Below are 72,089 nucleotides of genomic sequence, written 5' to 3'. Positions count from 1 at the left end.
ATATTGAAGGAGCAGTTACATAAAACTTAAAGCTCGAGATGTGGCCTTCACTCGATAGCTTGGTATGCATAAGTTTTTTTTAGCGAAGTATGGATTGCGTGCGTTACGTAGAAGCTATTTTATTTCGATGGCGAACAGCGTGCGCAGGCTCAACAGCGCGTTCAGCACCCTGCGACATCAGCAGTACTATTACGCGTTCACCGGGCCCCCAGGCGCTGAGTGACGATGCGCTGGTATCGATAACGTCAACGTATCAGTGTTGACATCGGGTGCCGACCGGCGGTGGCTGCACTTCGATTGTCTGTTGGTTGTATGAAGTCCTGCGTCTTCGCCATACCGCTTCGGATGATTTTCGGGTCCACTGGTCATGTGCGTCATCGTGTGTGATAATTGGGAGTGACGATCTCAACTGCGTTCGGTGTCAGCATGTCGTGAAACAGTTGTGCGCGATTTGCACACTGGCGTTTCAAGTACCGCAAGAAGGAATGTCTTTGCCGCGGGCAGCTCGTTTATATAATCTTCCGGTAGGACTGCGCGTGCACTTAGGTCTCTCCACGCGGCTCAGCGATGCAATGAACAATTGAACGTTGGCCTTACACATTCAGAGATGGTACTGTTATTTTGGAGTATGATGGTCACATGGGCGAGACGCGCCAGCTGGGACGCCTGGCTCGGGACGACACGCGCAGAGAGTCGACAGTGTGTGTGTGTGCGTGGGTGGGTGGTGAATGAAGGCGACCCTGCCGTAAGGAAAGAATAGGCAGAACAGAATGGAATCTGAGCAGTGGGGAAGTATTCATCTTTAATAAATCGTTCATAAATCGTTTGTTGTTGTTAGTCACCATCACGAACCAAGCGTGCGTCTAAAAGTGCCTCCTCATCGCTGCTCGTAGCGGCGTCGATTGCAGAACCGTGTATTTGCAGAAGATCGAAGCGAAATCTATTCGCGACGTCGAGAATCACAGTGATTCCCAATTTCTCTGTGTTTGCTTCACCACTTGTAGACACTGATGACGGCGGCGACGACTGTAATGGTGACGAAGATATAACTACACGTGCGCGCCTGCAGACGAGATGTCAGCTGAAACTCGCGTCACCGTTTTGTGCGGTCACGTGATCAGGTGTGGCCTTTTCTGGAGGTGACTGCGGGAGGCGACCACGCAGCCGCATTGCCGGCGTTGCAAAATGGCGGGCTTGGCCCCCGTTTTGATTCACCCATGGTAGGGCTCTTACTAATCCACGTTACAGATGTTTATTCGATCTCTCTTTGCATTATCAGTAGCGAATCGCTACTAGGGTTGTCGATAACTACACGTGAACGCTGAAAACGCGACATGCGTAAATTTGACGTCACTGCTTTCTTTAAATGCTTTGAAAAAGTTCCGCGCGATCAAGTGTTATCGACCTTCCAGGTTTTCTTAACATCAACAAATCCTCCCTACTTTCAGTAGCCTTCTGCGAAATTCCATCCTGATACATTGGGAATACACTGCAAAATGTCATTATCCCGATGACGCTTTTTGTGAAGAGGTCTTGACGTACAGCGAATGTGCGGGGCAGTTATGACGTGCGTCCTGACGTTCGTATCCCAAAAACAAACACTCAAAAGCCTACTGACGTTAAACATGCTCATAACCGTGTAACCTTCTAAAAAGCATACATTTTTAAGGCTGCTAAGCTTCGCATTAAAAGGTTATGTACCACATCTTGATATGGTAACCTCTACCATATAGGCCACTGTACTTTCATAGATCACAGAGGAAGCTTTAGTGCAAACGTTAACTTGCAGCCCCTAAACGTGTAACCTTTTTAAAAAGCGTGTTTGCCTTGTTAGAGACACCCGAAAATCTGATAAATTACCATTTCACGCTGTAAACATTCAAAGTCGTCCTTTATGAGAAATACAGGACGCCATAAATATCTGTGTGTGATTTAGACCCGCAACCTTCGCATGTCTCGTGCAAGCTCTCCCATGGGGCTGAGAACATCATATGGGACATGTAGAGATTCCTGGTTCACGTCCCATACATACGGCACACTACATTTCGCTTGCATTGCGCCGAATAAATAAACGTGCCTTGAAAGAAACACAGGTAGGTCAACCATGCTTCTTTGGCTCAGTGGTCCACCACCCTCCTAATCCACAAATATACAACGCACGCATTTGTTTGGTATAGTCTGTGGGAAACATGTAGAAGGAACTCGTTCGGCGTACGCAGAACGATGGCGCATGCAGGAACTTAGGATTTCAAACATTTGCGCGAATGCGAAACGAATCAGAGGAATAAAAAATTGCGAAAGAACATTACTTGAAATGCAAATATAGCTGCATTATGTGAACTCTGGGTAACCAAAATGTTTTTTTTTCTTTAGCGGAACAAAATTTATTAGGGAATTTCTCGGACTTTCGCCGAAAATATATTTGGTAATCGTAGAGAGAAAAAATATTTTACTTAGGGCGCTTTACTTAGCATTTCTTTCATTATGTGCTGGCAAAGCATAATTTTAAGCCTGCAGCATCTTACACCAATAACAAACTGTGAAAGGTTCACCACAATGCGTCGGGCAGCAGATTTAGAAAGTGAATTTTAGGAGGCACGCGACCCTTTCAATCTTGAACGTTGCGACGCTTAAAGTGCCCAAAGCCAATAACTGGAATATGACAAATAAAGATAATATGATGAAACAATAAAGGCCCCCCTCTAGCAATATGAAGAACAGCTCTGAAATTGTCACAGTTTAACTATTTTTCTCATATACATTCTACATTGATAGGAAGAACTCTCAGGCTCATTTCCACCATCTATGGTGTCTTTGGGACTGAGTTCACGAGCCCAGGGCATGTATTCTTCATGAAACGGAAATTTTGTCTTCCCAGTTGACAACATTACTATGATTACACTGAATGTGTTGAAGAGATCGTAGAAAAAGATTCTGCACGAATCCATGGGTCAGACAAGCTGAAGGAGAAAACGTTGGCGAGCTTGAACTGTATATAATGGGTAGTTAAAAGCTGTAGAACTAAATTGTCTAGGTACTGCATTTCCTTTCCCCTACAAGATTATGGATACAATGGCAGTGGCATAAATTTTATTTCACTGTTTTCTATTGTCCAGAAGGCAACCATATAAGGATACTAAGTGGCATGACCACTGCGCCATTTATATGGCAAATGTAGAGTCCCCCGAAAGGCCACTTCCCTTGACCATTCGTGATATTTCTTAGAAGGACAGAAGCCTTCAAGTAGGTCAATAACGACGCTAGCCTACTTTGGACCGCCATCAGAACCGGGCCCACTGTTCTGTCTTTAAGTACGTACCAGTTTAGGGACCCCGCTTGTCGTCCTTCCATAGATGCCACATGGGGTGATCACGTTTAAACTCAAGCGTTTCTTACAGGCCTAAAACAAGGCTAGCAATGCTCAAAACCGAGTTAAAATAAACGATTGATGTCAAAATGTTATATTTACCAGAAATAACAAAGAACTGACCACAATATCAACCTTAAAATCACTAAAAACTCTTTGAAAACATGCTCCTAACACCTGCACTGCCTAAGGGTACCACGGCCTCGCAAGCGCACAATTGCTCCTAAAGCGCAGCTAATAAAACGTAGCAAAAAGTAGTGCGCATATCGCACACCAACCTTGCGATTATTCCTAACGAGATTATTCTCGTGCCGGGAAAAATAACATGCTTACCTCAAACATTGACGTCATCGACGCTTTGGTAAACGGAGTAGTGGGAACTCTACGAACGTAAATCGCTGGGTGCCCGTGCTACGCTCTTTCTTAGGTTTCACGGTAACGGAGCTGCGTTTAGCGCAGGATTTAGAACTACACCAATCCCTACACAATAGCTTTTTTTTACTTCGCGTGGTAAACTTGGAGGCCACGCCAGTTGTTGCACGTTCGCTCCGGCGCGCGGCGCCGCTTTGGCAGCGTTTGGGCAAAGCAGGTACGGTCTCATGGCCCTAACCACAGACCCCAATGTCCCGCGAAGTTTTTCAGCGCGGAGATTGCGGAACGCATCTGGTGCCTTGTCGTACACAGGACAGACGAACCCGCCACCTCGCTGGTGACCACAGGAAGGGATGTAAATGCTCTCGTGCTGACCTACTGATTTCCGCCCGCTGCCCTCTGGCTGCGCATGAATGAGCCTCTTCCAGGCCACGGTGGATTGGGGGCGAGGATTCGGATTGGTTCGGTCCTCGTTTTCTCTTAACGTGCTTCGCAGTCACCACCCAGGGAGAAATAAAACAATGCGGCCGCTTTTTTATCCCGCGCGGCCAGTTGAGGCGTTCGTCACTACGTGACATCTATCTCTAGCTCTAGATGGGGGGGGGGGGGGGGGGGGCATAAGTGTGGCGATTGCTTCAGTGTGTAAACTTTCAAAACATGTTCTATTTGTGTCATGTGCATGCTCAGTGTGAAGCACGCATTCAATGCATATACAGTGCCATTAAAGAATATACAATCGTATATATACGCCACAATTACAAACGTCCTGCATGTCCTTGGACAACGAAAACTATACTGGAAACATGAAAACCGAAAGACTCTTTTCACCGTAAATAGAGATGCAACAAATCAAATTCATATTTTACGGAGAGCTTTAAAAAGTTTAGAAATAGCTGAGACAGTATGCCGACGTGCTACGTGCCCGGCCCATATCCATTTCTTCTTCTTGATTTCAACTATGATGTCATTAACCCCCGTTTGTTCCCTGACCCACTCTGCTCTCTTCCTGTCTCTTAAAGTTACACCTATCATTTTCCTTTCCATCGCTCGCTGCGTCGTCCTCAATTTAAGTTGAACCCTCTTTGTAAGTCTCCAGGTTTCTGCTCCGTAGGTAAGTACCGGTAAGATGCAGCTGTTATATACCTTCCTCTTGAGGGATAGTGGTAGATTACCATTCATGATTTGATAATGCTTGCCGAATGAGCCCCAACCCATCCTTATTCTTCTAGTTATTTCACTCTCATGGTTCGGCTCCGCGGTTACTACCTGTCCTAAGTAGACGTACTCCTTTACAACTTCCAGTGTCTCGCCACCTATCGCAAAGCGCTGTTCTCTACCAAGATTGTTCCACATTACTTTAGTTTATGCATATTAATTTTCAGACCTACTCTTCTACTTTCCGTATCCAGTTCAGTAATCATGAGCTGCAATTCGTCTCCCGCGTTACTTATCAATGCAATGTCATCAGCGAATCGTAGGTTACTGAGATACTCTCCATTAACTCTTATCCCTAGCTCTTCCCAATCTAGGGCCCTGAAAACCTCCTGTAAACACGCAGTGAATAACATTGGAGAGATCGTGTCTCCCTGCCGTACGCCCTTCTTTATTGGGATTCTGTCGCTTTCTTTATGGAGGACTATAGTGGCTGTGGATCCGCTGTAGATTTCAAAGATGGTTCAACTTGCAAAGATGGTTCAACTTAAATTGAGGGCGACGCATCGAGCGATGGAAAGGAGAATAATAGGTGTAACCTTAAGAGACAGGAACAGAGCAGAGTGGGTCAGGGAACAAACGAGGGTTAAGGATATCATATTTCAGATGAAGAAGAAGGAATGCATATGGGCCGGGCACGTAGCGCGTCGGCAGGATAACCGGTGGTCATTAAGGGTAACTGACTGGATTCCAAGAGATTGCAAACGCGTGATGGGGAGACAGAAACTTAGGTGGGTAGATGAGATTAAGAAGTTTGTAGGTATAACGTGGCAGAAGAAAGCACAGGACCGGGTTGATTGGCAGAACATGGGAGAGGCCTTTGCCCGGCAGTGGGCTTAGACAGGCTGATGATGATGACATTTAAGTATGTCATATATATATAACAGAGGCATGGCTAAACGGGGTGAAACACTCCAGCTATCGGGATACGTAATGCGACGCAACCTAGACCGGGGACAACTCGGGTTGGAGGAGTGGCACTATTTATTGAAAATGACATCACGTTACTTCGCCAAAAAGCTCTAATTGGGAATCACGTGCTGAAACTATCTTTGTTCAGTTAAAATTCCAGGGTAGGAATCTTGTGCCGTCCTCCTTCAAACGTGAATAATTTCATAGACGCATAGAACAAATAAATGCACCACTTGTTTCATCAGGTGATCCTATTGTTGTTTGCGGATATTTTAATAATGATCTTTTGAAGCAGAATTCGTATGACTACATATTCCTACTGAAATCATACAATCTAAACATGTTATGTCTTTATCGACACCTTTTACAAGCTACTGCGAATCTCTTATTGTAATTCTGAATTTAATGTATCAGCAGTTGTTCACGATGTTGCCATTGCAGATCACAACCCCCGATTCTTTTATTGCCTCTTAAATACCTGTCCTGTTCCTGGAACGCGCAGAATAGAAGACCAACTTGTATAAATTATGCATAAGTGTGGCGATTGCTTCAGTGTGTAAACTTTCAAAACATGTTCTATTTGTGTCATGTGCATGCTCAGTGTGAAGCACGCATTCAATGCATATACAGTGCCATTAAAGAATATACAATCGTATAATACGCCACAATTACAAACGTCCTGCATGTCCTTGGACAACGAAAACTATACTGGAAACATGAAAACCGAAAGACTCTTTCACCGTAAATAGAGATGCAACAAATCAATTCATATTTTACGGAGAGCTTTAAAAAGTTTAGAAATAGCTGAGACAGTATGCCGACGTGCTACGTGCCCGGCCCATATCCATTTCTTCTTCTTGATTTCAACTATGATGTCATTAACCCCCGTTTGTTCCCTGACCCACTCTGCTCTCTTCCTGTCTCTTAAAGTTACACCTATCATTTTCCTTTCCATCGCTCGCTGCGTCGTCCTCAATTTAAGTTGAACCCTCTTTGTAAGTCTCCAGGTTTCTGCTCCGTAGGTAAAGTACCGGTAAGATGCAGCTGTTATATACCTTCCTCTTGAGGGATAGTGGTAGATTACCATTCATGATTTGATAATGCTGCCGAATGAGCCCCAACCCATCCTTATTCTTCTAGTTATTTCACTCTCATGGTTCGGCTCCGCGGTTACTACCTGTCCTAAGTAGACGTACTCCTTTACAACTTCCAGTGTCTCGCACCTATCGCAAAGCGCTGTTCTCTACCAAGATTGTTCCACATTACTTTAGTTTTATGCATATTAATTTTCAGACCTACTCTTCTACTTTCCGTATCCAGTTCAGTAATCATGAGCTGCAATTCGTCTCCCGCGTTACTTATCAATGCAATGTCATCAGCGAATCGTAGGTTACTGAGATACTCTCCATTAACTCTTATCCCTAGCTCTTCCCAATCTAGGGCCCTGAAAACCTCCTGTAAACACGCAGTGAATAACATTGGAGAGATCGTGTCTCCCTGCCGTACGCCCTTCTTTATTGGGATTCTGTCGCTTTCTTTATGGAGGACTATAGTGGCTGTGGATCCGCTGTAGATTTCAAAGATGGTTCAACTTGCAAAGATGGTTCAACTTAAATTGAGGGCGACGCATCGAGCGATGGAAAGGAGAATAATAGGTGTAACCTTAAGAGGACAGGACAAGAGCAGAGTGGGTCAGGGAACAACGAGGGTTAAGGATATCATATTTCAGATGAAGAAGAAGGAATGCATATGGGCCGGGCACGTAGCGCGTCGGCAGGATAACCGGTGGTCATTAAGGGTAACTGACTGGATTCCAAGAGATTGCAAACGCGTGATGGGGAGACAGAAACTTAGGTGGGTAGATGAGATTAAGAAGTTTGTAGGTATAACGTGGCAGAAGAAAGCACAGGACCGGGTTGATTGGCAGAACATGGGAGAGGCCTTTGCCCGGCAGTGGGCTTAGACAGGCTGATGATGATGACATTTAAGTATGTCATTATATATATAACAGAGGCATGGCTAAAACGGGTGAAACACTCCAGCTATCGGGATACGTAATGCGACGCAACCTAGACCGGGGACAACTCGGGTTGGAGGAGTGGCACTATTTATTGAAAATGACATCACGTTACTTCGCCAAAAAGCTCTAATTGGGAATCACGTGCTGAAACTATCTTTGTTCAGTTAAAATTCCAGGGTAGGAATCTTGTGCCGTCCTCCTTCAAACGTGAATAATTTCATAGACGCATAGAACAAATAAATGCACCACTTGTTTCATCAGGTGATCCTATTGTTGTTTGCGGATATTTTAATAATGATCTTTTGAAGCAGAATTCGTATGACTACATATTCCTACTGAAATCATACAATCTAAACATGTTATGTCTTTATCGACACCTTTTACAAGCTACTGCGAATCTCTTATTGTAATTCTGAATTTAATGTATCAGCAGTTGTTCACGATGTTGCCATTGCAGATCACAACCCCCGATTCTTTTATTGCCTCTTAAATACCTGTCCTGTTCCTGGAACGCGCAGAATAGAAGACCAACTTGTATAAATTATGCATAAGTGTGGCGATTGCTTCAGTGTGTAAACTTTCAAAACATGTTCTATTTGTGTCATGTGCATGCTCAGTGTGAAGCACGCATTCAATGCATATACAGTGCCATTAAAGAATATACAATCGTATATATACGCCACAATTACAAACGTCCTGCATGTCCTTGGACAACGAAAACTATACTGGAAACATGAAAACCGAAAGACTCTTTTCACCGTAAATAGAGATGCAACAAATCAAATTCATATTTTACGGAGAGCTTTAAAAAGTTTAGAAATAGCTGAGACAGTATGCCGAGAAAATCCAAAAAGCAGTACTACACTAACTCTATTTACAACGAGAGTGGTAACACAAAAAAGATATGGGAAGTCAAAAAAGAGATCATAGGCAAATGCAAAATACAGAGTATTCAACCGGATAAACCGTCGAAACAACTAGCTAATAATATAAATTACTGTTTCACTAACATAGGAACTAATTTAGCTAATCAGTTTTTATCCGAAAAGCCGGTACCTGCCCTACCTTGGAAAGTAGACAACGACTCCTACCTAGAAGACATAGCCCATGACTAACTGAAATCAATGATAAATAGAATTCCTTTAAAAAGCCGCTGGTCATGATGATAGACCCACTAGAATTTTAAAAGAGAACATTGACATTTTCTGTAGCTTCTTGTGTCATGTATTCAATCTAGCGTTTGCTACCAGCTGATATCCGGATGTATTGGAAACAGCCACAGTCATTGCTGTGTACAAGTCAGGAGATTCGAATAAACCAGATAATTACAGGCCAGCTTCTGTTCTGAGAGTCATAAACACAGTTTTGAAATACTTATTTGCAGGAGATTGAAGTGATTTCTCAGCAAAAACAATGTAATCTGTTCTCAGCAGCCTGGCTTTGTACCACCTAGATCGATATATAGTGCAGTTTTATAGGCTGTCGCAATTATAAATTATTCAGTTCATCAAGATAAATTAGTTATATGGGAAGATTTTTGGATAATAAAAAATCGTTTTATACAGTCTCTCACTCTATACTATTGTAAAAAGTTACGGTATCACCACCATCTCCCACGAATTCTATTCCAGCTATTTATTTCACGGAAACAAATTGTAGTAATGGGCGATTATTACTCAACATGCAGCACAGTCACTAGTGGAGTCCCACAAGGAGCCGTGCTCGGCCCATTGTTATTCTCGTTGTACATTAACGACCTCCCTGGTGTTCGTCATAGTTCAAACACTCTAATGTGTGCAGAAGACACAGCTGTATTATTTACAGGAGACACTATCAGCACTGCCAATAGACATGATCTCTGAGTCAGCATAAATTTACTTGTGGTTTCTAGAAAACAAATGAACTTTTAATAGCAATAAAACAGAATATGAAGTCTTTCGATCGAGGAGAAATAACATTGACACGAGTAAAATAAATATTACCTTAAATAATAGCTATATCCAAGAGGGTGTCTCGTTTAATATCTCGGCATCATATTTGACCAACATATACATTGGGAAGCGCATATTAAGAACGTGTGCGAGATGGTCTTATGCGGTTGTTGCGACCTCACTAAAGCAAGGCAATATTTCCGTCGAGAAATACTCCAATGCCTTTGCTCTGCCTTTTGCCATAGCCATATTAGCCATTGTTTAGAATCATGGGGCGTGACTTAAAAGTCATACTTGCAACCTTTACAAATATTAAAGAAAAGGGCACTGGAAACCATCATAATCCAAATAACAGCAGTGATACATACCATGACATTTTTAAAACACAGCATGCATCATCAGTTAAGGCACTATGTATTCATAAGATATCAGTTTCAGTTAATAACTGTATGTGCACTAGCTTTTCTATTCTTCGTAATGTCTTTTCTTTTCCAACACGCAGTACTAGACATGCTATAAAACACAACCTGTACTTATCAAAATGTTATCATTTTCACGGTAAAAGAGTGATCGAATTTAGTGGTACAAAAATCTGAAATATTCTACCCCCAGAGGTTAACACCGCACGTAACTTCAAGCAATGTAGTAAATATTTTTTTCTTGAGAAGCAGGACCTCCAATGTACCAACATTGAATAATTAAGTGTATTTTATGAAAACATTGTTTACTAAAAATTATGGCATGTAATTAAACGCCGCGCTGTTTAATTGTGCACCTAACATGTCTGTCATAATATTAACACTAGACCGGATACTTGGCTTCCTTGGCCATCTGTCCAGATATCGTCATATGTCAGACTGTGAAGAAAAAGAAAGCACTTCAGCAACAACAACAAATCGAAGAACTCGCTACAACGGCAGCACATTCTTACACTTATGTGGGCTTATGTCGTCGCCCAAACGACAGACCAACCAGACAGAAATGAAAACAAAGCCATCCAAGATTGTAGGGGCAAGGGCAGGCTCAGCTGCCACAAGTATCGACTGCTAACTGTACAGCCGCCCTAATCTTTAACTAGCGCGTGCGAGCAACGTCATTTCTGTGCGTCAGCCTGATACAACGGAGCCGGCTTGCGAAGAGAACGATAGTATGCGCATGCTCACAATGCTCGCTCAGCTCGGCTATTCTTTCTTAAGGACGTAACCCCATGTGAGCGGATTTCAGACATACCACGTTCTTCTGCTCATCTTATGAGCGGGGGCGCGTCGTGTATCTTTACCTCTTATTTCCTCGATTTCTTGCGGCGCCGTTTATCTTCGAGAATAAAATACTAGTAAAACTATTCCCCTTCTCACGTTGCCTATTTGTCTGAAGTGCGCCAATGGGGGGTGACGCACTTAAAATGAAAGAGCCTAGAAGACGAAGGGATCAGGTGAGCGCGCTTGGTGGGCATGCCCATACCCTCGCCCTGTTTGCAAGTCATCTCCTTCGTACGGCGCTGACGCCCAGAAAAGTCGCCGCTCGCGCGCGCTGTAGTTGAAGGTTCGGGTGGCTGTACGCGTGCTGTGGCATAATGCCATGAGAAAAATGTACCTGACAAGTGAAACCGATCGCTGAAGTGAAAGCATACCGCCTGTCTTATGGGTGGTCTCAACCTTCGGGCCACACCGCGACTCCCCCAACACGCAAAACATTACACAAGGCGGGGCATACACACTCGTCAAACGAACTTCTACTGCAGGGATTCCGTTCAACCAGACTGGAATGAATAGCGTGGCAATAGTTCCCATTATGAAAGAAAGCTGGCGCAAAAGCAGTCATAAAGGGCGCCGCCTCGGCACCCGCAGCCCCACGACGTGGGCCCACTTCTTGTTGTCCACACATTCGGGTGTCGTGGGCCCGCCCCCCATCTAGAGCTAGAGATAGATGTCACGTAGTGACGAACGCCTCAACTGACCGCGCGGGAGAAAAAAGCGGCCGCTTTGTTTTATTTCTCCCTGGGTGGTGACTGCGAAGCACGTTAAGAGAAAACGAGGACCGAACCAATCCGAATCCTCGCCCCCAATCCACCGTGGCCTGGAAGAGGCTCATTCATGCGCAGCCAGAGGGCAGCGGGCGGAAATCAGTAGGTCAGCACGAGAGCATTTACATCCCTTCCTGTGGTCACCAGCGAGGTGGCGGGTTCGTCTGTCCTGTGTACGACAAGGCACCAGATGCGTTCCGCAATCTCCGGCGCTGAAAGACTTCGCGGGACCTTGGGGTCTGTGGTTAGGGCCATGAGACCGTACCTGCTTTGCCCAAACGCTGCCAAAGCGGCGCCGCGCGCCGGAGCGAACGTGCAACAACTGGCGTGGCCTCCAAGTTTACCACGCGAAGTAAAAAAAAGCTATTGTGTAGGGATTGGTGTAGTTCTAAATCCTGCGCTAAACGCAGCTCCGTTACCGTGAAACCTAAGAAAGAGCGTAGCACGGGCACCCAGCGATTTACGTTCGTAGAGTTCCCACTACTCCGTTTACCAAAGCGTCGATGACGTCAATGTTTGAGGTAAGCATGTTATTTTTCCCGGCACGAGAATAATCTCGTTAGGAATAATCGCAAGGTTGGTGTGCGATATGCGCACTACTTTTTGCTACGTTTTATTAGCTGCGCTTTAGGAGCAATTGTGCGCTTGCGAGGCCGTGGTACCCTTAGGCAGTGCAGGTGTTAGGAGCATGTTTTCAAAGAGTTTTTAGTGATTTTAAGGTTGATATTGTGGTCAGTTCTTTGTTATTTCTGGTAAATATAACATTTTGACATCAATCGTTTATTTTAACTCGGTTTTGAGCATTGCTAGCCTTGTTTTAGGCCTGTAAGAAACGCTTGAGTTTAAACGTGATCACCCCATGTGGCATCTATGGAAGGACGACAAGCGGGGTCCCTAAACTGGTACGTACTTAAAGACAGAACAGTGGGCCCGGTTCTGATGGCGGTCCAAAGTAGGCTAGCGTCGTTATTGACCTACTTGAAGGCTTCTGTCCTTCTAAGAAATATCACGAATGGTCAAGGGAAGTGGCCTTTCGGGGGACTCTACATTTGCCATATAAATGGCGCAGTGGTCATGCCACTTAGTATCCTTATATGGTTGCCTTCTGGACAATAGAAAACAGTGAAATAAAATTTATGCCACTGCCATTGTATCCATAATCTTGTAGGGGAAAGGAAATGCAGTACCTAGACAATTTAGTTCTACAGCTTTTAACTACCCATCATATACAGTTCAAGTTCGCCAACGTTTTCTCCTTCAGCTTGTCTGACCCATGGATTCGTGCAGAATCTTTTTTCTACGATCTCTTCAACACATTCAGTGTAATCATAGTAATGTTGTCAACTGGGAAGACAAAATTTCCGTTTCATGAAGAATACATGCCCTGGGCTCGTGAACTCAGTCCCAAAGACACCATAGATGGTGGAAATGAGCCTGAGAGTTCTTCCTATCAATGTAGAATGTATATGAGAAAAATAGTTAAACTGTGACAATTTCAGAGCTGTTCTTCATATTGCTAGAGGGGGCCTTTATTGTTTCATCATATTATCTTTATTTGTCATATTCCAGTTATTGGCTTTGGGCACTTTAAGCGTCGCAACGTTCAAGATTGAAAGGGTCGCGTGCCTCCTAAAATTCACTTTCTAAATCTGCTGCCCGACGCATTGTGGTGAACCTTTCACAGTTTGTTATTGGTGTAAGATGCTGCAGGCTTAAAATTATGCTTTGCCAGCACATAATGAAAGAAATGCTAAGTAAAGCGCCCTAAGTAAAATATTTTTTCTCTCTACGATTACCAAATATATTTTCGGCGAAAGTCCGAGAAATTCCCTAATAAATTTTGTTCCGCTAAAGAAAAAAAAACATTTTGGTTACCCAGAGTTCACATAATGCAGCTATATTTGCATTTCAAGTAATGTTCTTTCGCAATTTTTTATTCCTCTGATTCGTTTCGCATTCGCGCAAATGTTTGAAATCCTAAGTTCCTGCATGCGCCATCGTTCTGCGTACGCCGAACGAGTTCCTTCTACATGTTTCCCACAGACTATACCAAACAAATGCGTGCGTTGTATATTTGTGGATTAGGAGGGTGGTGGACCACTGAGCCAAAGAAGCATGGTTGACCTACCTGTGTTTCTTTCAAGGCACGTTTATTTATTCGGCGCAATGCAAGCGAAATGTAGTGTGCCGTATGTATGGGACGTGAACCAGGAATCTCTACATGTCCCATATGATGTTCTCAGCCCCATGGGAGAGCTTGCACGAGACATGCGAAGGTTGCGGGTCTAAATCACACACAGATATTTATGGCGTCCTGTATTTCTCATAAAGGACGACTTTGAATGTTTACAGCGTGAAATGGTAATTTATCAGATTTTCGGGTGTCTCTAACAAGGCAAACACGCTTTTTAAAAAGGTTACACGTTTAGGGGCTGCAAGTTAACGTTTGCACTAAAGCTTCCTCTGTGATCTATGAAAGTACAGTGGCCTATATGGTAGAGGTTACCATATCAAGATGTGGTACATAACCTTTTAATGCGAAGCTTAGCAGCCTTAAAAATGTATGCTTTTTTAGAAGGTTACACGGTTATGAGCATGTTTAACGTCAGTAGGCTTTTGAGTGTTTGTTTTTGGGATACGAACGTCAGGACGCACGTCATAACTGCCCCGCACATTCGCTGTACGTCAAGACCTCTTCACAAAAAGCGTCATCGGGATAATGACATTTTGCAGTGTATTCCCAATGTATCAGGATGGAATTTCGCAGAAGGCTACTGAAAGTAGGGAGGATTTGTTGATGTTAAGAAAACCTGGAAGGTCGATAACACTTGATCGCGCGGAACTTTTTCAAAGCATTTAAAGAAGCAGTGACGTCAAATTTACGCATGTCGCGTTTTCAGCGTTCACGTGTAGTTATCGACACCCTAGTAGCGATTCGCTACTGATAATGCAAAGAGAGATCGAATAAACATCTGTAACGTGGATTAGTAAGAGCCCTACCATGGGTGAATCAAAACGGGGGCCAAGCCCGCCATTTTGCAACGCCGGCAATGCGGCTGCGTGGTCGCCTCCCGCAGTCACCTCCAGAAAAGGCCACACCTGATCACGTGACCGCACAAAACGGTGACGCGAGTTTCAGCTGACATCTCGTCTGCAGGCGCGCACGTGTAGTTATATCTTCGTCACCATTACAGTCGTCGCCGCCGTCATCAGTGTCTACAAGTGGTGAAGCAAACACAGAGAAATTGGGAATCACTGTGATTCTCGACGTCGCGAATAGATTTCGCTTCGATCTTCTGCAAATACACGGTTCTGCAATCGACGCCGCTACGAGCAGCGATGAGGAGGCACTTTTAGACGCACGCTTGGTTCGTGATGGTGACTAACAACAACAAACGATTTATGAACGATTTATTAAAGATGAAATACTTCCCCACTGCTCAGAATTCCATTCTGTTCTGCCTATTCTTTCCTTACGGCAGGGTCGCCTTCATTCACCACCCACCCACGCACACACACACACTGTCGACTCTCTGCGCGTGTCGTCCCGAGCCAGGCGTCCCAGCTGGCGCGTCTCGCCCATGTGACCATCATACTCCAAATAACAGTACAATCTCTGAATGTGTAAGGCCAACGTTCAATTGTTCATTGCATCGCTGAGCCGCGTGGAGAGACCTAAAGTGCACGCGCAGTCCTACCTGGAAGATTATATAAACGAGCTGCCCGCGGCAAAGACATTCCTTCTTGCGGTACTTGAAACGCCAGTGGTGCAAATCGCGCACAACTGTTTCACGACATGCTGACACGTAACGCAGTTGAGATCGTCACTCCCAATTATCACACGCTGACGAGCACATGACCAGTGACCCGAAAAATCATCCGAAGCGGTATGGCGAAGACGCAGGACTTCATACAACCAACCCAGACAATCGAAGTGCAGCCACCGCCGGTCGGCACCACGATGTCAACACTGATATCGTTGACGTTATCGATACCAGCGCATCGTCACTCAGCGCCTGGGGGCCCGGTGAACGCGTAATAGTACTGCTGATGTCGCAGGGTGCTGAACGCGCTGTTGAGCCTGCGCACGCTGTTCGCCATCGAAATAAAATAGCTTCTACGTAACGCACGCAATCCATACTTCGCTAAAAAAAAAAAAACTTATGCATACCAAGCTATCGAGTGAAGGCCACATCTCGAGCTTTAAGTTTTATGTAACTGCTCCTTCAATATCAATTGCACGTTTCTTGGAATCCGAGCAGGGAGCATTTGTTTTCGGATGATTCAGATAAACACAACTCGAATGTGTAAATGACTCAACTTCCCAAGTAACTTTTGTAATTGACCCAACTTGCCCAACAAGCCCCCCTAATGAAGAACCCTAATGAATTCGCAAAGCGTTGCAGCATCTGTAGTATTTGCGTTTCGAAAGCATCACTCACTTCGTGAATCATAATTTCAAGAAGTCACAGTTGACGAGAAGATGTAGAGATATCACTGATAAAACTATCGACCAATTTCTAATATAGCCAATAGAAGTACTACAAGGCTGTACCATATCGATTCGTCTTAAATGCCGACCTCTGAATGTATAGTCACGAAAATGCGACGGTTTTCATTTTGAGCGATGTGAATGTAAGCTTAAGACATTCAAAATATGTGGAAAACTGTTATTAGCATATAAGGAGTAGCAATTTATTAACGCATAATACTCAAGAAGTCCTTCACCTGTCGAGAAAATGGGGAAAGCGAAACGCGGCGTGTGTGGGCATGACCTACTATTTTTCTTCCTTTCTTTCCTTTCATTGCGCTGCGCAATGCTCCGTCCTAGCTCTCTTTGCCGATATGTCAAAGAAAATTTTGCCGATATGTCAAGATTTTTTTCAATTCCTGATTTATAAAGGCGATAGTCTCATTTCACAAACAGACGGAGGGACACTTTTTCGTTGATTAGCATGGAAATGCTTAGGCGTCGAAAATATGTGCTTGATTGTTGGAGCTTATTTGTGTTACATCAGTGCAGCAAGGCTTTCGCTTTCTTGCAATACAGCAGTGGAACGCCTGCCGGAACTTTCAGGCTATCACAAGTAGATCATGTTCGTCACACGCTTATGACCTCCTTTGCCGATTGTGGTATATGCGGCGTTAAACAGACGACCACGAGAGCGCCTAGACGTACATAGATAGATAGATCGATAGATAGATAGTCAAAGTGTTTTTCATTCGATAAGAAAGGCTTCGAATTAAAGAAAATTAGGGCACCTACGCACTATTGGTGCGATGGTTGTTGAAACAGCAGAGCTGGTGGCCTTCCCCTTCTCCTCAACATCACTTCCCTTTCCCACCCCCTTGTTATGGTGTAACATATATAAGAGGATGTTGAGGTTAGCGCGTTGGTAAGGGTCCATTACAACACCAAGTGCTCAATGAAACACGTATACATAGGGCAAGAACAAGGATGGGCGCTGTCCTTCAGTGCCCAGTCCTTCTTCTTACCCTATGTGTATGTGTTTCATTAAGCGCTGTATATTCTAATGAAACTGTAGCATACCTCACTGCGCTATGCTTTACCCTTTCCCCTCCTACTTTCTCTCATCCTAAATATCCATTCTATTTCCAAACCGTTGGCTCTTTATACTATACATGCATATGCTATGCTTTCTATAGCTCTTTTTTTCTGTCTTTCTATCTGTTTCTTTCGCCACTTACTGAAACGCCCGTTGTCATTTCAATAATTTCATATGTTTCCGTGAGATTCTTAAGAAAGTATACGGAAATTATGAATTAGCAAATACAATACATATGTTAAGGAAATATGCAAAACGTGGAATATGTGTATCCACTAAATGGATTCGATATGGAAACATATGGAATTATTGGAATAGCATAGGGAACGATTCAGTAAGGCTCTCTGTTTTCCTCTTTTTCTTCCTCTTCCTTTCTCTCTGCGTTTCTCTTTTTGTGTGTATTTCTTTCTCTTTCTCTTTAGCTTCTTGTCCTTTACTTTCCATAGCAACGCAATCATATGGTTCCCGTAAATGCTTGCTCTGCTAGCGTGCCTGGATAGCCGAGTTTAGTAGGAAAGCTAGAAAGCCTGGACAGCCGAGTGGTTACGACGCTCGTCTTTCGTCCTTGGCACCTGGGTTCGAATCGCGCTTTGCCAACAATTTTTTTCTTATTCTCGTCCTCCTCTTCACTTCTTTTTTCCGCTTTTCGTCCTTTTTTGTACCAACGCGTTACTGGGCGGCGCACTCGTCGAAGCCAGGCACAGCTGTGCCGAGTGGTTGCTAGGCAACGCGAGTTTCTGCGAACGCGAAAGCGCGGAGCCTTGAGATTAAACAGCTCTGTTGTATAAAGAAACACTCCATAGGTAGGACCAAAATACACGCATTAGGAGGTAAGTAGGGCAGTGTTAACAATAATGTCGATGCCACAGTAAAGGCACCAAAGTCGTCTATTCACGACAGATGCCTTGAGACAGCACGCGAGGGTTTATTGTTCAGGTGCTTCCTCATACAAGGATTATGTGCTAGGGGACGCTATATGGCCCAAAGAGTGTTCCACACTCGCCTCCTGGCAATGAGTGGTGCTGGCTAGTACTCGCAGGAATCCCACGCACACAAATACCCAACGAAGTGGACGAGGAAGCACCTTCCCTTGTCATTGCAGACCAACGACAGAAAGGGTGACTTTTGACCCGCATTCATTAATTTTCGTTTGCGTGACCATTACTACACTACCGAAAATGACTAAAATATTCGTCCCTATGCTTGCCCTGGATTAATTATCTGTTGTTTTCATTTGGTTGTGTCTAAAAAAAGCGAGCCCTTCAAAAACGTTCCCTACACTGTTCAGCTCTGGGATAAATCATCAATAATTAAATAATACCAGTCGAACAGGACACGGAAGTTTCACATTCGACAACTGATAAGGTCATGAATGCCTCAGGAGACCTTTTCTGCGGCAAAGCGGCTGCAGAAGACGACAAAAGAGCAGAGTGGAAAATAATGAGGAGATTTTCTTAATATGCAAGCCACACTCAACACCGAATATTTTATTACTTCAAGCTTACTGAGCTTCAAAACCGCCAATGTATAATACTCAAGAAAACAGACGTAAAAGACGAGAATATTTCGGAGTCATAAACTTACTTTAACAATCACCAAAAATGCTTAGGAAGTTAATTTAAAGTAAAATAGAAACACTTCAGTATATCTAATCCAAAAAGCAAGCTGGTTTTCGGAAAGAATCATCTAGAAATGACTGCAGGCATGAGCTGAATCACTAAACAGAAATCTTCTGACTGCAACAAACGCCTCTGTATGGCTTTATTACTAATAATTGTTGGCGTTGTGCGCACCAAAACCAAGACATGATAAAGAGGGACGCCGTAGTGTAGGGCTCCGAAAATTTAGACCACCTGGTATTCCCTAACGTGCACCTAAATCTAAGAACACGAGCCCCGAGCACGTTCGCCTCCACCGAAAAAGCGGCCGCCGCAGCCGGGATTCGATCCCGCGACCTTCGGGTCTGCACTGGAACACCACAACAACCACTGGGCCACCGCAGAGCGTCTTTCTATGGCTTTCATATACCGCGCAAAGGCAGTCTAATCAGTGGAGACATAGGTAGTTTTATGGGAAACGCGCTGCCAGAAAGCACTTGCGATTGAGACATATGTAAATACCACAGCCACCATTTACAAAATTTCACAGCTGTGCTCGTTGTACGCAAATTCAAAAAAAGTTCGATTAAGAGCAAATGCCAGCTAGAAAATGCCACTTCTCCGGCGTACTTTGCAGCTTGCTTAGAAGCATTTAAATGTCTAGATTGGGAAGAAATCGAAATAGAGAATAACTGAGAACAACCAGCAACACACACCCTGCGGATGACAACGTGCTTTCGAGTAATGATGGTGACTAACTCCTAAATAAACACAAATATGTGAACAAGGAAAGCGGTTAAAGCAGGGTTAAGGACAAATATTCTGAAGACAAAAGTAATGTAATGGGCATTTCTACTGGAGCTATTATTTCAACTTGACTCCGTCAGGATAACAACTGTCCTGTCCAGAAGAAGCCTACTTAGCGAAACGTTGGCTCGAGCGACATAGCCTGTTCAACGAAAAGGCACTCTATCCCTGCAAGAGAGCGCCACATTTGTACTCAAAACAAACGAAGAGTCCAGTGCTCGTTATGAGATATTACAAAATATTTAGAATAAAATCTACCCCAACTTAATATGAAATGAAGATCACATAGCTTTGTACATTAACAGAAGACCACGTCCAGTGTCCAACGACCCCCGCAACAACGAATTTCAGAGGACGAGGTTGTTGCGTCGTGCTTTTTCATATATTACGAGGAATGTAAAACGTGATGTTTCGCGACTAATTAACACTACACATCACCATTTATTTGGAAATTAGCGCTCGTTTGATTCACGAAACGCACACTGCTTTCATACAAGGACTTCCTTGCACTAACGCACTGAGCAGCTGTCTGGAGGAAAGGAGATGGCTCTTAAGGGCTCGTTTTTCTTTGTTAGACACAATATTATACAGAACTAACAGACAACTTGTCTGTTAGCTCTCATTAATATTGAGCAGCTGTCTGTCCTTTAATTATTTGGCGAAGAATCGGTAATTCATATTTAAACTATTTTATCACTGCAGCAAATCTTTAAATTCACGGATTGTAGCCGGTGGTATCGAAACTCGTATCTACTGGAAATTAATTATGGTAATGAAAACAGTTTAGGAGTAAGCGTTTGCAAAATGTTCCCTAAAACGCATTGGTGTTCCAATAACTGTCATGTTTGAAGGCATTGACGTATGCTCTTTGACTTCTATGTGTTCTTGCCTCTGCTCTGTAAAGCTTTGGAGCAAGTAAAGAAGCTAAAATAAATGCATAATTTGCCCTTTCTTATAATGAAAGTTTTGTTAGACGAAATATTCACACTTTAACCACTAAAAGTACATAACTGTTATCACACAAACAAAAGGTTTGGGCAACAATGTGTTGAATTAGGAACCCGAAACCGAACTAAAAGCAACACTATTTTAATATTGTGTTTTATCAAGTTTCAACAACTACGGACTTCTTGTGTGCTTGACGACCCAGAAACAAGCCCACCTTCTCGCTATTAAGATCGTTCATTCTTTTTCTTTCAAGGCCTATATCATTTGCTCGGTAAATACCATGAGGACAGGCATTTAGACAGAACATATTTATTATTTTTTCAAAGCAACATTCCCTTTTAGGTGCTTATGACGTCTGCAAAAATGAATCATTAAAGGTCGGACAGCAATATATAGGACCGCCGCTTCCCTGAACCCAACTACTGCAAAAATAAGATATATATATAGGACTCGTTAAAGCGAACTTCAAAGCAGGACTTCTGTTGTCGAATACAAAGTGACCGCTGGTATGCTCAAAATTAGTGTGCTTGCGCTGGTCCTTACTACCGCTGGAAAATTGTGGAATGTAGCTGAAGCAAAGAAGCAAGAGGCTCCTAGACGTACCACAGGGGCAACCACACAGAATGTTTTTAAAGAGGTAAGGGTTTTCACACGTGTAGCTCGAGATTACGATGAGAAATAGGATCTGTTGCGGCCTCGATTTCTGTGTGTGCGCTACCATAATTTACCTGTCAGGCCAACTAACGGGTCCCATATTCTGAATAGTACTGCGTGGGAGACACTGTGATATAATATATTTAAGCTTCCTATTCTTATTCATGAATGAATCGGCCTACGTTTGATGTAAGATAGCATAAAACACTAAATGTATGTGACAAACAATGACGGAACGACATTTTTCGAGGTTTGCGTGTAAAAATAGCTACCGTTGGCAAAATCGGGTGGTGCACGTGCCCCCTCATTTTCGTGAAAGAACGCTGCATATGGCCAGCTAAGCATGTATCACTTGATTACAAAAGAGAAACTGAACGAAAGGGGTCACCAAGGTAAGGCATAGGTTGCCATGACAAACCTGCTGTAGACATGATATGACTTCTGCAGAAGCCAAGAGTGATCGCGCTGCTTGGTGGGTCATTCTATTATCCCTGCAATGAATGTGGTAGCTCGCACTAGTGGTGTAATGCTGGAGCCAACGGCAGAGCTAGTGTTCGACCTACATTTTTCTAAGTTTTTGGTATAGTGATGCCAGGGCTGGGCAAAGATACTTTGAAATTGTATCGCGATACGATACAAGATACCCAGGCAAGAAGTATTGGAGATACATATACAAGATACTACCGCAATAATTGTATCCGATACGATACTTGCCAAATGTATCTTAAAATACTTCGATACATTCACAGATTTTTTATTATAGAGCACCATAATGTATTGGCGAACGCCCATGCACAAAAGTGTTTTCTTGAAAATTTCGTTAATGTGACCAATTTTGTTTCACTTTAATGACATGTCTTTTAGTATCTCAAAAGTTTTGTCCTTCTTCCTCAAAGTGCATTAGTTTACTTCCGAGAGAACTTATTGGAGTTTGCTTCGGCTGCTTAACAAGGCAGCTGTTCACTGACAGCGGCGCTTGCCTGTTATTTTTGTAATTGATGGGAGTCGCTCCTCAGTTTGCCGACCTCAGCTAGCCGGTCGCCATCTAATTACAAGAACTTCAATAAGAAGCCTTCGCACGGTGGCGCAAATACCGGTGTGGAGTTTTACCTTGTCTGTAAAAGACAGTTTACGCAATACCGAATCACCGGTGTACAGTAGCGACAACGCTGCTAGCGACATTTTTCGTGACGCATTGTGTATACGTATAGAGCTCGTAAAACTGCAACTACTTTTCATGTTCTACTTATCTGCTGCCGTAAAACGTTCGTTATCAATATACGCACTCACTTGCAATCTTTTAACAATTTTGCTTCAACGAGAGAACATGTGCACCCCAGAAAAACCTAATACCTATTGTATTATCACGTGGTGGTGACGATGAAGAAAGCGGCAGTCACTCTGGTAGAAACGAAACTGCTCATTGGGCAAACTTGTGCCCAGAAAAGTAAGTAACTCAATGTACTACAAGCAAAAAGAACGCTGTACACTGATAGCGGCAATAAATGTCGTTGGCCTTCGGTGTTCTGATCATCGGCAGAACGCGTGGTCCTCTATTCGTGAGCGATCGAAACTTCCAGCGTTACAACTGCTGCTCGCGTCCTGCGCATAATTTTAATAATATTTTTTTGCGGTTTTGCATCCCAAAATCAAAAATATGATTATGATGGACGCCGTAGCGGAGGGCTCCGGAAATTTCGACCCCCTGGGGTTCTTTAACGTGCTCCTAAATCTAAGTACACGGGCTTCAAACATTTCGCCTCCATCGAAAAGTGGCCACCGCGGCTGGGATTCGCGCGTAATCTTAACAGAACAAGCTGAAACAATCGCGAAGATTCCGAAACATCGCGGCGCGGCTTCAGCCGAGTGCTGCTCATAACTTTTTTTTTTTTTTTTGCTGTTCAAACCCGATCACACCAAAATAAAGAAATAAGAGCGCGTGGCAGTATAGTTGCACAAATCGTCGCAGGACACCGCTGCTATTCCCTCTATTACCACCTATAGCTCCGATTGCCTGGCGATTTGTAAAACAAAAAATTAAAGATGCCTAAAAAGGAAAACAAATATAGGTGTAAATAAAATAGAAAAGCCGTTCTGTACTAAACATTCATCGGGAATAACTATTGAAACACGATACAGGCGGCAACCATAATAGCTACGTAAAATTGGGCATTACGTGATTTTAGTCACGTGAATGGTAGTTACGTGACGTTGCGTGACTTTAAACATGTAACCTAATCGCCCATCATATCATCAGCCTTCCACGGCGGGAAAAATCGGCGCACGTGTTGTGGGAGCGAAGCAGAAGATAAAGAAGAGAACGAAGAGAGCTAGTGCTGCTTGAATTTTGCTTGCTCTACCCGGCGCAACGAAAAGATTTAACAGCTTCACTGCCAAAAAGCCACAAAAAGCATGTATACATAATAGATTGATTCCACTGAGTGCTCCTTTTTATTCAAGAGAACGGAGCTGCGGGCGCGGCTCACTCGTGCATGTCAGACTGATCGAGACAACGGGACAGTACAAAACAGATGACACTGTAAGCCACCTCAAGGTTAAACCATAATATGAAAACTCCCGTGTTTTCATTGAAAATATAGATTCAACTTTGTTTTGTTATCGCGCATTTGCTTTTTTTTTTATTAGGGTGTTATTTGAGCAGAAACATTAAACAAGTACACCACGAGTGTAACCCATTGGGCGTTCACTGTTCCCGAATGCAGTGACATCTTTTAGCTACACCGGCTTAAATAAACTGGGGCACGATATGCAGGAGAGAGTATAGTAAATGCATATACCAGCTGAAGCAAGGTGAATAATTAAGTACTGTACGGCAAGTCACAATGAGTGTTTTTCACCACATCTAAATGTCAGCACTGCATGGACTTGAGAACAGCCAGCCCAGGCTAAATTATTAGAGATACCGGCCGGCATAAAAAAAATGTGGAGAGGGGCGAAGCATGTAGGGAGGGTGTATCAGGTCGACTAACGTGAAACTTGTGGAAGGGAGAATCATGCAGTGTTCGCCGGTGTTTCCCGCAGTAAAATCACTGCTGATGTGCAATGAGAGACAGAAGAAAGACTAGACACAGAGACCCGCAGTCCGCTTTTAGTTAACGTGCAGGCTGCGGATCTTTATTGTTCAACTACGCACAAGAGAAATCTCCCACCGGCACTGCATTGCAGGTCAGGATTAAGTGCTTATATATACGGGGTGGCCGGTGAACGGTTTTGTAGCCCGAGCTGTCGGTTTTTTCAATCAATAAACTCGGTAGCAGACGCTGCCTGCGTTGCCGTTGTCTCTCGCGGGCGAGGGCGCGTTCTTGTTCCTCGCGAGCTGGTAGTTCAGCATTCATCGCAGAAACAGCGTTTCGATAGTGAACGCGCGCTGCTCGCTCTCTCTCGCCACACGGCAAGCGCTGAGGTGGTGGCGCCTCAGCGCAAGACATGGTATCATTACAGAGCAAAATGCCAGACCACTGCCTCAGATATAGTGTACTAGAATAATAACTACTACACTATAGCCTCAGAGCCCTACAGAGTTTCGACTCGAGAACGCGAGACTGTAAAAAAAAAAACAAGTCCACGAAATGCTCCGCGACGACATCACCAGCCCTCCAAGAGTCCGAGGGCGTCACCCTTGATGTTAGTGAAGTAGGACGGAACCATACGTGTCTGTGTCAATTTTTGATGCCTGAACAAAATCACAAAAAAAAAAAATCACAGCATATCCACGGAGTGAATGATGATGAGTGGGCGAAGCTGCGGAGGTTCATCGGTAAACCGTGAATCTTCCGTGAATTCTGCCCAGTACATCATCACCGACGTGAGATCGGGCGCGTTTATACTAAAGGTTCGATGAGTTATGACGACTTGCAGCGCACTTTAATTTTACATGTACGCTGTGTATTTTCATTGTTTAGAAAACCATTGCTTAGAAAACATCTGGCGTCTTTCGTTAAGCAGCTGGCGTCTTTTCGTTTTGCTTTAGAAACATCTGGCGTTCTCTCGTTTTGCTTTTACAAAACATCTGGCGTCTTTTGTTGGTTTATTTCATCAATCAACGGCGTTTTGAACAAAATTTTTATTGTTTAATCACGCACAGGAGAAATCTCACCAGGCACTACCTTGGAGGTAAAGAATGGCTGCTAATGGGAATGAGAGACAGAAGAAGTCGGCTTTTAGCTAACGCTGCGAATTTTTTATTGTTCAACAACGCACAGGAAAAATCTCCCGCCGGCACCACCTTGCAGGTCAAAGCGTAAGACTGGTTACATACTACGCTACGAGGGACGAACGGGTGCCGCTATAAGGAGCTTCGCCCCTAATAAAAACGTGACTCCTCTCCTCCGTATAGACCACGCTCTGAATCATATCCAATGCGCGAAGTACTTTTCGTCGACGGACCTCAAGACTGGCTACTGGCAAATCGAAGTCGATGAGGGAGACCGAGAGCAGACTGTCTTTATAGCCCCAGACGGCCTCTTCGAGTTCAAGGTCATATCCTTCGGTCTTTGGTGGGCACCTGTGGCTTTCCAATGCGTTATCAATACAGTACTGCGAGGCTCGAAGTGGCAAACTCAGTGCTTATTTGGGTCGGTTGTCACAGGTTCATAGAAAATGAGAAGCAGCGCGAACCAAAGGACAACTGGACGAATACGGACCAAGCGCTGTCAGTTTTTGCCTTGTTGTCCTGTGGCTCACGCTGTCGATCGTTTTCTAAAAATATTTCGCAGGGACCAGATATAGCGGAAGTCATATATATAAAATAAAATAATCTGTGAAATGGTCATCACAGTTGTTCATTTCTGTTTTTTGTCGCAGTTCTGGACGAATCACACGAATGTATGGACAGCAAAACTCCACTAATGTGTTTTATAGCTGCGAGTGGGAAGAGCCTAAAAACATGACTGACACTGGCCTGCAAACAATAACACACTTCGACACCTATAATATGATCATGTAAGACAGAGGACACAAATTTTCGCACAAGGATAAGATCTGTTTCTTTTCCAGATTCAACTGGACGTTCGATAAAAACAACACAATCACGAGCAAACTGACAGGTTGTAACACTTTTGTAATTATTGTCTATATATATCTAAGTAACCATATTTTTTCAGCAAGTTCTCTTTCACAGGTGACATGCGAAGTAATATAGCTGCACTGTTGAGTTTGAAAATCGAAATTGTTTGTTTGGACTGAAAGTTACAACCGACACTGACGGGAAACGTACAGCGCTCACAGCACATTTACGTCATTTTTAATAGAATGATTCCACCTTAAATACCACCGCTTGCTTCAAAAATAATCCAAACGTATCTCATCTCTTGGCAGTTCTAGCGCAGATCGTACAGCAAGGAAAATTCCTTGAAATTTTACAAGAGCGGGTTAGGTGATCGTTATTAACAAAAAATATGAACTGCATTTGTATGGTAGAATCCTTGCCCGGCACCACGTCACATAAATCTCCGTTCAGTCCTACGCGCTCTCGCACTGTGTATTATAGATCTGAATTCATTTTGTTTCATTGCGATTCAGACACCTCTAAGGCCCGAAAATGCTGGCGTTAGAAAAAAAAAGGGTCTAAATGAAATTATTCACTGCACGTACCCGCAAAGATTGCGTACTTCGAAAGAGAAAACAAGCGAACACTCATTTTAGCAGGGCAGCGTATGAAGAAAAAAAAACTATTGCAGCTCGCACTAAGTCGTACAAGGCCGGGACAAAGCGGAGCTGGAGGGCAGATAGCCTAGTCCTGGTTTTTTAGGCTTTTACCCTCTCACCTCTTTCTTTTATTAAATGCGAAGCATTTCTTAGCGAACTTCTGCGACTTTGAGCGTATCTATCTATCTATCTATCTATCTATCTATCTATCTATCTATCTATCTATCTATCTATCTATCTATCTATCTATCTATCTATCTATCTATCTATCTATCTATCTATCTATCTATCTATCTATCTATCTATCTATCTATCTATCTATCTATCTATCTATCTATCTATCTATCTATCTATCTATCTATCTATCTATCTATCTATCTATCTATCTATCTATCTATCTATCTATCTAGCCGCCTACGTCTTTGTGCTCTCGTGGCCGTTTTGGTATTGGGATGTATACCAAAATTGGTATAACATAACACGACCATACCAGGAACATAAATGGCAGGTTCATAACATGAAAATCTTGACATGCATGTCATGAACAGCATGATTTACATGCCACGGTCTTGGGGCTCTTGCGTCCGTTTCGTAAATTTGATATATACCAAAATTGGTATGGCGTCACAAGAGTGTATGACGAACATAACTGACAGGTCCTAAAGTGGAAATCATTGCACACATAGTATGTACAGCATGATTTGCATTACATGGTCTCGGAGCACTCGCTCACAACCTGGTGAGCGGACGCGAGCCAATAACTGCAGGAGTTTTGGTGTTAGGTAGAATGCTAGGCGGAGAGTGAAGCTAACCGAGACAGATAGTTAACTCTTTTACACGCAGCCCATGAAGAACTGTGTGTAAATGCGTCAGATCAATAGAACTTCATTTGAAGGCATTTGATATTCTATTGCAACAAAAATGATGTCATAATACGTCAATTTACGCGTATTGTAGTAATTATTTCTAATATAATTGTAATTAAATATCTGTTTATTCTACAGTCATTCATGCTCTGCATTTGCACTAATAGAATGAAATCTTAGGCTAAAGATATAGTGCAAATCTGTTTTCGCTTGTGTCCATTTCGAGTGAAGAAAAATTATACTTTTGACGTGGCTCGCAGGAAGTGCTACGTCAAACGATTCGTTGCCCATGGTAGTAAATTCAGCAAAGTGTTCATATGCAACAGTAGGCTGCGAAATGAAGCTAAATGAAGACAAATTTACTATACAAGGCGTTCAATTTTATCCGAAGTTCAGTGTATCTTGCTGTTTCTTAGCGCCTAGTCGATACAAGCAGCGAAAAGAAGTGGTGTTCACAATTGTCTACATAGCATCTGAAAGGGTTAACATGTCAGCATGAAAGAAGAATGCGACGACTGCAGATGTTCTCGCGTTTCGTCAACAATTGCCGCCGTGTAGGGCCTCAACTCAGTTTCAGCTTACTCAAGCATGCTTCTTGGTTAGACCAGCTTGGCACTTGCGGCCATTCTCACATAAGCCCCTTACGCAATAAGGGGACGTTCGTTGACAAGGTATATCTGAGCGATTTCTTTATCAAATTCTGGTGTCAGCGTCGGCGTTGTTGGTTGTGGGCGAACTATGAGTTGTCCTTGAGCGAACATTCAAGATATGTGCAAATAAAGATGCAAATATAGGGATAATGAAAATTCTTCGGTTCGAGTGGGAATGAAACTCAGGACTTCCGCGAGGCAAGTAGTTGTTATACCACAGAGCCACGTCCGTACTCAAAACTATTTCGAAAAAAAAAAATGCTACATAAATGTTATGTAGCGCGAGTTGTGTCATTAACACATGTACTATTGCGTGGCGGATAAGAAGAATCACACCTGGCGTCAAAAAATGCCACTTACGTAATGAGGGGTTGGTTTAAAGGTCCAAAAATTACGGCGCAAACATGTATAATTAGTTATCATCATGAACAAGAGCATGAACAACGAATTGCCTTAAGGACGCGTAATTCGGACCAAGCAAACACGCAAAAGGAACATTTAGGTTGTAGTGCGCACACGTTGTGCTATTGCGCGCAACTGTACTTGCACTAGACATTTTAGGATAGATTGAAGGGGCCAATATACAGGCGCACATACGTTCCGTACCATGCGGCACCGTTTTGGTGTCCACAAAGAAGAGAAGCTAGGCTAGCGATTGCGAAGGTGATGAGAACAGCATCCGGCTACAATATCGCGTTCTACTCTTGAAGGTGAAATGCAAGTGTCCTCCAAGTTTTAACAGCGGAGCCATTTAACCCTTTCACTGCCAGGTTTTTTTTTTTGAGGGGGGAGGGGCGCTTTTGCACACTTCATGCCGGGTTTCTTTTCTTTCTTTTTTGCACGTTATGCAGAATTTTCTGTTACCAATGCAGTAAGGAGCCTTAAAGACATGTAAACATTTTTATAGGGGATTACGAGAATAAAATAAAAGTCGCGCTCAATACTAGCAATGAATTAACGGAATAATTATGTTTAATAAAATACAAATTAATAAATAAAACCCATTATGTAGAGCCATTAAGTCACTGATTATCCGTTTTATTCGGAGTTCGCATTAGTTAAGAGCGCCATGAATTTCTTCTTCTGTCAAATAGTGCGCGCACGTGGCACACTGACTCACCATGGCTGCGCTGCTGAGACGCTGGCAAAGAGATGCTAGCCGACGCTGATGTGCAAGAACACGTTACCTCTGTTATCAAAAAAATTCACTACAAGTTATATTTCTTATGGACTCACCAGAAACGGCGGGACACGCCCGCGCTATTTTTTTGTGCAACAGCTGTCTACCAAGGAGCAGGGAGTGACGTAAAGAGGCAAAACTAGTATACTCGGGATAGGCAGGCCTTGTGCCTGTGTCATCGCCCGAGTTATCGGTAGGATCGGCAGTGGAAGAGTTAAGCCGGCATTTTTTCTGTCCACCGCGACGAAAATCCTCAGGCGGGTATGCGCCACAGGAATCGGGCAAGCCCCACTACCGAGTACCGCAGCTGCGAGCGTTAAACCAAAACTCTGCTCGGCAAATTGGAGCACGTGAAACAAGTGAAAGAGAAGGAGAGCAAGAAAGAGATAAATCAGAGGAGGAGAAAATACTGAGAAATAAAGGGAATAAAGACGGAAATACGTAGAAAGACAGAGAAAGACGTAGACAGAAAGGGATAAAAAGAAACACACAAAAAAGATAGCAAAAAATGAGAGCAATAGAGAAAGAGAAACAAAGGGAGAGATAGAGAGAAACAAAGAAAGAGAGAGAAAGAAACAGAGATAGAGCGAAGTAGGTAGAAAGGAAGAGGAAGCGATAATTAGAAAGAAAGACAGAGAAAAAGAGAATAAAGAAAAAGAAAGATGCCAAGAGCGAAAGAGAGCAAGAAATGGAGATAGAAAGACAGAACTAGAAAGAAAGAAGGAAACATCAACAAAAAAGACACCAGAAACACAGCGACGGAGAAAGAACGACAAGAAGAAAGAAAAGTAAAAACAAAGACAAACAAGAAAGGTCACCCACCTCTGCTCTTCGGACTTGGCATTATTAGTGCAAAGCTGGCGCATTTTTTTTCTCAATATTTCGTAAATGTGTAGGTATTTTCACGGACGGAGAAGGTACGATGTTTACCTAGCGAGCGGTACGCAGTGGAGATGAAATTTTATATTTCAGTCAATTGTTGTCGTTGTGAAGTGAGATACATAATGTCGAGGAATCTGCGCACTTCGCGTGCTGGCTTTATTTATCGTCAAACTTCTTTCATTGATGGCGTCGATTAGCGCTCAACGAAACCTTTTTTCTGAATAATATATTTCAACATGCCCAAGTGAATACAGCTGTGCTCGATCACTGTATCCTTTAATCTTAAGGATTTTTTGCGATCTCGCACATTTATTCGGTTAATGTGTTTTCGACCTAGCTCCTGGATTCGCACTATATCACAGCTTTGTTGCGACAAATTAAGAGGTGCGTGTCTAAGCAGGACCCATATGAAGGTTTTTAATTTTCATTGTATTCTGTCATTTGCCGACTAATATTGAATTGATACATGTGTTTTTGCTAAGTCATTCAGTCGTAATAAACATGTTTAATTTTATTGTATAGACATTATAACATAAATTCATGTATCCTTTATGTTGAACACAGATTTCGGAATAACACGGCGTATTGTGTATCACAATATTAGCTGTGCGGTTTTCAAGGATGAGATGTGGTGGCAGAGACCAGGTGAGTGCCGAAACGTTTCCGTGTTGTATGCTAAACTGTTCTGAACAACATTGGGTGAGAATCTGCGAACTTGGTGTGCACTTACCAGCCCCCTCCCTAAAAACCACGTTTTGGCGCCACAAACCAGAGACGTTTTTTGGGTATACTGAAAATTTGGCTCAAAATATATCTCAGGCTCCTCTACGCATGGCGTTGCTGATGATGAGACAAGACCGAAATCCAGAAGATGATGGAGGCTTCAAGAGATGAAAAATCATTGAACACGCGGTGTCGCTGGATCCAACGTCCCGACATATGCTCTTGTCTTCAAGGCTGCATCTGGCCAGCGTAGCGTATGCATGTGCATGCTTCATACATTCGTCCTTGACCACAAATGCGGAGGAGAAGAGCAGGCATTTGCGAGAATTTGGGGCTTGGAGTAGAAGGGAAAACAGGGATGGGTACTGATACAACCTGGAGTGCCAAATTGGATACAAATAGCTGAATTAACGGGGGCGTGCGAATATAAAAAAAATATGGCTGATCCTTCCGTCATAGGAATCGGTATAATACGAAAGTAAAACGTGAAGTAGTGCTTATTGTGCAGTGATATATGAGACCCTGTACGATGTCTATTTGTGTTTGGGAGCTATAGCACCGTTTGACGTGGATGCGACCATGTTGACGCTTAGTGGCATGTCTCCATCGCGACAAGTAACAGCCATAATCATGATTAAACCGTTGTGGTAGCTGAAGTTGAGAACATATAGTTGGACACAGCGAATCGCAAATCCCGTGTAAAGATGACAACAACAAGCTCATGATCAACACTGGTAACCGATATGCATTTCTTCAAAACGGTGTCAATTAAGGAGTGAAACGGCACGGTGTGCGCTTTCTAGCAATGGGTGACCGACGCCTATGCTCATGCATACACTACCACACTGCGCTTCAGCAACACGGGAGGCAAAGGTTCGTAGCTTGATCCGCAAACGCGTGTAGCCGGCTGGGCTCTGTCTCGCTCCACCAAGGCACGACATTCGCCCGTCGAAATCATGTCCTTTCTGCAACGCGTATTGCAGCAGTTTTGTTAGTAGGTGCTCTCGCAATCGAAGTAGTAGGCGGCGAAGAAATCCCTTTGGTGCATGTGGAAGCTGCACTGCTCCGATGAGCCGGCGCACGCTCACAGGAAGCGAAAGGCAAAGAACGTAACTGCGTCTAGGCTGCCTCGGCGATGCCAGCGCGGCCAGTGTTCCTCGCTGGCATCGAGACGATTGAACCATTACATCCGATATCACGCGCAATCTCGGAGTAAGCGCTAGTGAGTGCCGATAGTGACGCATTACTTCGTTTCATCTCTCACAAGTGGTGGCACCGCCCCCGTCTACCTACACCGCCAACAGACAGCACCATGCAAAAGATATTGAGTGAAAGATATAAGGCGCGTTCGTGAAGTGTCGGGCATCTGCCTAGGTGCCTTAGTCGTTTGAGCGTCGGGTGTTTACCGTCTCGGCCGCAAAGTCATTGGTTCGATTCCCAGAGGCGGATCTTTTTCTTGGTTTTTTTTTTCTTTTTCGCCCATTGGCGTCCATTTTGTCAACGTCATACCCGCAACAGATGTACTTGGTGGATCCCGGCATAAAACACTTTCGTGTTAAAAATTTGAATGACGATTCGAATAGTGATGTGTTCGTATCAACGCTCGAATTGAATAATACGTATTAGAAGCACCGAAACATTTTCTAAGAATTGTTGAATAAACAGCACCGACGGGAAAACCAGAAACAAACGAATCGTTGGAAAAGCGAAGCGTCACCTTTCTTGTCTTATTTATTGATCTACCAAGATACACGCAGCCCAAGCTTTACGAGACAATTTAAATTAAACTGATCCCAGGAAAAAGGCGCTGCATGTTGCCGAAGGGAAAGTGTTGCGAACACAGTGCCTTCATCGTGGCACTTCTTAGGAAAGATAGTTTAATTTTTAAGTCACAGTCTTACGTAAAATCTGGTGACAAAGTACCAGCTTGAATACTGAAGTAACTGCTGTATTTCAACGTCCAGGCACAAAACACCTTGTAGGCTCTAGTCGCGGCGGCACACAAACTTACCACAGTTACGTAGTTGGGACATTTTTGTGGGTTCAGCGTACTCGTAATATTATTTTATTCTTGGTAAAATTTGTGATTATTTCCTTCTAATCAAAAGCTGCGGAAATCTAGGGTTTTCTTGAAAATGGCTCGCTCATTCTAAAACTGCTCGACTAGTATTCCATTCGTATTTGTATTGAATTTGATGTCATCGCTATTCGATTCATATTCAATTCGGCTCTAAACTACACTGGTCGCACGCGCCTAGGAAATACATCGATCGAAGAAAGAACACAGAGGGAGAGGGGAAGTATACACCACTGTCGGTCCTTTTGTCGCATAAATAATCTAGAAAGTGGCGGGGGGAGAGATGGGTGCTACCGCTGAGTCATGCATGTCGCAAATGAGCCGCAGCTAAAAGGATGATTTGGTGGCAATCGGAACGGTTAGCAATCCTTGGATAGCTTCTAATCAAAAGCTGTGGAAATCTAGGGTTTTCTTGAAAATGGCTCGCTCATTCTAAAACTGCTCGACTAGTATTCCATTCGTATTTGTATTGAATTTGATGTCATCGCTATTCGATTCATATTCAATTCGGCTCTAAACTACACTGGTCGCACGCGCCTAGGAAATACATCGATCGAAGAAAGAACACAGAGGGAGAGGGGAAGTATACACCACTGTCGGTCCTTTTGTCGCATAAATAATCTAGAAAGTGGCGGGGGGAGAGATGGGTGCTACCGCTGAGTCATGCATGTCGCAAATGAGCCGCAGCTAAAAGGACGATTTGGTGGCAATCGGAACGGTTAGCAATCCTTGGATAGCAGGCTTAAGTGTTGTTTGTTTTCCTTGTGTCCCCTTCATATTTGATTGATTCAAGAGCTCCTTTTGAACCTTTATAACTGCAGGCTGGAGCGCAATAAGCCTATGAATAAGATTTCACTCTCTACCGTTTCAGCCGCTTCAGGACCGAAGGTTTTACTGAAGGATGTAAAGCTTGACCTTAGCTAAGTTGTTGCCTGGCACCTTAAAATGGTGTGCCACTGCTTCCGCTATTTTCTTCGCTGTGTCCGCGTGATGGCCGAGTATGCATGACGCTGAATCATGAGTGAGCTGCGATTCAGCAAAATGGCTCAATAGTACATTGCCAGAAAATAAAAAAAAAACAAATCACACGAAAAAAGAGAAAAATAGGGTACACTTGAGCACCATGTACAGCAGAACTTCATGGTCAAAAGGGGTTATAATTTCATAGAGAAAAGGTTCAAGCATGAACAACTGAAGGTGTGCTATCTCCAAAAGATTCGTCATCGTAAATATGTCTGTTCTCTCTGTCCGATATATTCAATACATCGGACAGAGAGTGCTTTAACCCGCCATGGCGGTTTAGTGGTTATGGTGCTCTACTAATGACCCGAAGGCAGCGCGAGCAAACTCCAGGCGCGGCGGCCGCATTTTTGAAGGAGGTGAACATGCTTGATGCCCATGTGCTTATATTTAGAGGCACGTTAAACAATCCCAGGTGGTCGAACTTTCCGGAGCCCTCCACTACAGCGTCCGTCATAATCAATACGGGGTTTTGGGACCTTAAACGACAGCAATTTTATAGACTCAAGAACTATATTTCAAGAGGTCATGCCTATTGGCTGATGTATGTTGAACTATTTTTTCTCCGATAGTCTGCCCTTAGACATATTTATTGATTGCAAATGAAATATGACTCTCTATAGTTCTCTCTCGGGGACCTGAACTTTGACCAAAGCACACGCAGTCTGAGTTTAGCGAAGTTGTGACCAGCCAGATGTAATGATGTGCCATTGTCTGCGGTAATTTCTTTTACTTTTTTGCGCGATGCACACTTAACCTATCATTGATTGGTTATTCGGTTTCGGAAATGTATTACTCGTTGGCACAATATTACTCGTTGGCCAGGGGACCGGTTCTCGCGGTGTCAACGACAGCCCCATTCACACTCCGGGGGTTTGTCCTTCTATGTGCATTACGAAATCCAAATACAAACAGAAGTTCAGGAGGAGATTGAAGGTTGAAGAGGTGAAATATTCCTGAGCAGTGGGTGAAGCTGGAGCCAACGTTTCTACAAGAAGACCAGTCTTCTTCAAGGCTAGAACCGGTTCTCCTTAAGGCAGTTACAGCCTTAAAGGGACACTAAAGAGAAACAATGAATCGGTTTGCATCAATAAATTGTGCTCTGAGAACTCTAATGTCGTTAATTTCGCCACCATAGGTTCATTAATAGATAAAGTCAAGTTCAAAGTTTCATTTTTAAATTGCGCGCCAAAATCTCCCCACGTGACGTCACGAATTTCAATGTATATTTATTGTACTTTGGCGCCATTGGCTCAACAAAATTACCCTAAACTTGGTATGTCAAGTCTATGGCCCCTCAGAGGATAATGTACTTCATTTTTACCTATTAAGAACTACGTAGTCCCTAGTAAGCGCCGTCAAAACATGTGACATCACGGCGAATGGTGCAGAAACTTCAAGGTGGCGTCGCCACCCACATTTTGTTTTTGCGCGTTTTCTCGCTTACTAAACGTCTTTTCGCAGCAAGCGTGGTGATTTTGGTGTCGTGAAAGAGTGCTTTACTAATATGAGAGAAATCGTTTTTACTCTTTAGTGTCCCTGTAAGAATACAAGTTCTCTGTTCGAAACGTCAGCTCCTGCGGCACACTGTGTTCACGAATTTCAAACAGCGGAGCTGTTTAGTCTGGCAAAAATCATTCAGCTGTAACGCTGAAACCTTTGCGCCCAGCTATGGCATCATTGCGTTGTCATGCATCGATTCCACACAGCAATGCATTGGAAGAGGAAAAGTAGGAAGAGAGCAGCTGAGGTGTGGAGATGAGGAGGAGATAAGATGAAGAAAAAAAGTCACAGTTTTGGCGCGAGGGTGGAGCAATGAATGCAATAGCAAGAAATTGGAATGTCACACGAAGAACGACAAGTAGCTCGATACTTGCAGCGTAAGTATCGAGCACAAAGAAGAACGCTCGAAAAGAACGCATATGTATATACATGACAAGCGCGAACTAACAACTGTCACACTTGTTACGTCTTTGTGCTTGAGCAACGCGCTGCAAGCGTCGGCAATGGAGAGTGAGACGGTCTTAGATATTTATTTTCATTTTAAACTGCGGCACGTGGAGTGAACCCTCTGCGTCACCTGCCACCCGGGGTCGTCTGACGCAAGGTGAGCTTAAAATAGCTGACTGGACTTCAGGTGACCCAAGTGTTCTTTCTTTTTTCGTTCCACGCAACGAGTGGGTATAGAAAGGGGCAACATTGTCGTGCGCGTCTCCAGGGCAGTTTTCGAAGTGAAAGAAACTCTAGTAGCGTTGCGTGATAGAAAACAGGCTCAAGCTCATCCGAGATCTGCGTACCACCAGCGGTATATGGTTCGCCGGCGCATGCATGGCGCGTGGTTGAGTTGAATAGAACAGCGTGCTGGGGAGCGAGGGGTCGCTGGTTTGAATCCTCGGTTGGATGCTTCGGAATTTCTTATCTTCTGTTTTATTTGTCCTTGTGCATTATATATATATATATATATATATATATATATATATATATATATATATATATATATATATATATATATATATATATATCCGGAACTTCACGGCGACGGCAAAAGAGGTCTCAGTTTCTCCTCAAGGTCGAAGCGATGAATGCGTTAGCAAGAAATTGGAATGTCACAGGAAGAACGGCAAGCAGCTCGAAACTTGCTGCGCGCTGATCAAGCATAAAGGACGCAGAAGAAGAAAACACACAAAGCGAGGGCGAGCTAACAACTCTCACAGCTCGACACTTGCAGCGCGCTGCTTAAGCACAAAGAAGGACGCACGAAAAAACGCATACGTACCCATAGAACGACCGCAAACTGTCACAGTTGTTACTTCAACTAACTGCTACGTTGGCTCCTCTCAGTTAGCAGATCACTCCTTTCGCAAACGCGGCCACTGCAGCGAGCAAAGCGACCTCCATGTGGTCAGATCTTGGTGATACTACCCTAGAGCCACCCTATGTGACCCTTGAAGCAGTGGTGCAAAATACTCGTAGTCAATAGCACTATCGTTGCATGAAGTGGTGCAATGCTTCGTCGATGTATTGTTATGTGAAATGACAGGTTTAAATAAACATAATGAGGAAATAAAGAATAAAATTAAGAGAACGTCGCCCTAGTGGTGTCATGACTGAAAGAAGAGCAGAGCTGCGCGGCCTTCCGTGTTTCTTTTGTTTCTTCTTTCTCTTCTGTCTCCTTCTCTCTTTCTCTCTGCTTTTTTCTATCTCTTTTTGTCTCTCTTTTTTCTCTTTCTTCCGTTCTATTTCTTTCTCTTTCTGGCCCTTTCTATTTTTCTTTCACTCTTTCACTCTATTTCTAGCGGTCTCTTTCTTTCTACCTCTTTTTTGTGTGTCTTTCTATCTCTTTCTCTCTGGAGTCATTCTCACGTGCATCCGAGTTATTGCCTCCCACGCCGTACAAATCCGCGCACGTGTTCTGGGAGCGAAGTAAAAGATGAAGAAGAGGGCGCGTGCCGGGTGACTTGTTGCGCTGAGGATGATGGTAGTTTTTGTAAACGACTGACAGGGTTTCTTCTCGCGAAGAAATCTAATCTCACTTCGTTTTCTTTAGTTCACCTGCCCCACTTCTCCGCCTCCTTTCATTCCTCCTCTCCACTTCACCATGCAGTATTCGTCGAATGCTCGCATCTGCTGTACTCGGTAGTGGCGCTCGCCCAATTCCTGCGGCGCACACCCATCCGAGATTTTTTGTCGGCGACTCACAGAGTCACGCTCGACTTAATTGCGTTCCGCTGGTAAAAAATTCAGGACACTTGAGCTTTCATTAGCAGAACGCGATAGCGTTATCGGGCCCCGTTCTAATGGTTTTCTTGTTCGTTGGCCTGTGATTCGCTTCTCAGTGGTCACTTCAGCCGTGCCGTGCGAAAAAGAACGAATGTGCGCGCGAAATTGGCCGTTGGAAACTGATAAAATGCGTGCCTACTGCATGTGCAGTTCCAGAGTGCTCACTAAGCCAAAGTTCTATATATTGGTAATCAGTGAAATACCCATTACGCGTCCGTAAGGATTCTAAAAAACTTAATAATAGCCCTAATACCCTAACATTGTGTTACTTCTTTTTTTTTTACTTAGGGAAGAAACAAAAGGGCAAAAAAGGTAAGCAATTGTTTTAAACTATTTTTGTTTGCGAACAACCCGACAATTACTCCGTATGGAGTGAATACCGAGGGCCTTTTAAAAAAGCTGATATTAGCCTTAATACCCAACATTATGATACTGATCTTTCTTCCCTCGGAGCAAGAAATGAAGGAAAAATATGCTAAACGAATTTTTACGCCGGCACATTAGAGAACCCACGTAACGTGTTCAAAATTCTATGATTACTTAACATACCTGAGAACAATCATGGTGAACTTCCCGAAATCGTACCTCTATGTTTACATCAGATAAATAAAGAAAGTCTCAAACGTGAGCATCTAATGTGCATATACAACAAAGGCCAGGCTACGCTACTGGGGGGGTTATAAATTGCTCTGCAATAAAGAATACGGGATTAAAACATCACGCTATTCATCCTTTATTTGTTGACTTGATGTGCTAAGGATGCTTTTTATGTGGATACTTGCTAAACAATTGCTATTTTTAATATTGGTCCTGATACTCCAAAGTTAATAGGTGAATCTAGCTTCGCCCAATGGCACATTCCTTCGTTTTAAGGGCAGCTTGTGATGCGCAGCTTGTTTTTTTCACGCTGTCGTCGTACTGGGAAGTACAATATGCGCAGCGGCAGGAAAATTTAATACGCTATTGGAACAATAAATTTCGCATTCTTTCACAAAATTTAAGCATATTAATGGAATGCATTGCATTGCATGGTTTCTTTTTTTCATTTAGCGAAAAAAGGGAAAGGCGATACGCGCGTGAAAAGTAAGTAAAACTTGTCAAATACCATTAGAAGTGGTAAATATTTCAGTAGCAGTTACAACCTTGTTTGTAGACGATGTGTTGTTGGCCATAAAAAGCGGTTTATAAAGAAGTGACTAAAAATTTTGCCACATATCAAGAATTATTTTACGAAATACGAGACGTTTATATTATGTTATCATCAGTGCATTTTTAGTCCGTTTGAGTTTATTGTCCTTAAAAAATTGAACAAGGGGTGGGATTTAATCAGAATGCTTCCCTTGCTTCCGACAATAACAAATGTATTAGTTTTCAGAATTAAGTGTATGAGGAGTTGTTTTCACGCACTTCATTTGTAGCCCGCGAAATGCATAAATGGCCGTGGGACTACAAGCCGCCGTGCAGTACTTATTTTTTTACGGGGTAGGTGGGGGTCTTGCACCATATTACTGATTGGTCAATGTTGATTCAATGTTTCAACTTTAATTTCGGCGAAGTGATGCATATTGTCGGGATTATGAGAGCGCAATACGAGGCGTTCACAATAAAGAGAGACAGAGGATGGGCGCTAACCTGTCAACTTGAGACCTAGCCTTGGAATTTCAAGTTTTCTTAAACTATCTGTCACGCCATGAAGACTCTTTTTCAATGTTATCCGTCAAAGGCTATTCAACGCGGAAATTTGGACTACTTGGTGGGTGTAGAACTTGCGCATCTTAACAAGCGCAGCGGGAAAAACACAAGAGAAATGAACACGTAGACAGGACGGGTGCTAGAACCATCAACTGAAAATTTACTAACACAAAAACGATGAAATTGTACAGACATGCACAAAACCTTCGAAAAGGTGCAGACGGCACTACTAACACTGATATCTGCAGCGTCGCTTCAGCTAAGCTATCTTTTTTGCATGCAACGCCAGTGACGGCGTACTCATGCACTTGTGAGCTTCTAAACTTATACAATATGCTTCATAGATTTCACGCGCTTGCTGAGCAGCAAAGCGGCGCAAGATACCGGTGCCCTAAAAGCCAGGCGTGCAGGAACACCTTCGGCAATAATCTGCGAAATGTCCACCCCCGCCAATGAACTGACAGCTTCACGATGCTCTCTCAGCCTTTCATTTATGCATCGGCCAGTTTGGCCTACATAGCATATTGCACGGGTGAGTGGGAGCCTATACACCACACCCACATGACAATCAATGAACTTTTTGGCGTGCTTTTTGTGCAGCCACCCTTCTCAGCCCCATTCACACGACTGAAAGGCTAAGAGAGCATCGCGCAGCTGTCACTTCATTGGCGGGGCGTGGACATTTGGCAGATCACTGCCGAGGCTGTTCCTGCACGCCTTGCTTTGAGGGCACCCGTATCTTGCGCCGCTTTGCTGCTCAGCAAGCGCGCGAAATCTACGAAGCATATTGTATAAGTTTAGAAGCTGAAACATGCGTGAATACGCCGTCACTGGCGTTGCATGCAAAAGAGATAGCGTAGCTGAAGCGACATTGCAGATATCAGTGTTAGTAGTACCATCTGCACCTTTTCGAAGGTTTTGCGCACGTCTGTACAAATTTCATCGTTTTTGTGTTAGTAAATTTTCAGTTGATGTCTAGCGCCCGTCCTGTCTACGTGTTCATTTCTCTTGTGTTTGTACCGCTGCGCTTGTTAAGATGCGCAAGTTCAAAGACTACGTCTCAAGCTCACTGGTTAGCGGCAGTCCTGTGTTTCTCGCTCTTGTGAATGTCAGGTTTTGCTTTCTAATGCTCCCAAAACTGTTTAGGGTGTTTTACCTAAAACCACGAGTTTTCCTCTGGACGCGAAGCACTATCTTTAGTAGCGGTACCTTGCCCCCGCGCAGTCATTTATGTTAAATTTTTCCCGTAGTCATCTATGAAATTAGGTTCTAGGTATTAGCCGCATGAACAGCTTATCATCGCAATATAGGAGTGCGTGATTGTGGGGAACGAAGTGTAATTGTTTTTCATTTAAATGGACCGCTGAGGCGGATTTGTCTGTGCAGCTTACAGGCACAACGACTGCTTGATCGATGATGCTGCTGCATAGAAATTGACAGATTTATAAGACGATTGCTGTTTAGTATGGCTGGAGTCCATATTTCGATAAGAGGACTGCAAATCGTCTCGCTGACATAGTTTTTCTTTGGCAGAGTTTCGTTGCGCACCCTCAACGGCGCAGGAAAGTAACTAATTACCTCGCAGCCCCGATGCAGACATCTGCCCTTGGTTACCATGATATCAATTCTCTGAATAATACGGATGATTATTCTATTAGAACGGCGTTTGAATCGCTCAGTGCTGCTGCATCGCTGCTAGAGAAAATGATTTCGCTGTTCAAATTGCGTATCGCAATATTCATTCGAAAATCGGAACCATATCTATCATTTTAAAAGTTCTTTATTTATTTGTCATATTTGTTACACCTTATATTATGCTATTACGGTGGTCGCTGTCAGCCTCACCGCTACTGCTTTATGTCGCTAGGAGCTAGAGCCCTAAACTTGTCGTGACGGTAAAAAGGACAACTGGTCAATTTCTACCCAGTCAGCAGATAATTTGTGATTTTTTCAAACGTGAAAAAATAAAGGATGTTACATTTAACTGCTACAATCCGTCAGGCATAATGGATTCACTCTTTTAGAGGTGGATCGCATCGATATGTATGGGCCAGTAGCAAGACCGAATATCAATTGATGCCAAGTGCCAAGACATTTTTCTAATTGAGTGGGCGTGTAAATGCTTATAGATTGAATCATATTTAGGAAAAACACATTTGTTGCACATATACTCATCACATATCAGTTTACAAAAAATGTCTCATTTATCTGGGAAATGAATTTAGCATTATTGCCTAATAATATGGTCAGGCAAGTAATTTCTGAGCCATGTTACATGAAGTGGGAAATATGCACCATTCGACGTTGAGAGATTCATTACGTGCTGTTTGCCGACCATAATTCAGTCGGTCTATTTGAAGATTGTTGTGATCGACCTTTGGAAAATCAAATGAATACTTTGTGCGAGCACTGCTTTGTTATATTTTCAGGTGTTCAATACAAACTGGTTTTCGATCGCACGATGATAAAAGGACATGTGCCCGCTGACTGCAGAAAGGAATACAAAAACGTGATAGGCAATGCAACGAACTATAGAATCTACCAGAATAGCTGTAAAAGGCCACACCAAAACAAATCAACAAGGATCTACTGTTATCTGTACCTTGAATTTCAATATAGTACTTCTAAAATTTTTCATCTTCAGTATTTACAATAAAATGTCAATCACCAAATGAAAATATGGATCAAATTTTTCTACCACTGCGAGGAAGAAATTGCAGACAAAGTAGATGCTCATGACGACGAAAGCACAACTAGAGCGCAAACTGCGTTCAAGTTCCGCTGTTGTACTCGTGAACTTACACCAACATGCCCAAATGACAGTTATCCGAAAATTAGTGTTCAAGATGGAGTGCTCGTTACCGACGTCATGTGAAAAAAGACATTTGGCAAGCTTTCTTTCAGCACCCGGTATTGACTGCTTGTAAGCGCTCGCATGTGAACACGCAAGGTCAGACAATAAAATATTACCCGCTAGTTGTTTTACAAAAACACATGAGATGTGCATAATGCAATATTACACAGCATCCAAAGAAGCTTGTGAATCTTCCAGTCGAAAGCAGGTAATGTAAATTCCCAAGCGAAATATAAATTTCGTTACTGCGTAATGACCACCTTGCAGCACCGTACACACCACGTGGCAGTTGAGCGGTATTAAGTTGTACACACGTGACACGCCCAGTTTCACTTATTTTATATTCTGATAATGCGATTAATTGTGCTAATCCCTGCGGCACACTGCACAGCTTCGGCACCGAGTCGGTCGGCCCTAAGTATCCGTGTCGGAATAAAAACGCACCAAAAATAATGACAGGCATAACTTTTGCGCTTTAGGGCCAACGTGTTTTGCCGTCGCACACATGTCATTTGGCGCACGAAGCGCCTCAATATATGGGAACCTTTTCGAATGCTGCCGAGTGTTCCACCAGATTACGCACAGCGCGTATTGTTCAGCACATTGTGGTGCTTAGGCGGGCACCAACTATTACGGTGATATGAGCGATGGCGCAAGTAAAAAAAAAAATCCCGCCATCTCCCCGTAAAGGGAACCCTGAGTAGTATGCGAAGCAGCCATGAGTCGACTTAGATTGCTGTAAATGTCTTATTTTCTTCATCACTGTTCATGGTCCTTCTATTCGAGGTTCCCTTGTTGTTGTTACTCGTTATATATGCTTTTAAGCTCAGGGGAACGGTTCCCTTGATGTTGTTACTCGTCATATATGACTTTAAGCTCAAGGGAACGTTTTCCCTTCAGTATAACGGCCTTGTGGTCCGTAAATTATAAAGTTAATGGCTCTGCTGCAAAAGTTGCAGCTTGAAGTTTGAGAATGCGATGTCAACGCGCCCGTTTCGCTTCGGCTTCGCGAGCCCTCCACTTCGTATCGGCTGGGGCGCTGGCTACGTCGAAGCGACGCCGGAGAGACAGGCCTCTTTCATAAGCTGCTTCGCATGTAAGGGTACCGTGCATGATTTATCGCGTAGAGGGTACCTTGCATGAATGACGATGATTTATGGCGAAGTGGGTATGTTGCATGATTCCGGCGTAGTGGGTACCTTGCATGATTTATACTAGAGCACGCGCCGTAGTGGAGCGAGCGCTCTATCGCACGTCCATATATCAGGCAAACATTCCTTTCTGCACACCACGCGCGAGCTCCCCGCTCGTGCGAAAACTTCGTTCTCTTCTTTCTTCCCTATATCTAGTGGCACCGTTTTCTCAGGCGAATATTCCTTTCTGCACACCATGCGCGAGCTCTCCTCTCGTGCCAGCACTTCGTTCTCTTCTTTCTTCTATACATCTAGTGGCACGCGGGGCACTGTTCACGCCGGGGGGACCGGCCTCGTTCATAGGCTGCTTTGCATCTAAAATGCCGACAATATGCTAATTGATAGTGCTGGCCGCTATAAACTTGCCGTGAGCATTTTGTTCCAACGTGCACAGGTTCGACCACTACAGGTTTGGGTCATTACCGGTTTGAGTGCTGCAATCTTCACACACATACAAACACACGCGCACACACGCACACACACGTGCGCGCGCGCGTGCGCGAACGAACACGCTTCAAGAGAGAGTAATAGCTTGGCGCGTTTGCGAGCCAGCGCGCCCAGCGGACGAGCGGAGAAGCCAACTGCGCATGCACACTACGCTGCGAAAGCCCGCGTCTTTAGGGATTGAGCTTCTCGCCCAGTCACTTAATCTCCTCAGCGAAGCGTGCGCAGCGGACGAGCGTGCGAGCGTTTTTCAAGATGAGAACCCCCAACACAAGCGGCGACGGCATGTTGTCGGCGGCACCTCCAATAAATATAATGAAATCTATTAGAAAAAGTGCATTTCGGGGTATTCCTTTAGCAGCCACGTCAATTTTATTAAGCACCTGATGAAACAAAGCCTCAACTCATTCCACAGTAACTTCAACCTTGTTCAACAGGTGTTGCAGCAATGCGCTCCGCTGAAGCAAGGAGCTCGTCACTCAGCTATCACGCTTACCTTCGTGCTGCGCCACACTACCCTTTCCGCTCACTCGCTCGCACCGCTGGCTCGCAAACCCGCCTAGCTATTACTCACTAATATTCCTCCCTGATGTGACGAGCAGTAATTGCTTGCTATCGCCAGCCAGTAGCAAAACGGTAACCGTTATCATAGTAGAATATGCCTTCGACCCATTGTCATATTAAATGGCGCAGGCAACTACCGCGGCACATCGGGGAGGAGCTTTGCGCCAATGCTCACTGTGTTGTATACGTAATCACGCAAACCGCAAGTAAACATTGAAGTGGGATATCTCAGGGCACAGACATGCTAGAAGAATTCTTCCATGCGGAGCTGTCCATAAACGTAACTGCCTCCAACTTTTGAATACGAACATGCCCGCTTGCTGCACTATTTAAAAAGTTCATTATTCAATCTTAGTTAATTAGGCTGCTGACAGCGAGAAGTGTTAGATGCGAAAGTATCTTATGCTTGGGGCTGTGTCCGTTCTACGGCGCCCGCGCTCATACTGCGCATGCGCCAACTCTCCGCCCTCTCCTCGCGTGAGCGCGAGGAGGTGGCGTGAGCGCTGCCTCCGCTTCGCTTCTCCTCTCCCGTTACTCTCTCTCTCCGCCACAGCTGTGCGCTCGTATATAATGCAGCGCGCGCTCGCTCCCGTTGCACTGCCCTTCGCAACGGCGCTATGGACGCCCGCGAAGCTGAACCTAAACGGCAACACCGGTAAGCGAATCTCGAAGCTGCGAAAGCGCGCGTTCGCTGTGCTTCCGCCGTTCTCTCTCTGTGCAACGGTGTGCGAAACGCCATGAACAACGTCAACGTCGGCGCTAGTTGCAGCGGCAGCGCCACCACTGCGGAGCAGAGGAAGGCTCGGGAAGCCGAACGTAAACGTCAGCCGGTCGGCAAACGGTAATTTAAAGCCCTAGACAAGCACCGTCTCAGAAGTCACATAAGAGAAACGGAAACTCGATACGCACCCTCCCCCCCCCCCCCGCGATGCTTTCGCACTCACTATGGTTGCCCGTAGGGGGAGATGATATGTAATTGTTTTCTAACATATCACAGATACGATTGCTTGAGAACAATCATGCAAGCAAAAATGCTCGAACCTTTACCCGGATTTGTTGTATCATCTAAGACCATAACTCCATCTTGTGCTTGCGGTATCCTCTGTGAAGTTGTGTCTTCTTTTGTTATATTGACTGCACAAATTTCATATGAATAGTTGGTTGGAGTTACACAAAAACAATTATATAAGAATATTATAGAGGTCATACGTTATAGGAATCACTATATTGCGCTGTCTGTGAAATCGTCTCTGAAAAAGATGCCCTAAAAAGGGAAAGAATATGCCAGTAAGAGCGCTCACACTCACTCTTCTTTCACCTTCATAGCGGCACGCTTCCTGTGAACTCTTGGCTTTACAAAATAGGCTAGTCGTTCCCTGGAGTATAAACTAAATATTTTCCAAGAAATAAAAATTTAAACCACATATTTTTGTATTTCTGGGTTGTAGTACTTTGACGTACGTTGCCGATAAAGTTTCCAGATTGTTTATAATACGTTCGGATGGACTTTGTTTGTTCAATCTACCCGCAAGTATTACACCATAGATATTGCCACGCGCATTTAAGAACTTTATTTTCATCTATTCTAGTTTCAGCAACAAAAACTGTTATCAACGCTGGCCGAAGACCGCGCCGCATTGCTTGCGAAGCTCCTCAATTATTTGAGATCATTCTGCTGAGATTACCCGCAGGAACCGAATAGTCAAGTTTCTTCGAGAGCTTACGTGAGCACTACTGATAACGCTGGAAGGTACGACGACGACTTAATAAAAGACGACGCGCTGCGCCAATGATCAGCATACTCGACAGTAGATGACTGTTCACGTCACTATCAGTTTATAGTGTGAATCGGTCGAACGTTGCATTTTCATTTCCCGGGCACTAGTTTGCCAAAATAAAAAGTTTAGCCCTGAACACACTGACTGCTGACTTCGTCAACGTGAAGACCACGTGACATCTGATGGAGATGCTGCTTCGCTCATGATCCTGATGCCCCCGCGAACCGCTGACCCAATCCCAAGCAGTGAAGAAGCCGACGCTAACGACAACCCGGATCGTTGAACTAGTCGCAGGCAGAAGGGACTACGGCCAGAGTGCGGGCTACTTGCCGAGACAACAAGGCAGCCCAAGACTGTAATACTGACATGGACATCAACAATGAACACCCCAGTGGCCCCTACATAGATCCGGCGCCATGAACCCAGGAACCCACCAACCTTCCACGAATCATCATACGAAGACAAGGAAAGCTGCATTGAAAGGGGCGGCCGCGGTGCCCTTTTCAGCAACTGGACCGATAACGTCAAGCTAGGGCACGTTTATTAAATGCGAAGCATTTCTTAGCGAACTTCTGCGACTTTGAGCGTATCTATCTATCTATCTATCTATCTATCTATCTATCTATCTATCTATCTATCTATCTATCTATCTATCTATCTATCTATCTATCTATCTATCTATCTATCTATCTATCTATCTATCTATCTATCTATCTAGCCGCCTACGACTTTGTGCTCTCCTGGCCGTTTCGTTAATCGGATGTATACCAAAATTGGTGTGTCATAACATGGCCTTATTACGAACATAAATGACAGGTCATATCATGAAAAACATGACACGCATGTCATGAACAGCATGATTTACATTCCACGGCCTTTGGGCTCCCTGGCCGTTCCGTTAATCGGCTGTATAGCAAAATTGGTGTGTCATAACATGGCCTTATCACGAACATAAATGACAGGCCATATCATGAAAATCATGACACGCATGTCATGAACAGCATGATTTACATACCACGGCCTTTGGGCTCTTGCGGCCGTTCCGTTAATTTCATATATACCAAAAATGGTACGGCGCGACAAGAGTTCATGACGAACGTAATGACAGGTCCTAACATGCAAATCATGACGCGCATGTCATGTGCAGCATGATTTACATGACATGGTCTCGGGGCGCTCGCGGCCGTTTAAATAAAGGGATACATACGAAAACTAGTACGACGAGACATTTCTGTATGACGAACATAACTGACACGTGGTAACATGAAAATCATGACATGCAAGTCATGCACGACCTGATTTACATGCCACGCTCATGATGCTCTAGCGGCAGTTTCAGTAGATTGATATACACCAAAATTGGTATTGCGCGATGTGACTGTATGAAGAACATAAATGACAGTTGGTAAGATGAAAACCATGACATGCATGTCATGTATGTCATGATTTAATTGCCACGCTCATGATGCATTCGCGGCCGTTTCGCTAGCTCGATGTACACCAAAATTGCTATTGCGCGAAGTGACTGTACGACGACGGTGAATGAGACGTGGTAACATGAAAGTCATGACATGCATGACATGCACGACATGATTTACATCTCATGCTCATGACGCACTCGTGTCGTTTCGCTTGCTTGACACACCAAAATTGGTATTGCCCGACGCGACTGCATGACGAACGTAAATGAGAGGTGGTAACATGGAAATCATGACATGTAGGTTATGTATGTCATGATTTACATGCCACGCTCATTGTGCATTCCCGGCCGTTTCGCTAGCTTGGTATGCACCAAAATTGGTATTGCGCGACGCCACTGTATGACGAACGTAAATGAAAGGTGGTAACATGATAATCATGACATGCATGAAATGTACGTCATGATTTACATGCCATGCTCATGGCGCACTCGTGGCCGTTTCGCTAGATTGATATGCACCAAAATTGGTATTGCGCGATGTGACTGTATGAAGAACATTAATAACAGGTGGTAACATGAAAACTATGACATGCATGCCATGTATGTCATGACTTACATGCCACGCTCATGGTGCATTCGCGGCCGTTTCGATAGCTTGATATACACCAAAACTGGTATTGCGCGATGTGACTGTATATGATGAACATTAGTGACAGGTGGTAACATGAAAAACCATAATGTTCATGTCATGTATGGCATGATTTACATGCTCTACTCATGGTGCACTCGCGGCCACTTTGCTCCTTTGATATACACCAAAATTGGTATTGCGCAATGTGACTGTATGACGAACATAAATGAGAGGTCTTAACATGCGAATCATGTTATGCATGTCATGTACGGTATGATTTACATGCCACTGTCATGGTGCGCTTCCGGCCGTTTTGTTAACGTGATATATACCAAAATTGGTATGGCATGACACGAGTGCGTGATGAACATAAACGACAGGTCATGCATTTATATACCAGAATATGCGTTTCATTGGCATGGTGTACACTAGATTGTGCATGCATGCGTGCATGGCAAACATGCGATATATGGTGGACTAGATGCCATGGCATGAATGATTTCATTTGGCTCAAAGACAAACAAGGCGATGTATGCAGCTCCTTGCTGGCTGCTTCGCATTACATCGATTCCCACAGTGCGTGGGATCTGCCGAATTTTTTGCCTTGGAAGATGTCGTTCGGACATGGTTCGAGAAGCGAGAGGCCATGCTCAACACCTGGGACCTTTGTCGTGCCGCATTCCTGGACAACTTCACGATCGTCGTCCGCAAGGAAAGAGCCGAAACCCTACTAAAGACCCATGTACAGCCGTCAAACGAGACCATCGGTATGTACACCGAAGAAATGGTCCGCATGATTTGCCGTACTAACCCCGCAATGTCCGAGGAGAAAAATATTCTCTCGCTGAAGTGGGGCCTTGTGCGCAACCCGACTAAGACGATCATGGAATTCGTGACGGAGGCCACGACGATAGAAACGGCACTTGAAAGGCGTACCAGGCAGTACAAACGCTGCATTGCCATGACGACCTACGGGGAGGTTCAGACACTGCAATCCGACGACCTGCGCGAGACCATCGGAGCCATCGTGAGAGAGGAGCTGTAGCAAATGTTGCCATCCTCGCAGCCTAAAGAGGACCTGATTGCCGACGTCGTATGCCAGAAAACTCAGCAATTTCTGACTCAGCAAGTCTGCCCCACCGCTCGCCCTCCGCGCTCATGCCAAGACGCTGCGCCATCGTACTACCGTCGCCAGACACCACCGCCACCACCGATGCCACTCCATCCGCCTGTTCGCCAGCGCTACGCGCCAAGCAAAACCGACGTTTGGCGCGCCCCTGACAACCTCCCTTTCTGCTACCACTGTGGAGAAGCCGGCCACACCTACCGCCGCTGCTAGTACCGAGAGGTGGGACTACGCGGCATCGCAGTCAAAGCACTGTGTCCAAAGCGCGGTGAGCGGCCACGTGACGTCGACAACTACATAGCTGACACTGAATGGAGAGTTCGATGTCCATCGCGTTGGTCGGCGCCAGGACACTACTTATCCCCCCAGCGACGTCTTCAGTACAGCGGCCCGAAGCGAGGCCGTTCCGCGAGCCCATATGGGAAAACTAAGGGCACCAAGCGATGGAGGTGCGGTTCCTGTATCATGAACTATCGAACAACCTCTTTAGAACACGCCGCAAAACAAACGGAGCCCTTAGGACGAAACCTCGCGGCCTGAAGGAGACCTGACGACGCGGCGTAGAAGTAGCGGGGCACGCCGACTTAGCCGTGACCTAGCCGTGACTAGCGTCCTCGTGACGCAGATGAATACCGTCTTGTGGTGAAAGGACACGATACTGCAGCGCGAAACTCGAAAAGAAACGCGAAGAGGCAGAAATAAATAGGAAAGTCGGCCTCTTACTTTTACTATTCCTGCTTTGCCCTACTGCATCATGTCCTTCATGAAGTGCCAATCCTCAAAAAAGAAAAAAAAACTAATTGTTTGACGAAAATGCAATAGCAAAGCAACCACGACACAAATGTAACAGATTGGATGCGGACATGTTGGTTGTTTTGGTCACGATTGTTGACGCAGTGCTAGTTCTGGCTCGGTTATATTCGAACAGGTGCAGGACTGGCTCACTTTTGATGTTAAACTGATTTTTTTAGGTCCACGTTAGAAGTAGGAATTTCCTCATTTCGATTACAATTGTTTTAAAAGTTAGATATACTTATGCGCGCTTTACGCCCCTATGAAATTCATACCAGCTTTGGTTTCTGTATGTGGCTTTTTTAGGGGAAAAAATACGCCACATATGTAACTGAAGGTGGTATTCTTGGAAAGCAGCGACAACAGAAGGTCTTATTTTCGATTGTTCGACCAGGGTCCGAACTTTATCAGGAATATAAATACAGTGCATTCGTGTCAATTATATAAATAGGGAGAGCTTGTGAGAACACGCGTCAAACTAAGCGAACCGCTTTTTTTCTGAGTGTTGCAAGCACCACATTTATTGTTCTCGCACGAAATATGTGGAATACGACACCAGTATCCCCGATCACCTACAGCTATCCGCCTATTTCTTGAAAGGTCTTCTTAGGTGCGCAGCTTCTTGAACTTCGGTTCGCAGTGATCATCTGGAGATTCCAAAGCTGCAAACAGAAGCGAGGTTGAAATTCACACATTTTTGCACAATACGCAATGTGGAGTTAATACTCTCAACACAGTAGCATAGTGTGCGCAGCTGCAGCTGTATAGTCATGATTTACTGTAACAAAGTATTCATCGATATTCTTATATTTATACTTCCTTTATTAGAAGTTTGTGTATGTTCACGATATTCAAAACACTCCTTGCGTCGTCGTCTTCTTCATCATCGTTATCACTATCAATCTATTCTATAATCACTGGCAAAAATTGCATTTACTTATGGCTGCTAAGTAACCGTGTTTTGCGTGAATTAAGATCCATTTTGTGCCTGCAGATTTCTTACTTTCATCACTCCACACATCCCTCTGCCCTCCTCGCCCGAGTTTTTCACCCGCTGCGGTCCATTCCATTGCTTTAACTGACAGCATGTTGTTGGCACTGAAAGTTACGTGACCCACATGGGTCCCCCTTTTTTTCCGTGATTTCCACCATCTCGCAGTTGTAGGGAGCCGACGGAAGGTTTACCTGAAGATAGTACATCTCCTATTGCTGATTTCAGCGTCAAAGACATAAAAGTCGCCAAATTTGTGACATCACTGATAAGTAGGCAGGGATACCCCTTAGCAGAACGGCAACACAATCAGCCTAGATCGTACTGTTCTGGATCCGTGCAAGCCTTTATTAACAGCATTAGTTACAGTCCCATTTATCTGAGACAATTGGAGAGGCACTGTAATCGCTAATAGTATTCACTTTTTAGAATCTGGGTGTGTGTTGCGAAAGGTATGTCTATGTTTGCGCGCTTGTCACTTGTTCTCTTTCCTTCATGCTTTCTTTATTCTTGAATCCTTGAATATTATGTGCAAATTACAGGCAGCTTCCCAACAGTGGTGCAACTATGAAGGAAGTGCGGCGCTGGGCGGCCTTTCTTGTTTCGCTACATATTTCTCTTTCGTTGTTCCTGAATTTATTTCTATTTTTCTATGTTTTTCCTATATTTTTTGTCTGTTTATTTCTACTTCTTTCTCTCTTGATCTATATCTGTATCTTTCTCTCTCTCTCTCTCGCTATTGCCAGCTTCCTCTGTCTTTCTATCGCCTTCTACCTCACCCTATTTCTTTCTTTCTTTGACTCTCTCTCTATCTTTCTTTCTCTTTCTGTCTTGCTCTCTGTTTTTCTACCTGTTTCTTTATATCTCTTTCTCTTTGGGTCTATTTCATTTTGCTGTCTTTGCTATATTTTTCTGCCTTTCTTCACTTTCTTTCTCTTTCTCTCTTTTTCTTTCATTCTTTCTCTCTCACTTTACGCGTTCGGCCGCCCATCAGGGTTATTGCATCCCACGCCGAACAAATCGCGCAGGCGCTGTGGAAGCGAAGCAGAAGATCAAGAGAAAGAAGAAAGCTTGTGCCAATTCAGTATGCGCTATTAAATGCGAAGCATTTCTTAGCGAACCTCAGGCACTTTGGCCGTTTCTATCTATCTATCTATCTATCTATCTATCTATCTATCTATCTATCTATCTATCTATCTATCTATCTATCTATCTATCTATCTATCTATCTATCTATCTATCTATCTATCTATCTATCTATCTATCTATCTATCTATCTATCTATCTATCTATCTATCTATCTATCTATCTATCTATCTATCTATCTATCTATCTAGCCGCCTACGTCTCGGCGCTCTCCTGGTCGTCTCCATAACTTGTAATATGCCAAGATTGGCGTAGCAGGGGATAAGTGTATGACGAACAAAATTCACTGGTCATGACATGAATAACGCAAAGTACCTGTCGCGTACGTCATGAAACCCTTTCTCTCAGTCACGTGTGGCACATACCCGTACACCAGAGTTCATGTTATGCGGGTATGTGCCACAGGTGATACAAAGTGTCAACCAACACAGTAACCGCGAACACACACATTGACCCGCAAGGAAAGTGATAATATTAATAATTATTGGGCTTTATGTCCCAGACCTACGATATGATTATTAGAGACGCCATAGCGAAGCGCTCCGGCAATTTTGACCATTGGGTGTTCTTTAACGTGTACCGAGATCGCACAGTACACGGTCATCTAGCATTTTGCCTCCATCGAAATGCGACCGCCGCGACCGCGATCGAACCTGCGACCATCGTGTCAGCAGCCGAGCACCGTAACCGCTACACCACCGCGGCGGACGCAAGGAAAGTGAGGAAGCTGAAGACAGAACACCCGTGGAAGACGCTCAACTACCATCCACTCGTCCAAGTGGTCCGCAACGTGGACCACGTGGATTACGCAGAAACCTGGGTCAACGCTTTCTACAATAAATCTGCTGAGAGGACTAGGCCTCTCATTATTACCGGTGACTTCAACATTGATTTATCAAGACTCAACAACGATTGGTGCTTATACTGTGTGAAAGACGGCCTGGATATGGACAGGGCATCAAAAGACCTCGCTGCCACGTCCACGACAGAATGCATCATAGATCATTTCATCGTAAGAGGCATCCAGGATTTCCACCAGCTTCACAATATCTCGCACTTCACTACACTTAGATTCCTCATAGCCGCGATCACGAACGGATCCGATTAACAAGTCCGGTCCAGCTGCTGGTGCTCACTGATCACTGTGATGGTGACCTTGTTCAAGAACTGTCAAGAACCCCTTTACAAATACACACGGGTTCGTGAAACGTGCGTGCGTTCTCCGTCATAACGGAAAAGTATAAGCATAACAACTGTAACTGTGACTGTAACGTACGTGCAGTGCGCCTGCGCGTGGCACTCGGCTATGTATATATCTAGGGAAACTATCCTGCATGAATCTTAGTTGCGAGTAACGCCTGTCCTGTGCATCTGTGTTCTTTTTTTGTCCTGTTCGGATTCGTGCTATCCAGTATTGAAGAATATAAGCTTACCGAGTCTGGTGTTGGTAACACCCATGTTGCTGTTGGCATCGTTACGCAACTGTAAACAACGGGTTATATAATACATATGCTACTCTTGAACATATGAGTGTGCGTATACCACTTCCACATTTCTCTAGCGTCATTCCGTAACGTTTCGCTCAATGTGAAAAATTACGCCACAGTCACCATCCTGCGCATGCTTCGCATCACGTCGATTCCCACGGCAGATGGGATCTGCCGAATTTTTTTTTCTTGTTGCAACAAACAGAGTTTATCGGAGCCTAAACAGCTACATTGTTAAAAGAGTTTCAAAGAAGACGAAGGAAGCCATGTAGCTTACACCCCTGTATTTGATTGAAGCAGGCGAACAAGGTATTGGAAGCGTTCAGGCTGCATGTGAGCTTGTCACGCTCCCATAGTCATGACAAGAGTAACTTGAACCTCGTAACAAAAACATACCCTTTTCACCAGATGTTACCGCAGAGATTTTATGCTCGATGTTTGCCGTTCGTCTTAGATATAAAATTATCATCATCATGATCCGGCACGCACTCTCTTCATCCTCTTCTTCCTTGTCGTCGTTTCCTTCCTCTTCTACTTCACTCCCAGAATACGAGCGCCAATTTGTCCGGCGTGGGATGCAATAACACCGATGGACGAGAGAACGAGTACAAAGAGCAAGAAAGTAAGAGCAAGATACAAGTTCTGGCCAAATTTTTTTCGCGAAGCGACATTCGAACCCGCGTGCCCAAGTTCCGAAAGGGAGCGCCGTGGCCACTCTGCTATTCAAGCACGCTAGCAGAGCATAGAGTAGGCTTGTATCGTGCAGTATAGGCCGCGAGATCGAGCGGAGTCGCCGCCTTGCGGCTTCTGGCTGAACCGCGCCTAGTGTGGATTGCTCCATGCGTCGTCTGCTAGCCACGTTGTGTTTGCATGTGTGCGTACGTCATGCAGATCCTCAAAAGGCGGTTTGTTCCGTTGCGTTAGTGCAACTTTAACCGCTCGTACGCATGCCTAACACGATGTAAAGAAGCATTTGGCCTTGATCGGGTGTATATGTACTGTTATAAGATCAGTGAGTGCACTTGTCGAGAGTGCTGTGTGTGGTCGTCGCAACCTCGTTCACGAGAGTCATATCAGTGTAGGTGCCGCTCTGTGGCTCAAGCGCATTGCAAAGTGCATTGGCGTTGTCCTAAAGATGAGAAGTATTAAATATCATGTGAATATAGCCTTTTAGAGGCTCGACGATAAGAAAAAGAAAGCTCTCATGCACTTGCGCGTTGTGGTTAGGTGTGTAACTTCGGGACTGTCGTTTATAGGTTACGCGACGATCTTTAGTTGTGTACGGTCCTGGTCCCACTACAGAGAAATATTTCTTTCAAGTCACGTCTGACACTTCGGTACTTAAATTGTCCCCTAAACAGAACAGAAAATGGAAAGACACGGAAATCGCAGAACTGAGTTTCCTGGCGCAATTATAACTTTTGGCGAAATGTATACAAAGACACCCGTGTACTTAGATTAAGGTACGCGTTAAAGAGCCCTGATGGTCAAAATTATCCCAAACAGCGTACTTTACAATTATGTCGTAGTAAATTCACGCGAAGCCACATCTTTTTTTCTTTGTATTATCTTCGCGTTTGTGTTGCGTTGTTATAGTAGAATGACGGAAGGCAGCGGACATTATTCGCATGAAAAAAACCTACTGTAGTCCCGTGAAATAACCGGGCATTTGTTCCATTACTGTCGTGCAAGTAATCAATCGAAGAAAGTTCCGTGCTGTACAGTTACCTTTGTGTACTGTTACTGGAATAACAACACGCGTGTGCGTGTTAAACGTCTCCGTAGCGCTGAAGCGCTGTCAGCCACGTAGCTTTCCTCAGTAAACCTATAAACTGTCCTACATTTCATGCAGAACTGAATAAGAAATGCGAATGAATATTTGAGCACGCAGTGCACAAAGTGCTATTTCAACTCGTGCAGGAATACGGGCTTTCTTTTTGTTGGGGGTTATCCAGATGAAAAAGAAGTAAATACTTAATTCAGTCGCACTAAAGCTGTGCGTAGTAAGTGGAACACAAGCTAAACATGTACAAAAAAAAACGACAAGAAAACGTCATCCATTGCGAAAACACCGACTGTTGCCGAAGGCGAGCAACCCGTCCGTTGGCAGAATGCGCTTCTCTCAGAAGTAACAGCAACGTTCGGCGCGCTTCGTGCAATAATTCGAGAATGAAGAGCGCACAATTACCAGAAAGCTGCAGTCAATGCATTTTGTTTGCCGGAAATCGGGTCAAATCGGTCACAACGATGCGCTGTTGTGTGCGTTTGTGTACGCGCCGACAACCGCCTATCCACACTAGCGCGGGACGGTGCTGCCACATGTAGCCTGATCTCGCGGCGAATAGCAAAGACCCGGGTGGAAGAGGAAAGTGAGGGTGGGGAGCAGGGAACGAAGCAGGGGAGAACGAGCACACAGAGAGAGCAGAAAAGAGGGATTGAAGGAAAAACACACTCATAAATTAAAATAAAGAAAAGAAAGTGTGAAAACGTTTGAAAGACAGACAAAGAAATAGAGAACAGAGAAAGAGAGAAGAAAAGAGAAAAAAAATAAAGCAAGAGTGGCCATGTGTAGTATGGCAAGGGGTGGGAAAGAGAAAGGCGATAGGGTAAATGTTCAGCTTAACCTGACCCAGCTAGATGCTTACGAGCTCTGACCCAGCCTTGTTTGACTTAGTGCAAGCTACGCAAGATTTTTAAAGCAGTTCACATACAGTTAAAACGCCCGGCGCCACGTCGCAGTGCTCTGATCAACGGCTTTTCTACATGGAAATGTCTTTGCAGACGACGTGACGCATTGTTCCATAAAATAAATTTCTGAGCATCGGACAAATAAAAAAATGTCATACTTTCGCCGCAAGGCCGCAGCAATGAATGATGTAGCAACAAATTGGAACGTTATACGAAGTAGGAAAAGAGGCAAACTTTTTGGGATGCGAAGCGGCGTAGCACAACAAAACGCTGGTTCGACACAATACGGCCACATCAGCGACCGAAGCGGTTTTCGTGTTGTCAGTCCTCTGAACACGAAGCGTTGATAACAGCAAGTTTACGAGCCGTCTCCTGGTGTCTGTGGAGGTATCGCGTGCGCCAGCGCCCGCGACAGCACCCTTGTGAGCAAAATTCGCAGTTTCCCCCCGACCAACACTTGTTTTCTTGGCGAAAGAAGGCCGAGGTGTTCGCTCTCCTCTTGAGGAGCCATCGACTGCAGGCGTCACACACGGGGAAATGTTATCGCATGCACCCTTCGTGCAACGTAGATGACCGGCTTGTTTCACGCAGCACAGCTTCAGCCACGTTCGGCGTCAACAGCGCTTGCGTGCTTTTACTCGCACGTTGAACATACGATGCCGGGAGAAGAGGGGGGGCTATGTTATAGATTCTGACTTTATACAGCGCATTATGGCGACAGCGACGGTGAAAATCAGCCGAGAGTGTGCATATAATTTCTATCAGAGTAATATCAAAGCAAGGCGTGATTGCTTGTTGTGAAGGGTTTAGGAAGGAAGGAAACAGAAAAAGGAGAAGGCAGGGAGGTTAACCAGAAACACTTCCGGTTGGCTACCCTACACTGGGGGATAGGGGAAGGGGGATAGAAAGGCGAGAAATACAGAGGAGGGAAGAGAAAAAATAGAGAGAGAGAAAAGAGATGCAGTGAATTCACTGCAGCGTGCGGGATCGCACCACAAGTCAGAGGTGTTCGCACAAGCCCGTCGTTCTCAAAAAACAGAAGAGCGCTTTCCCTGCCTTGTGGGCCGTCGAGAGATGTGGACGGTGCTGTAGTAGCACCTGCATGGTACTGGCCGATCATCCAGTCGCCGCAGTGCGTTGGACAGTACTTGTCTCTCCGAGGCAAAACGAGGGCAGTGGCACAGCAAGTCTTCGATGTTTTCTTCGGTGCCGCAAACATCGCATGCCGCGCTGTCAGTCATTCCGATTAACGTTGTATATGCCTTCGCAAAAGCAACTCCCAACCAAAGGCGATAGAGAAGCGAAGCTTCGCGTCGATGAAGGCCGGATGGAGGTCGGAGTTGCAGTGAAGGATTCAGTTGATGTAGTCTGGTATGTCTTATGCTTGGTGCGTTCCACTCCGTCAGTGTGAGACTGCGGGCCAGTTGTCGAATTTGCCTTGCAGCGTCTGTCCTTGAAAGCGGAATCGGAACGATGTTTGCTTCCTGATGTGATGCGCGAGCCGCGTGATCTGTAGAATCATTTCCACTGATACCACAATGGCCAGGTAACCACTGAAAGTCAAAATCGTGGCCTTTTTGAATTACGTGGTAACGAAGTTTCACGGTTTCATACGTCAACTGCTCGTGCCATCCTCGTCGGAGAACTGACCGCAGGCACTGTAACGCCGGTTTTGAGTAGCTTCTGTGCTATGAAATGGGACTTTATTTTAAAAAATGCCTACCAGCGATCACGTCAATCTTTTGCCTTTGTCGTTCAACAAATGCATAGCTTAGAATAGCATTCACCATGCATTTGTGCTTCTTCGTTTTCGTTTTAATAAAGAAATGCTTCAGGAGCTCGTGTGGCACTGTCAAAGCCATTGAAAAAAATAATAAAAAAACAAGTTTCAGGATATAAACTTGGTGTATACTTACTATGGCATTGAATAGAACACGTGTAACAACTTCCAAATATGTTCGCAAGACCATCACAACCATTTGTTTGGGGTTGACACTCCCAAATCGTTGTGTTAAATGTCCACCCTGGCGAAGTTTTATTACAGTATCCGGTGTAGGTGTGATCTGGAGCACATTTCGTGTTTATTTCACCTGTATATAACAAAAACTCTTTTTCAAATGTTTATCTACAGAACGCGTCACAGGCGAACTCATTAGAAACATTGAAGCTCAATTCAGCTGTTACCGCGAAATAAAAAGAAGAAACATGGCTGAACTATACCTTATTTCACTTGTTTTGTTTATTTGTCGACATTGGAATACTTGTTACCTATGAATAATCATACTTGAGTGTACATATCTGGAGTACTGGCGTAGTGTAGGTATTGTAAAGGAGATGCATCAATCACAACTAAGCAGGGCAGCAATGTTTACAATAGGCATGCTATGTAATTAAAAAAATACAAGGAAACTAAAACAGTGTTGGCATCATGGCAAGTAAAAGGACCACTTAATACAATCAAAATAAAAGGCACAGTATGAACAATAAATGGCAAGCGTGCACGCATTATAACAAACAATCAATAGTAACAAGTACATGTCATATAAAGTAAAATAAAAGATAACACATTAAAGGGAAAAACAGACGTACAGTTACTGCCCATGCGCGAAATGTGACGTGCGAGTCAACAATAAATGCATCATAGTGATAATGACTCGAGTGCTAACTTGAGTGCCGGCACAAATGTGTCCGGAGATTGCACGCGAACGCTGTCAGTTGAAGGTAAAGGCCGCAGCTCTACTGTTCAAGGGGAAAAAAAAACTCACAGGGTCCCTTATGCCCACACGTAATGCCGTGTTTACATTAAGATATTCGGCGGCGACAGGGGCCATGAATCAGCTTCGGCGGCAGCGAGATCCACCGGAACAGTGCTTTCCGCACGGATGGGTCCCGTACCGCTTTTTGCTGCAGCTGCCGCCGGATTCTCTCACTGCGAACAATTCGGAGCACTGGACGAAAAGTTGAAAAACGCCGGCGCGCTTGTCATATCCCTGTCGTCGAAGCCCGTAGCGACAGCGAAGCCTCCGTAATCACTATTTTCACGTCGACAAGCGCCCAGTGAAGCACAAATGACTTTTTTAGCGAGTAGCAATACATCTCGACCTACTCTTTTCAAAGACATCATGTTGCGACCTCGCAGAACGAGATGGATTATCTTGGCGCGTCCAAGCTTCTCGCGTTTTGCAAATAAGGACAAACCAACCACGACTGCTTGCATCGTTTCTTCTTCGGCGAATGCGTGTTGTTTCTGCTCCTCAGACATTGCCAGAAAGTTGCCAGACATTGCCAGCAGGCGGAGCAGTTCGACGACTTTGCTCCTGTCTACGTGATTTGGCCATAGCGACATGCGCACGCAACGCAGACAGCCGGATGATCGAGGGACCATCCGGGATATCTGGAGCCTAGTTTTTGGTTGGCGCTTTTTCACAAGCCTGTTCCGAGAATATGGTAGGTGATTCAAGCAATTAGCGGCCATGTAACGCAGTTTCCCATGTCGTGCCCTCGCTTTAGCTCTGGACACAGGGAGATAGTGGTTGCAGATGAATTTTGTGATCTTTTGTGAGCTCTACATCAGACTGTGGACAATTTAATTATTATGTAAAGTTAGCAAACCAGGAAATGAATGCTTGCTATCAGGCACAACATCCTCAAATAGATTCTGCATTGATATTAAGCGAGCTGCACTGTGCAATTCCTTCATGTCATCAAAAGTCTGCTGCTGGGCCGGATGGCGTTACTTACAATATGCAAAAAAAAAATCTACAAATGCTCTTTTAGACAAATTATAATAATCTCTCGACAGAAGAAATTGTACCATGACATTGGGAAGTCGCTCGAATTATTTACAATTCTAAAACCTGGAAAGACGCCCTTGAGCCTTGATTTTTTTCGACCAGCCAGCTTGACAAGTTGTTTATGCAAGTTGCTGGAGAAGATGTTTGACGCGCGACATGAGTGGTGGTGCGATGAAACGGATGTGTTGTCCAACTATTTAAGAGGTTTTAGAAAACAGAGATGCACCATGGATGCTACAATGAATATAGTAACGTTTTTTGAACACCAGCGCGCCTGTGGTAACGTGACGGTCGCAGTATTCATGGACATAAACAGGGATCCCCACCCTCAGTCACGTACATGCTCGAAGTATGTTGGAAGTCGGGATGTCCGGCTGGTCGTTGCGACGGATTTCTGAATTTTTATCAGGTCGCAAAATATTTGTCCAGACTGATCAAGGAAAGAGTGCAGAACAGGACACAAAGTAGGGTGTGCTCCAGGGAACTGTGCTTAGCCCTTTTCTATTCAACTGCGTCATGGCCGATTAAGCAAGGGGACTGCCATCTCAGTTATGACTCTCACTGTGTGAAGATGATGTGTTCATGTAGACATCTGGAACAAACTTTCAATTAATTCATACGCCATTACAAGAGGGCATAAATCCGCTCAACAACTTTTTAAAGGGGCCCTGTAACACTTTTTGAGCAGGGTCAAAAAGCGCTGCCAATCGGTAGTCGAGGCTCCCGAGAACATGCGAGCCAATTATTATAGCGAAGCGAGTGCCTGGAATTTACAATAAATTCTCAAAGTCAGCTGAAGATCACTCCCTCTTCTCTCGACAAATGATGTATTAGTCCGCAATATATGACGCGATTGTCGGCAGTTCCACCATTGACTGATGTTATAATCACACCCTCATTATTGCCTTCGTTGTTAAGTTTCAGTTCAATAAGTAGATAATAGGTATGTTTATATTGTGTTATGCCGTTAAAATACCGAACAAACGTTAATATTAGCACTTCCGGTCTCACCGACAGCTCGTCTGCTCGTAGTTGCTTGGTTGCGTTTTCTTCACCATGCGCAGTGCCGAAATCGTGAATATTTCTGTGCTTTTGACCATCGCCGGTTGCCGTTGAGAGTGGCAGGTGGCAGCCATTCGAGTGTTGCCTCGTCAGCTGGAAACTGCATCGTCGGCACGTTCTCACGACCGACCGAGGCAGCGGTGCAGCATTTCTCCGATAACAATGCTGGCGCCGGCTAGTTAATGATACCTGTGTTCGCTGTATGGCGAGAGTTCCGTTCGCTATCTGTTCAGTATGTCATCGAGCCGTACCTCGGCGTATCCTCCCCGTAGTTCCCGAGAAACCGCGACACAGCAACCAAGCAGACTCGCATTCACGGTAGCTGCAGACAGCCGGGGGATGGGTCCGCGCCGGCCCGATGCCCCACGATCCTTTCTTCTAGTCTTTAGTTCTTTGTTGTCAGCCCGCACTCGCTGTGCGCCCGCATTCGAAGAGCAAACAGCATCGAAGTACCGCCACTGGGAGAAGGGTGCACGCTGCTTTGCCGTGTTGAATACGATTCAAGCGCGAGCAGTGCGACGAGGCGGTGTATCGGAGTGTGAGTCGAAACCCATCTCAGCTGTCATTCGTTCCAAACGCGCACGCAGGTTTGCGTCCATGGTTGGCAGAGCGATGAAAACACTACGGCAGTTCGAGGTGCACACCCAACATTACCAAACCGACGCGCAGTTTTCAAGCACGCGCGATACACGGTGCGATGGGCTCCGCTCGGCCAGCTCGGCGACGACCACGCAAGCCGACCGGAAGTGGCGCCACCGACCACGTGGTTGCGCCGTGACGCCAGAGAGAAAAAAATGAAGAAAAAAAAATGCCGCCGGCGCTGACGTAACTCTTAGGCACCTCCTCGCACCTCCGCCCTCCCTCCCTCCACGCCCTGCGCAGCTTTCCGCGCGCTGGCGCCGTTAAGTGGAGGGAGAAAGCGGTGGAACGTGATTTCTATAATTTGGTAACACCACTTAGACTTGACGGATTCGAAAAATTTTTGCGGCATATGACTCGTGAAGAGTCATACGTCAATGATGAGACTATTACAATATAACTAAGAAAGGTGTTGCAGGGCCCCTTTAATAGAGAGAGGAATGGCTCTGCCGCATCCGAAACAGCTGTGCTGCCCTTCACCCGTAAGAAGTTGATTAACTTCAAGCTTAGTGTGGAAGGACGACCTTCATTTATAGTGACACAGCAAAAATTTCTTGGAATAGTACTTGGTAGGCAGCTGTCCTGGATAACACGCATAAAAAAAACCCGAAAGGGATGTTAATGCAACAGTGAATGTACTTCGCAGAACTGCTGGCACGTCATGGGGCGGGTCTATGTCATCCCTACTCACTGTTCACAATGCTTTAATAAGACAAAGAACTGCATACTCTGCGGCAATCTTACACGGCTTTTCGTCCCCGTCGGAAGTGAGACTTCAAAGACTGTTAGCTAGGGGATTACGCGTATGTCTAGGATTTCGACGAGCGACTTCCAGTTCTCTTGTAATAGCAGAGACTCGCCCATGCCCCTTTCCAATAATTAGAAGTATGGAAATAAGTCGGCATTTCTATCGCCTCCAGACAAAATAAAAACCACCCACTGGCTCTGGAGGTAATACAAAGGAATATAAGCTGTCCTCATAAAGAAATTAAGGAAAACGCCAATATATTGCCAAGCAATGAATTTTTGAACTCAGACGTCGATTATCCTTAATGGCGGCTTACGCTACTAAAGATCGAAGTGTCACTGGATGACATAATCAGAAAAATGATATGTTCATTCGAGCTACCCAATGGGCCTTGGGCTGGCGCTCGCGCACCACCGCTATAGTGTCCTCGTGCGGGAACGCGATGACAGGAGGCTCCGCCCGGTTGAAATCCTGAGCGCTCGGGTCCGCAACCCGACGGCCCGTCTTCAACGTCCGGTCAGCTAACGTGCCCACGTACCCTGGAACTCCTCTCTCTTCTGTGCATCAGGCGTTTTCTGCCCTCGGGCACACTTGCCCACTCCACAATGGATACTACTGGACCACCGCGCTAACAAGCGATTGGCCCTTAATATTTGCCGTGGACTTTTCTAATTGGGCCGCTTTTATTTTCCTTACTCGTGCCACGCGTCCTCGTGGTGTTGTTCATGGTCGTCATCTTTCACTCGGCTTCCATCCGCGCGTGCACTCCTCGTCGTCTTCTTTCTTTCAGTGTCGCGCACTTTTCGAAGGCACCCAAAGTGCGCACCACACTCATCATACCTCCTTGACTTCAAACAGTATTCTATGTTACAATACAAGCCGGAATGACATTATTACTGCTGATGTTGCCATATGTTACAGCGTTCGAAATGCGTTGTCACATTGCAAGGGTCATCAGCCATAAAATCTTTTGTCATTTATCAAAAAAGGAAGACTTAAGAGAACCATCTGTACTCCCGCGAACATCCGTGACTGCGCGTTGCAATGGAGCGCCACTTCAGGACAGAAAACATATATTCAGCAAGAACAAAATAAGCAACCATGAATAAAACAAACGCTTGCATATAAAAACAATGTTTCGTATTGTAACAAACCAGTGCTCGTTAGTTCATAACTCTGTCTGACCACGATTGTTCTCGCAGTTGTTTTTGCGAAACTATTTGGCAGCTCTGATGTATCACCCGTTTTAGACGCAAGCTAACTATCACTCTCTTGTTTGCGTCACAACCCTTACCTCGTAAGAAACTCAGGATGACAAGCATCACTAGAAGCCAGCGCTCACTGTTTGAATATGCTGTCATGGAGGCCATATCAAACTCCTCTTCGGGGACCACAGAAAGCTTGCTGCTGCCAGCGCCTCACCTGAAAGTGGCAATTGATATTCAAAAACTTATGTAACACTGAATATTACTGCAGTACGCACACTGCATACTTTTTTTTTCTAATGTCTTGCCGCAAATATCTGGCTTATAGCACAGGTCAGTAAATTACTTTACAGGGGAGATCACTACAGTTTCTTTTGGAAGGAGCTCTGCAATATTCTAATAATATAAAATGTTAATGTTGTGACATTAATCTGTAAGAAAGCGAAGACAGATACTACAGATTGTTGTGGTTCTTCGTGTATGATACCTTTAGGCTGATACATCAACAAAAAGAGAAAGCAAAATATGGACAATAACGATATGGAAAACAGGCTTGCCCCATCTTTTCTTTTTTTTATGCACCCTGGCTTTGGTAAGACATTTTCTGAGTGGTCAAAGCTTCTGGTTGTTCTGAAGACCAGCAACATCAAGCCTATTTTTCTTCAAAGGTGTCTTTGAGGTGCATTTCAACGCGTCCTATACATTTTAGCGTAACAGGTGGGCCGGCGCACTCATATATATATGATTTCGCGGCGCTATCAGTAGCCATTGAAGCGTCGGTTAGAGGGGCCCTGCAACACTTTTTGAACATGGACAGAAAACGCTGCTGTTTCGTAGACGAGGTTCCTGCGAACATGTGAGCCAAACGTTATAACGCAGCGCGTGGCATCGAATTTATAAATAAACTGCAAAGTCAGGTAGAAATCGCCATTAGCTGATTTGACCATATTGAGCTGCACAGGTACCGCGGCCGCCGCGCTCTGTCGCGACATGCCCACCCCGAGAAAGCAAGCCACCCACCTCAGCTATACCAAAATGACCCGAACGTGGAGCTATCAATTTAATGTTCCTTAAGTGGGGCTGAAACTTCCCAACAAATCACGCCATCTCTCTTGGGTTTGCTGAAATGGTCCAAATGTGGAGCTCCCGAATTTATGTTTTCTAAAAATTGCCGAAACGTTTTTTTTTTTCTGGATCTACGCGAACCACTAAAAAGTTACTAAGCACCAAAAAGAGCTCCAGAAAGTCAGTACGGGACCCAGAATTTTCATAAAAACACCATCAAAACAAAATAGCCCCCACTGATACCCGAAACGGCCTTGTGGGAGCAAAATACTTGCGTGAAAAAGAAAAAAAAAGCCACGCATGCGCGCTTGGTGACGCGCTGGCCTCTGTCGCCTTTTTCTGCCGTCTTTGGGAACTTTGCAGCGCTGCCGTCATCATCCGTTGTGCAGCCGCGGGTTTTCGCAACGCCAGTGTCTGGAACCGCCGCCTACATAAACTAGACCCATCGAGGAAGCTCCAAGTTCCATTGCACCTCTTCCGCAGTGATGCAACATTACTGTGCCGCCTGTGGTTAGTAGTACCTTTCACGAAGGCGTACTCTTTTCGCATAGGAATAGCAGACACCTTCACATGTGACTGGTGCAATAGTGACGAAACGATACATCTACTGTGTTTCTGTGAACGCTTTGTGAACGAACAAAACGCTCTGCGCAATGCCCTGAACAAGCTAGACGACAGACCGTTTTCCGAAGACAAGATCCTCGAATTGTGGCCCTACGCCTCGCAGGCCAGCAAAGGGACGCGAGCATTGCTACTGTTTTTAAAATCGACCGGGTTAAGCGATCGCTTGTAGGCATTCAATGGACAGGAGCATATGTACCATGGCAGTGCTTTCCCCCCTCTTCTTTCTTTCTTTTAATCCCTTCATCCCTTTCGCCCCGTTTAGGGCAGCAAACCGGAAGCGCGTCTGGTTGGCCTCCCTGCCTTTCATTCATTTCCTTTCTCCTCCTCCTTGTTTGAGACCGTAGCCATATAAATAAAGATTGTCTTGCCTTAAGCTTCGTTCCTGAACTATACGTTTTTTCGTCACGTACTTAGAAGATTTTTCGCGCATCTTCTTTGGGTTTTCATGCGAGAATGCATTTAAAATGTCATTATATACCCTATCGTATTGGAATGTAAACGGGAAAAAAATATAACTGTCGCCTTCATATCTTAGTTTCTGCTTATCCTTATGAGCGAATATGATTCATTATGCCGACTGCATGTTCGGACTACAGATACAGAAATGCTCCTCCCGCATTTTACCAAAATCGCATAGCGCATGAGAGTTGTTCCACTTGATCATTACTTTTTCTTATTTTATGCTCTCCCACTACGCTCGGCCCTTAACGTCGAGTTGGCATGACTCTCTCGCAGCATGCTAATAATTCATAGTTTTAGTGCTCTGCCACGAGGTGAAGCGCATGTTCGGCGGTGCTCTGGAGCTTTGTCTGTCGAGCAGCGCGTCCATATCTACCCCAATTTTGGTCCGTGAAGGTTACCGCGTGCAATACATATATAGTCGCAGCCACGGATAGTAGCGCTTACCTACAGTAAGTGGTGCACTCCGCTTCATTTGTAACATACAAGCGCAAGCTAACAAGAGTGACAGACAGTGACAGCAAAACGAAATTGACAGTGAAATATGGTGCTTGGGCTTACCGTTACCTTTCTTGTAAATGCGTGAGGTCACGCAACAGGTACTTCTAATTATCAACCGATTGGCCATAAACAACTCTTTAACTATTCCAAGTGGCGCAGCAGTTCCCCGCTTGCTATTCCCATATATCTTTGTTGCAGCATGTACGCATTCACCGCCTCCTTTGATTATGCAATGCTGCCGAAGCAGCAACAGCTGCATGTTGCTTTACGTGGCTAGGGTTAAGCGTTGATGAAACTAGAAGCTGCCAAAGCTGTTTTGATTGAAGGGCAGATTTCATGTGTAAGTGAAGTGTAATACATTTAAAGGGCCCCTAAACAACCTCTGAAGATACAAAGTACTAGCGAATTATTTGGCGTTTTCTGTTTTTTCTACACAATTCATGGCGTGCGCAGGCTGTTCACGTGACACTATTGCCACGCCCGCTGCTTGTTTTATTTTGATGTATTCGGGTTTGACCCGCAAGGATGGTTAGCAACGCTCGACGCTGACCGCGCAGCATTGATCGAGAAGCTTCACGATTGTAGTAAATCATTTTGTTGAAATTGCATACATGACGCGAATATCAAGATTATTCCAGAGCTTGCGCAATCGCCAATGATAGGGTTGGAAAGTTCGATGCCTGATGTATAAAAGACGGCGCGTCCCAGCGATTATTAGTTTTTCGACGGCCGACGCTCGGTTCGCCGCTATTTGTGTACAGTGTGTGTTGCTGTAGGTTGACTTTCCGTTTCACGGCCACAAGTTCGGCCAAATAAAGAGTTTCATTTTGGACACAGCGACTCCTGCCTTCGTCAATGTCACGACCACGTGACACTATAAAGAAATAACCTCTCGATTGCTCCATATATGAGGGATATGGTTTGTTAATTGTACAACTTCGCTTTGCCATCCAGTCACACGCCTTTTCTGCCTTGTCTTGCATAACTACCATGCGCGATCAACTGATTTCACTTCGTTTGAGGTGTCCTCGACTGCGCAAGAGGTTATTACAGCCTGCAGTCGAAGAGCGCGAAATAACTGATAGGCTGAACGCGTAGTGCTGATATTGTGCACCTGTTTTATAGGGAAATAACTCTCGAGGAAGAGATACCACTCCAAAATAAACCCATTTTCAGATGCTGACTCTGCATGTATGCTTCTGCGAAAGATGCGCTATGTCAATGACATTTTGTATCATATACCAACAAACCCACCGTGCAACAACAGTAATGACCCGTATTTATTGTAGTGAAATATGACAAAAAATTAATGTAAACAGCGTAAGAGTCGATGTTCATAACTGAAGTTCTTGTCGGGCATTGTTGTGCATCTTAGTAATTAGTAGGAACCATCATCATACCGTGCGAGTCAAGCAGCGACCTCAAGAGAACGAAGTGAAAAGAGGCAAGAAAAACCAGACACCCTTTCCACTCGCAACGACTATCGTGGTTTCCTTGTGTCTGTGGCTGTGGTACACAATGTGGCTGTGGTGCACAATTAGGCTGTGGTACACAATGAAGTGAGGCATTTGATGCCAAGTTTTACAACACAGTTCTTCAAAAATTGTGCTTAGGGTGAACTTATTTCACGTAAGCTCTACGCATTCTCATTCTCAGACACGTTGATGTACCACCGATATGTGAGTACCGCCACCGGCAAATTGTGTATAAAATAGCTCGCCGTTAGCACGGCGATGATGATGATGAAATAAATTTTAATTTTCCGAAACAGTGTTCCCGAGCTCGTAAGCTCGAGGTCACCCTAGGTGGGAGGGTCCCTCAGCCCAGGAATCCTCCGGCCGCGATTGCCTCCCGGGTCCTGGCGACGAGTCGTTCTTGGTCGTGTAGGTCCCGTGCGGAGATCTTGGCCTCCCACGTCTTGGCGAGGAGGTTGATGCGTGCGGTCGTTGCGGGCTTGTAATCGGCATCTTGTAGGCGCCAAGGGCACTCTAGTATTAGGTGTGCCAGCGTGACGGGAACGTCGCAAATTGGGCAGTGGTATGCAAGACGCGTCGGGTAGATGCGATGTAGCAGAACATACCGTCCCTGGCCGAATCGTTTCGCGCCTCGCGCTGCGGAGCGAGGGGTCGTAAGTTCGAAACCCAAGGGTGGAACTTTCTCTTCTAGTTATTTTTTTTCACTCTTTATGTTCTTTCAGTCTTTATGGTTTGCAACACCATATCCGTGACGAAATTACGTCAGCGGAGCCGCGGTGGCCCCCGGTATAAACACGTTTGCGTTACAAAAAGCTTTACACGGCACTATGCTGATTTAGACTATCGGCTGCTTTTACTCATTCGTTCAAATCGCATACTACATTCAACAACTACGTTCATGTTCAGCAAAGACTAAGCTGCTAAAACCTGCGAGTTGTACACAGAATGGTGGATGTAAAAGGTCGATGTAGATGCTAAAATTAGCTGCTCATTATCTTAGCATTGGTGTCAAATAAACAGGCACGAAGCGTCCGCAGCTTCTGCGAAATGATATGTGGTACATAGCGAAATTCAACAAAACCAGGAGTTTCACGGACCAAAATGTTGATGTCGTCATGAGACTCACCACAGAAGTAGAGATTATATAAATTTTGAACACCTCAGGTTCTTTAACTTGCACCATCCTCTCTACACGCGAGTGCCTCTTTCACATCGTCCTCGTCTAAATGCTGCAGCCATGGCCGGGAGTCAATCTCGGCCTCTAGAATGAAGCAGCGAAACATCGAGACCCTAAGATAACATAGCGGATATGCACTAAAGCACTCAAAATTTACCGTCATGGAATGCTAAGATAAGTGTAGGTATGATGTATTAACAAGTTAGGAAAGATGCTAACACAGCTTGAGTTCAGGAGTCCTCTTTCGTGGGCTGGTTGGAATGGCATACTGTATTTTTTACGTGTTTGATAAAGACAAAGACACACACACACAGGCGCTTCCGTTCGTGGTTTTATGTGTACTTCACTGTGTCATTGCCTTTACGAAGCGCGTAAAATGTACCGTATACTCTGCAGTTACCCCTTGAGTTGTCAATATGTCCCTTGTGCATTATATTCATCCAGGGGACGATTCCTTTTTTTAATCATGGTACTCTATGTGCGGTGCGCACATAGAATACCATGCTTTATTTATTAGGCCTAATAAAATTGATGGACCAGTTCACGGCCGTATTCAATACTTGTAATATTGCACGTCTGTATTCAATAGGTGTATTTTTCTCGTCCTGAGTGAACATATGGCATCGATTAATATTTACTCCTTGTATATAAATACCGGCTGACAGATATTGAAACAGGGACTCTTACCAACATGTGACACGGAGGGAAGCATTTTATGTGCATTGTTTTACATCTACTTCTACTTACTAGATTCCAGGAGAACGTAAATGGCTGAATCGGGGGATGGGGGAGCACGTTGCAACCGAAAAAACCGAAAAAAATGCTAAGTTGCGTTGGAACCACCTAGGTTTTCAGCCAATATGTGAAATATTTTTCCCATCATGCCATAAAAGGTTAATAGTGGCCAGCACACACGACAGAAACGTGGCTAAGTCAATTTTCATCGTCATAAACCGGCACGCGCTCTCTTTGTCATCTCCTTCATCTTCTGCTTCACTCACAGAACACGTGCGCCGCTTTGTCCGGCGCAGAATCCTCACAACTCTGATGAGTGAGAGAACGAGTACAGAGAGAGAGGGAGAGAGAAAGAAAACGAAACATATGGGAAGAAAGATAAAGAGAGAAATTCTTGGCGAAAAAAAATATTTACGAGGGGGATTCGAACTCGTGCAGCCATGATTCGAAGGCGAGCATCGCAACCACTCGGCTATCCAAGCCCGCTAGCACAGCATTACATAGCCTCGCATAGTGTACTATAGCAAGGAATAAAAAAATGGAGAGAGGGTGAGGAGGTGGAAGCAAGTATAGGAGAGAGTAAAGCATATTATTGAACGAAAGAATTAGAGAGAAAGAGAGGAAAGAAAGACAGAAAGAGAAAACGAGAAATAGAGGAACGAAAAGAAAGGGCAGAAATAAAAAAATGATATAAAGAGCGAGAAGGAGAGAAAAAGAAGTAGAGTAATCAAGAAATAGAATGACAAAGAGGCAAAAAAGGGTGAAAAACAAAAGGAAAAAGAAAGAAAGAGAGGCAGAAAGAAGCAGAAAAATAGGCAGAAACAAGGCCGCCCAGTTTTGCTGTTCCTTCATGCTCGATACTACTAATATGAAGCTGTCTTATGTTTTTCAGTGCAAATATTTTGCTGAGTGCTGTATGTTTGGACATTTCGGCAGCATTCAAGAAACACCTGGTAATTAACCTAATACTAGATATGTTCTCGACTTAGTAAAAAGAAAGTTATAATGCGATGTGAAACTGAAGAAATAGGCATATCATGGATAACGCTAAACTGTACAAGGCGGACTACAGAAAAGAAATAAACTAAGATTGAAAGGTGGGCAAACTCTCAGTAATTCGAGGATGCTTAAGTTATAGGAAAAAAATAATAAAAAAAAAACATGCAGCAGATAATGCATCCCTTTCCTAGGGCGGGTGCTTTTATTCTGCTTCGTTTATAGAATCAACTTTTCTCGAGAACGAAAAGCATCGTAGTATGCTGAACGGGCTGATATGCATGGTGAGGATGGTCTCGAGCAATGTCCGAACATTGTGAATATGCCTAATGTGGCAACTGGTGGTTCGTACTCAGTGCTACGGATAAATATCGTGGGAGGCATGTTTGTCACCATGTGGCAACTTACCAACAATGACGACAGCAAGAAGGAAGGTCAGCACTAAGTGTGGAAAGTGTCCACTTAACCCACAAACACCTCAGTAGACACCATATGTGCCTCTTTCTAAGAAGGCGCTTCTCAATTTTCTTCATGCCTAGACTCAAGA

At 44.5% G+C, this 72,089-nt stretch overlaps 1 protein-coding gene across 3 annotated transcripts; it reads left to right on the top strand.

The window, feature by feature from the left end:
• The first annotated feature begins 21,175 nt into the window (after nucleotides 1-21,175).
• LOC119373643 (uncharacterized) lies at nucleotides 21,176-42,614 on the top strand. 3 transcript variants are annotated; one of them, XM_037643698.2, is made up of 7 exons: nucleotides 21,176-21,394; nucleotides 26,236-26,373; nucleotides 26,428-26,477; nucleotides 31,221-31,301; nucleotides 38,545-38,567; nucleotides 39,305-39,339; nucleotides 42,378-42,614. In XM_037643698.2, exons 1-7 carry the CDS (start codon nucleotides 21,381-21,383, stop codon nucleotides 42,433-42,435), a joined length of 399 nt encoding a protein of 132 aa, XP_037499626.1. In that variant the 5' UTR covers nucleotides 21,176-21,380; the 3' UTR covers nucleotides 42,436-42,614. The 3 variants fall into 3 exon arrangements, with proteins under 3 accessions (XP_037499626.1, XP_037499627.1, XP_037499625.1); XM_037643699.2 differs by having other exon boundaries at nucleotides 38,545-38,568; nucleotides 39,307-39,372; XM_037643697.2 differs by lacking the exon at nucleotides 39,305-39,339 and having other exon boundaries at nucleotides 38,545-38,568.
• Nucleotides 42,615-72,089: the final 29,475 nt, after the last annotated feature.

This window comes from Rhipicephalus sanguineus, chromosome 11 (assembly GCF_013339695.2).
Source record: "Rhipicephalus sanguineus isolate Rsan-2018 chromosome 11, BIME_Rsan_1.4, whole genome shotgun sequence".
Classification (NCBI taxonomy): domain Eukaryota; kingdom Metazoa; phylum Arthropoda; class Arachnida; order Ixodida; family Ixodidae; genus Rhipicephalus; species Rhipicephalus sanguineus.
This window is presented reverse-complemented; position numbering and strand designations above follow the sequence as displayed.

Bases quoted from the DNA above. Each gene is read 5' to 3' on its own strand.
- LOC119373643 (XM_037643697.2), top strand. The intron at 31,302-38,544 runs GTGAGTGCCGAA...TTTTTTACTTAG, and splicing joins GATGTGGTGGCAGAGACCAG to GGAAGAAACAAAAGGGCAAA. The intron at 38,569-42,377 runs GTAAGCAATTGT...TTATATTTTCAG, and splicing joins GAAACAAAAGGGCAAAAAAG to GTGTTCAATACAAACTGGTT.